The sequence below is a fragment of the Mytilus trossulus genome, chromosome 14 (assembly GCF_036588685.1).
Source record: "Mytilus trossulus isolate FHL-02 chromosome 14, PNRI_Mtr1.1.1.hap1, whole genome shotgun sequence".
NCBI classification, from domain to species: Eukaryota; Metazoa; Mollusca; class Bivalvia; order Mytilida; family Mytilidae; genus Mytilus; species Mytilus trossulus.
The window spans coordinates 55,831,253-55,903,341 of record NC_086386.1 but is presented as its reverse complement, the minus strand read 5'-3'; the positions used below and the strand labels follow the sequence as shown (position 1 = coordinate 55,903,341).

At 33.5% G+C, this 72,089-nt stretch overlaps 3 protein-coding genes across 3 annotated transcripts in view; 1 reads left to right on the top strand and 2 right to left on the bottom strand.

Annotated features, from left to right (window-relative positions):
- The window catches only part of LOC134695939 (cubilin-like), a 16,063-nt gene extending 8,704 nt beyond the window's left edge, over positions 1-7,359 (bottom strand). The window contains exons 1-7 of the mRNA XM_063557431.1: positions 7,253-7,359; positions 4,757-4,912; positions 3,651-3,759; positions 2,904-3,040; positions 1,701-1,856; positions 810-951; positions 342-445 (exon numbers count right to left, since the gene is read on the bottom strand). Of these exons, the coding sequence (XP_063413501.1) occupies positions 342-445; positions 810-951; positions 1,701-1,856; positions 2,904-3,040; positions 3,651-3,759; positions 4,757-4,912; positions 7,253-7,310 (862 nt within the window). The 5' untranslated portion in view covers positions 7,311-7,359. The remainder of the gene's footprint in view (positions 1-341; positions 446-809; positions 952-1,700; positions 1,857-2,903; positions 3,041-3,650; positions 3,760-4,756; positions 4,913-7,252) is intronic.
- An 8,765-nt stretch (positions 7,360-16,124) lies between these two features.
- LOC134697899 (cubilin-like) lies at positions 16,125-57,120 on the bottom strand. The gene is made up of 15 exons (XM_063560185.1): positions 57,004-57,120; positions 55,356-55,464; positions 39,588-39,684; positions 35,208-35,320; positions 34,401-34,553; positions 33,713-33,824; positions 32,571-32,698; positions 31,417-31,572; positions 28,839-28,980; positions 28,048-28,148; positions 25,916-26,077; positions 24,552-24,654; positions 22,522-22,646; positions 20,518-20,673; positions 16,125-17,499 (listed from the first exon to the last, which is right to left on the bottom strand). The coding sequence occupies exons 2-15, from the start codon at positions 55,426-55,428 to the stop codon at positions 16,952-16,954; spliced, it is 2,169 nt and encodes a 722-aa protein (XP_063416255.1). The 5' UTR covers positions 55,429-55,464; positions 57,004-57,120; the 3' UTR covers positions 16,125-16,951.
- Positions 57,121-59,192: 2,072 nt separating this feature from the next.
- LOC134696963 (uncharacterized) lies at positions 59,193-71,546 on the top strand. Its single transcript, XM_063558931.1, has 9 exons — positions 59,193-59,326; positions 62,172-62,358; positions 63,208-63,311; positions 64,609-64,746; positions 65,729-65,905; positions 66,475-66,587; positions 67,674-67,791; positions 68,347-68,607; positions 70,935-71,546. The coding sequence occupies exons 1-9, from the start codon at positions 59,266-59,268 to the stop codon at positions 71,216-71,218; spliced, it is 1,443 nt and encodes a 480-aa protein (XP_063415001.1). The 5' UTR covers positions 59,193-59,265; the 3' UTR covers positions 71,219-71,546.
- The last annotated feature ends 543 nt before the right edge of the window (positions 71,547-72,089 follow it).

Sequence of the window (72,089 nt, the reverse complement as noted above, 5' to 3'; positions counted from 1 at the left end):
TCATAACATTTCGCATGTAATATCAGCCCTCGGTAAATATCAGCACTCGAGCCATGCTTGGTTGTAACGTTTGTAATATTTCGTCTTCAGATATATCTACCTCTACCACGCTTTCCTTAAAGCTTGTGGGTTCCCCTGTACGACTTGCCGTGTAATGCTGTAACTTTTTTTCTTAGTGTATACCCTATCAATCTCTACTTTCTCTTTTTTGAACTCTTCATCAAATGGGGATACGTTTGTATTTCCCACGGATTTTGTTTTAATATTTGCTCAGGGCATTTAATGCACCTGATATATTTGTTAATGTTAGGTAAACTAAAAAGAAAATACATCCTTCTTACCATCATATATTGTTAATGTATCTGTACCATCAGTGTTTATCTGGTATGGAAATATCTGTACTCCTTCTAATGGAGCAGTGATAATCCACCAACATTCAAGATTACTGAAAAACAAAAGTATCTCTCAAACTTTTATATGTTTACTAAAACATTTTGTTGAAATTGGGCTTTTTAATTAGTTTTCAATAACTAAAGGTAATCTTTGTTCGGTTCTTTAATTTTTTTGTCATACTTTTCAATTGATTTGTGCTTAGTTCCTACCTTTTTGAATGATTTTAAGTTTGTTCTGTCACGGTTAAAACTTGAGAGCTGAAAAACTAGTTTAATGCCTCTACATTATTTATATACATGCACCAAATCAGGAGACTTTTTTTTTATTTTATTCTTATATATATGCATTCTTAATGATCTAGACTAAGTCCTTAATTTTACACTTGTAGTCCTTTATTCTCGTTTGTGTAAACCTACTTTGCGTACTGGCCTGGATAACCTGGGGAAGTGACATACTGTATTGTAACATTGTCAGCTGTGAGACGGGTTGGATTTGTCTCGGAACCACACGAACTAGACGAGCCGACCAATGTGGGTATAGCACTACTGGTAATTGCACCTAAAACAGAGAAATATCATTGGATATTAAAAAAAATAAGTGGGTAACTTTTAAATTACGTCAATAGTTTAACATTATGTAAAATCAGTGGGGAAGTCAATCTGTTATTAAAATAAGCAAGTGAATGTGTCATAAAATCAGTACGAAAGTCAGTATGGTAAAAAAAATAGCTGGTAATGTAATGCTTTGTTTAACAGCGACATTGGCCTTCAGATATACTTTGATAATTAACAGGCTTTGAATATAATATATGTTTTCTCGTTGATTTCCTTTTCAAATCATGATCTTTACAGTCTCAACAATTTAGGCAATTGAATCATTAACTTCAAACTCACATTAATGCAGAATTCAAAAGTGCATAATATAAAATTAAAGAGCTTCAAATAATTACATATTTATAGGAAATATTGTCTGAATGCCAGAAAAAGAAAATATTTCAAAACAAGAATGCGTCGCCAGTACAAGGATGCCCGCTCCGCATTATCATTTTCTATCTTCAGTGGATTGTGGAAATAAGGTACAATTTCTTATTTGGCATTAGAATTAGAAAAATCATATCACAAACAACATATGATACGTACTAAGTTTCAATCAAGTTATTTAGACTCCAACTTCATCAAAAACTACCTCGGCCAAAAAATTTAACCTGACGCCGGACAGACGAACAAACATTCGGACGAACGAACAGACGAACGGATGAACAGACCAGAAAACATAATGCCAATAAATTGGGCATTAAAAAGGCTTACTTGTTCCAAGGTATTTCAGTGTCAATATGAATCCTCTGTCAATACTGTTGATAATTGGAGCCTTAAATTTTACTTTGTTTGTAAGTGCACCAGATGCATAAACAGAAACAAGAGAATCCGGTAAAAATCCACATAGTTGGTAAGTTATTGTCGATCCTGAAAAAAAAAGATCACGTGATTTAATTGGATATTCTAAAAAATATTGTTTCAACCCTGCATGCTAACATTGCCCATGTGAAATTTTAAAATTGTTTGTATATACATTGAACGACAAATATATGTGACGTATAACATTTTCTGACGTTAGACACGGGAATCAATGAATGTGTTTGTAGATAAAGGTTTTTGTGTTCTGTTAAATTGTTCTTTTTAAACTTGTTACACGACGATGACTGCTGTATCCATATTTTGACTGTTTTATTTATTATGTCTGTTTAGTTCACGCATCATTGTAAATATAACGGAATTCGATGAGACTGTCATCAAAGTGAGAGGTTTAGCGCTTTAAACCCAGGTTTTATTCACCATTTTCTACATTTGAAAATGCCTGTACCAAGTCAGGAATATGACAGTTCTTGTCCATTCGTTTTATGATGTGTTTTATCATTAGATGTTGCCATGTGATTATGGAATTTCCGATTAGATTTCCCTCTGATTTCAGTATTTTTGTGATTTAACCTTTTATAGACATGACCATAATACTTTAGCTTACGAAAATTAGGATTCTCGACAATTTAATCCAGTAAGCTGGTCGCCGCAATGGCGGCCATTTTATATAATGAAAATATTATCATTCGCGAAGATAGTAAACATGATTATAGATACTTATGAATAATGGTTGCTTTAATGCTTTATCATTAATCTTACAAGGTTCAGTGTACCACCAATTATTGTTAAATTGACAATAAAAATATACGACTTGATTTAAAAACTCGACTGCTTGATTGCTTGATATATTTTTGGCGCTGAAAACTAAAGACGTCGTTCATGTACCCGAAGAGAACCACTGACGTTCGGCAGAAAAATAGGCAATTATAGTCTACACAGAATTAAAGGAATGCTTCACGACCTGTGCTCGACCTTACAACAAAGGTGTTTCTAAGCTATTGAATCTGTAGCTGGATTACTTAATCCTTTTGGCCTCCGTGTATAGTTAAAAGTGAGTAAAATCCAAAAGAAATACTACTCTTTATACGTTCATACCTTCCCATACTGATAAACCGTATTCGTTTGTCTGATCGCAAGAATAAGTTGAGAAATCATCAAAGTCTGCATATACAATATTTATCGAGAAATGGGCATTTGTATTTGAGCTTATTGTCCATTCGCAGGTTGTGTAACTAAAAAGATAAAAACAATCACTGTACATTGTATTCGAATATTATTTTCATAAACACAAAACTTGACTTTTTTATACAAATAATGCAAATCCTATTTTTCATTATTGCGAAATATAAATACTTTCCTGTATCCTTAAACTTAGTTAAAATGTTACATCTGAACTTGTTTAAATGTAACTGAAGGAGGAACCATCATGAAGCAATGGCTTCCGTCTATTTTCTCAAATAAAAAAAAGTATGTAGTATACTGATATTTCAATTTAAAAATCAGAGCATTATCATACGTATGACCAGTTAAACAGTGTAAACTTGACTTTGAACATCAAATTTTTTATATTATATTTCAATGCATACTGATAATGTATTTTTGAAAATCTGGTTCAGTTTCAGGAATTCAAAATGGCGGCTTCCTCTCACAAGATGGATACGGAACTAATGAGCAGCTTTAAAAAGAAGACTTACATATAATTTCCAATACAACATGTACGACTTTGCTTTGGAATAATAGATTGAAAGCCACTCCCTCCATACAGAATTAAAAAAAAAATTAAAAAAAAAAACACTAATAAAACATTCTGGCCCCGAAATTAAAGGAAAACAAACAACTTACAACGAAGTGGTGATTGGCTGATTGAAGGTATTCAAAGCATATTGTTTTTCAATATTTGATGTTTCATCTAGCGTTATGGTGTCACCGCAGTTTGGTTTTATAATGCTGTCTGAAAAAAGAAGATTACATATATACTTTCTTAGTGAGCGCTGCACAATTTGAATTTGACGTCATCACAACATGGACCAATAGAATTAGGAACAGTTTTGCTAGAAATGTAAACAATTTTTAAATTGGCTGTTTGTTCGGCTGAATTTGATTTAATTGTATTATAGTTTTTAAAATTGAGAATAGAATATGCAATTTGGCAAAGAGACAACAACCCGACCATAGAGCAGACAACAGCCAAAGGCCACCAATGGGTCTTCAATGCAGCGAGAAACTCCAGTAGCCGGAGACGTACTTCTGTTGTCCCCTAAATAAATATGTATACTAGTTCAGTGTTTAGGTTCAGTGTAATGGACGTATTTTTTTTTAACAAGAACGTATTTTTTCTTAATTTTTTTTATATCATACCACCCCATTTTTCTCTATAATTCTTTATTTACCCCTCTTTTTTTGTTTTGTTTTTGTCACGCTTGCTGTAGAATCGGTCGCCTAGTTTGCTTTTTTCTGATATACCCCTTTTTAAACCTCAGACAAGTTATCAAGATGAAAAAGAACTTCAAATCAAGCAAATTGAAAATCAATTAAAATCAAGTGTGACACGATATTTATCCACTGGAGACAGTTGAATATTTAAAATAAAGTGGATAAATATCGTATCACATGAGATTTGGTGGTGGCATTTGTTTCTCTAATGATTTTCAAACAATACGCAGGCTAGCTCATTCTTTCTTTTGAAATGATCTGCCAAAAAAGTGTTCTTTCTGTGTGACGTCATCATGCATGGTTTCTGCTTTTGTTTATGCCGTCACATATATGAAATTAGAAGAATGCAAGAAAATTCGACGTCATTATAATCGGAGTTTAACCAATGAAGAAATGATATCAAACGAACTTTTTTTTTATTAACTTTTGTTATACAATTGGTGCAAAAAGGCATTAATTGACGAAAAATTAGAGAAACATATATGTACGGAAAACTTAACAACACTTTTTCTTACTTGATATAGCGATGTACTGTATCTTAAATCCTGACCACATAATTGAAGAGTCGGACGTAAACCTCAAAAACAGGTATCGTCCACTCGATATGTAAAATCTATCATCGTAACTTCCGGTATCTATGTCAGTACCCATATTTGACGACGCACTCTCTCCTGAAATATATTCGAAAATGAGACTCAGTACTTCATCAAACGAATCGTCGGCAAATAAAGGGCATGGAACATATAATGATAATAAATAGACATACGTTAAACAACAATAGTGATATTGCTATTGACAATATGGATTTCACAAGACATCAGCTGTCAAATTCATGTTCACCGATTTGACTCAAATTCTTATATTCGGCTTATAGTATACTTAAACGTATATCTGAATAAAAAAAGTCTTAAAAAAAACACTTAACGATGCATATACTCGAAATAATATGTAAGCATTTCGTGTGTATTTCAGTCTAGGCGACTTCTGATTAACCGTGACCGTATTGTGTTTATATAACCCGTTGTTAACATAATCATAGATATAAAAAGATAGCGAACTCGTGTAAGTGGATTTTTCTAGGTGTTTTTGATTTTACATTACAGGTTTAAACAATGTGTTAATAATCGTTTTTCCCCGTATAAAGATATATTTTAATTTGTAGATCTAATTACTCAAGGAATTGGTTTACCCTTGTTTCACTTTCAATGTTGACATTCTGTTCCTTTTACTAGCTGAACATGTCTACTTCATGCGTAACTCATCTCTAGTTTAGAAGTTCAATTAAAGTTCACATTACGGTTTTTATTATGTAGAACTATTCACTTGTAAAGAAGTCAAATTAAGCTAGAAAACTAAACATGTTACACTTGTATATAAAGGAGTAGGTCCGGTAAGGGCGGAGTTTGGCCTCAAATTTAAGGTTCATCTTACAAAAGAATTTGGACACTTTTTAAATACTTTAGTGTCTATTTCAATAAGTTGAATTAGTTTATGTGAAAGATTTTAACTGATTTGGTCATTAAAAACACTCCGATTCAATCTTAAATATGGAAAATCTATCATATATATGCAAAAAAAGTTACTTTTCAGATGGTTTTTGTCAAAAATGAAAGTGGCCGCATCCGTGTTCATCCTCAATCTTTATATAATTATGATATGTATTATCATCAAATACAGCTTACATTTCAATATTATGAATGAAAACAAATGCGGCCACTTTCATTTGAGACGGAAACCGTCTAAAATTTAACTAAAATTCTAAAATTGTGAAGATATCAGTAATTTCGCATGACTTAATGATGCTAGTACCCGATATATGTGTATTGTATTGTAAAAAACAGCCCATATTTATGTAGCAGAAGCATTCTTCTTTACAATAAATAGCTAAAAGGTTACATTTTCAGGATTTTGTAAAACTGTTATATTTTGAGGCTAAGAAGGGGTCTTGCTGAACCTACTCCTTTGTCGGCCATTATGTAAAATCATAAAAATTCTCGTATCGTGCTCACCGTAAACGCCTTTACAACCCTATAAAATTACTAAAAGAAGCATTTAAGGTGGTATAGGAGTCTAAAATAAAAATGATAGAATTTGGTCTTACTTTGCCAAAATGTAGTATCTATTGATACATGTTAAAAAATATTATAAAAATGATAGGTCACCGTGCATTTTTTCAAGCTACGGGTCGTGACAAAATGACACATTTTGTATGGATTATACAGGAAAAAACACCATTTTGTGAATAGAAACTAAACGAAATGATAAAATTGTAAAATAAATTAGGAAAATATAGCTTTCAAACAATGCTTTGATAATATCAAAAGAAAAGATAGGGTTACCGTGCGTTTTTCCGGCTAAAATACAAAGTAGGAAAATTCCATGAACAATCCAACAGAAAATGCACTGTTTTAGAGTTACCTCCCCTTTAAATGACAATTTCAAAATATTTAAAAACAACCAAAAATAATCTACACTTGTACATATATTTATATTTATAAGTTATATTCTTATAAATTGGATCTTTTAAATGTAAAAACACATGAAATATTTGCATTTTTGCATCAAATTTTGCTAATTTGATAGAAAATATGGACCTTAGATTCTCTGTTTTTTACAATCCAAGATGGCGAAAGACACCCATACCACCTTAATACTTATAGTTACACTTGTTTTGCTAGGATTATGAAAAGAGGATTTAAATCAAGATTTTATTTTATTTACATGACTGTTTTTGTGCACATTATTGTGAAAGCTCGAGTCATCTTGAATGTTACATTTCATTTTGAAAAAAAAGTTAATTTCATAATGTCGCAAGATTGCTCTTAGCCAATCAAAATAACGTATTATATTGAAACATACATGTTATATAACTATGTAGACATATAATTCCGTGTTGAAGACCGTATTTGCACCTATACAATGTAATGGTTTCCTTTTAACAAATTGTGACTTGTATAGAGGGTTGTCTCATTGGTACTAGTACCACATCTCCTTATATCTATATAACTTACCATCATAAACTGTCAATTTATCGTAGTTTGTTTCTAAATTGAAGGCGAGATAAGTCATTGCAACTTTGTCCGCTGCTGATCCCGAATCGATCTTCCATTCACACTTGAGAGAACTGAAATATAAACATTTGAAGTGGTATGAAAACTGTAATAAACTGTAATTTTTAATAAGAAAAGTACTTTCAAAAGTGGGTACACGTAATTCAAAAGCGGAAATTAACACCATTAGGTAAAGAAAGACAGACATAAGGACTGAGGCTCTTGTCTTTGATTTTTTGTGTGTCAGATATTCGGGAATCTCTGGTTTTATGTTAGAAGTGCCATTACTTTTTCCCCTCCAAGCCCTGCTTTCTTTTAATGATTTCATTACATTTTGTACATACAATTGAGAATGGAAATGGGGAATGTGTGAAAGAGACAACAACCCGACCATAGAGCAGACAACAGCAGAAGGTCCCCAACAGATCTTCATTGCAGCGAGAAATTCCCGCACCCGGAGGCGTCCTTCGGTTGGCCCCTAAACAAATGTATATACTAGTTCAGTGATAATCCAGAAACATCAGTTGCGAAATCAGAAGGAGACCGTGGACATGGATAGGACATACATTAAGACGTGAAAGAGACAACAACAGCTATGTAGCTCTACAATGGGCACCTGAAGGGAAAAGAATTAGAGGAAGGCCAAAAACTACATGGAGAAGAACAACAGAGAAAGAAATCTTATTGTATATTTCTTCATATCTTTTTGAAAGTAATAAGCGCCAATTTTTAAATGAATGAAAAATCAAGAGAGAATCTTTTTCCACAAAATAGGTTATAACATCTAGCAAAAAACAAAACAAAAAAAGGACAAGGAAAGGGGCCTAAATTTGTGTATATAATATCGTTATTAATTTCTTATGAAAAGCTTTTTGAATTTGAAACAGAGTAGCGACTATACTTATTGGCAAACAAAAACAAAGATTTGTGCAGATTAGGGTAAACATAAAAGCATGTTTAAGCAGGGATCAATAATATTTGGCGAACATGTATATGTTGTTGTCTCTTTGACACATTCCCCTTTCCATTCTCAATTTTATATAATATTGTGGTACTGTACGTGTAATACAGTTCAGGTCGCAGTAATTCCCTATTTAATCAACCAATATTTATTTTAAAAAGGGGAGGGGGTTATGTGTAGCATAGTTAGTATTTGGCAAGCTTATATGTAAGTACTTACTTTGCATAATTTGATGGATAACCGTCAGTAGTGACGGTCTTATAACTGTAAGTATCTGCCGTAAGAGTCGATACTAAACCTGCACAATCTCCTGAAACTGCAAAAAAATAAATTCATATCATTTATTTAATAATTTTAAACTTCAATGACCATATCAAAAGTCAAATAGTAAAGTCAAGATTACAAAGAGACATTTCGACAGCTTTTTCGGAAGCCATCGATGAATTTTTCCTAAAGCTTATCAAATATATTTTTCACAAACCTTTCACAGATTTCAATTTATTATTTATTTAAAATGTATTTACATTCAATTTTTTTTTTACATTTATAATTTCAGTAAACTTATTTTATACATTTCAATCAATATTTTCCAACAATTTTGGTCAATTAAAACACATAAAAATTACCGTGTATGAAGCAGGTACCAAAAAGCACAATTATTATCTCAAGAAGACATTTCTTGCAGTTAGTTAATTCCATGAGAGTTCAATCTTGGGGTAAGACTGTTCAACACTAAAGACTGAAAGAAAAAAATATATTGAAATATGTAAAAAAAAAATACGTGTGGAATACTTGTTAACGTTATTTGAGAAAGGAAAACATTCAACTGTAATGTGTGAATTGGGAATTTAAAAACAAATCTTTATGGACCCATAGGACGGGGTTGCAATAAAAATCTACACTTTGATTCAGATCTACAAGTCGATTAAAACGATACTAAAATAACTTGATTGTATCTGAAATAAGTGGCGAAAGAATAGCGCATGAATTGTTTCGGGACTTGTATTTAAGGGAGTGTTCTTGATACATGTTTATGAGAGATATTTAATGCATATAAAAAGAACTCATCATCGATACAAGAATTGGACCTTTGTACGTCTAACGCGCGTTTCGTCTGCAAAATATTCATTAAAAAGTTAAATACGTCAAATAAAGTTTACTGAGAGCATGGTGGAACCAACATTCCTTTAAAGATGAGGAAATAAATCGCGTATATAAATACAATTGAATGTACATTAAAGACTAATGCAGGTGCTGAACGCAATGATCAAACTTTCAATGATGCAGTATATGCAAACTGTATTAGGGACAACATCAAAAGTTCAATGTAGGATAAAAAAAACTTAAGGCGTATTTGTTAGTGCAAAACCAGTTTTAGTTTGTTAAACTTTCCATTTGTTAATGAGAACCAGTTTGAAACTAGTTTCGAACCTAAACTGGTTTGCCGTTTGTTATTCTCAAACCCAAACTGGTTCCAGAAACTATTCAAACCATGTCCAAGGGTGGTTTGTGGTTTCGAATTAGGGTTTACAATGGCGGCAATGTTGATACAGTGTAGTGGTCGCGAAAATTTTATGCAGATTCTATGGTCAAATTGATCTTTTTAGTGGATTTTCAATACTAATGTACTAGTATCACCTTTTTGTGTTTGGTGTTTTTTAACTTCACATATTTTTATATAGATAATTAATGTTAATTCTGAACACTATATGCATTTGTTTTGTCATTTATTTGTTTCTGTTATTGCTATTTTTCTCAGTCTGGCAGTTACTTTCTTGTAAAAATTGACAATTAAAAAAGTTTTAAATTGATAATTTTTATTTGTTGTAAATTGGAAAATAATGAGATGGCGATTAATGTTTATGAGATAATAATCAGATAAATAAGTGTAAGCATTACTAGAATTCATAACTGAAAAAAAATTGAAATAGCCTTGGCCCCATGAGAACAAAAGCTTATGAAATTGTTAGAATTGTTAAAATTTGTGATTAAGTCGTCATTTCTAACTCAGTGATTTTTGGTATATATGTTGTTGCATTAAGATTAGCACAACTCATTGTGAAATAAAAAAAGAATTGGCTCCATTCTCGAATTGGTATGAACACTGAAACATTTGACAGGTACCATGTTGAAGCTTTAAATTGTGATTAGCTATGGTGAACCACCTTTGATAATTCATTGATATTGGTATACAGTGTGCAAATCTCTTTTTAGCAGAGATTGTTATAATTTGACTGGGTGTGTCTGTCAGTATTTTACCAATAATTATTAAAAGATTTTTTATTTTTATGTCTAAATTCTAAGCAAAAATACACCGTTCTCTCTGCAGTGTCAAGGATTATTTAACACAACTTTAAATTGATGTTAATTTTTAACGCCCAGTGACAAATATTTCATGCATGTTCAGGAAAACACGAGATTAAAAGTCTGGTATATAATGTAAGAATCAAGAGATGTGATATTATTGCTAATGATGCAACTAACCAAATATGAAGTGGATGTTAGCAATTATAGGCAACCTTAAGGCCTTCAACAATGACGAAATCAGTCAGATACTGTAAAGTCGTCTATAAAAGGCCAATAAAAGGAAACATTCAAATGAAAAAACTAACGGCCTAACTATACAAAACAAAACAATTTACAAAATATCAAATATGAGTTGAGACATAACCAACGACAACCACTAAACAGGTTCATAAAGGATATGGCAGGGGTTGATTTTATAACGAAGATGTGGTATGATTGCCAATGAGACAAATCTTTAAAGAGACCAAATGACACATCATAGGTCATCATATAGCCCTCAACAATAAGCAAAGCTCATACCACATAGTCGGCTATAAAAAAATCAGAAATCACAAATGTAAAACCATTCAAAGGAGAAAACTATAAGCCTAATTAATGTACAAAATAAAGCGAACGAACACAGTAACAAACGACAACCACTGACTTACAGGTTCCTGACTTTGGACAGGCACATACATACAGAATGTGGCGGGTTTAAACATGTACAAAGCACCCAAACCCCCCTAAAGCTGAAACAGTAGTGTGGCAGTACAAAAAGAAAAGAAACCGGCCAACTAACATTAAGACAATACTCAAAGCATACAACTAAATGTATTTGCAATTATTAGAAGTTTGTTCAAAGCTAGCTGCAAGTGGTACTGCAATAAATATTGTTCCCCCAGACTGAAGCGTCTGCTGTACGTTGTATCCTTACATATACATTCATATACAATAAACGACTTTGAAAAGTCGTAGTGCAAAGGTTTTGACCATCAAATTTTTGTATAAGAAATAATAGTTAGGACTAAAAGATTGTCTTTAGGACCATCAGAGAAAAATGATTTTGAGAACTTTCTGATATCTCTGCTTTATAAAAAAAATTCATTTCGGTTGACTTGAAATGGAAAAACGAAGATGACCTCAGTTTTTGATCAGCCATTTTCACAGGCACTATGTTTCATGTCATAGAACATAACAAAATTGTTATTTTATTGATCTTGTCAGGGGCGTAGCTAGAAAGAAACGACGTGGAAGCAACTACCGCCGAGCGGAGCGAGGCGAAAAATTTTTGAGACCCTATTATCGTGGCAGAACTTTTTTTTCGGTTTTGGGGTCATAGGACGGTTAAAAGAGGCGCTATATGTAAATTAAAATTCATGAATGAAAGACTATCAATTAAATAAATCTTCTGAATAGAGTTATGCATAAACAACACACATTTGTGATACAGAATCTACTCAAAACTGTCCAATATCTGCTCTACGGGTCTGGGCAGAAACAAACTTCTCTATTACTTTGTCAATGTTCACACTGAAGTCCCGATGAATATGCAGTATTTCTATGTAACTGTCGTTGTTCATTGTTGATCGTACATTTGTTGTCAATTGCATACGTAGTACCGTGGTTGATAGATCTCCATCATGACATGGTAGCACTCGCAAGATGTTATAAACCAGCGTACGTGCATGTTCGGCATCGAGCGACCTCCCAATCGAATTCGCCAAAATTAAATGCCAAGTCAATTTCATATGTCTCAGACAAATTTCTGATAATACTTGGCGCGACTCCACTCTCCAGTTCCCTTATCATATGGTCTATGAACGCAAAAAAAATAATGAGACTTTCCAATACTACATTGACGTAGTTGCAGGGTAATTGGCTCCGGTAGTCAGTGGACCACATCGCATCGGCGTATGTTTAACGATATCGAAGGGATCTGATAATTCTAATGCCGATTGGTACATCTCATTACAAACTGATGAACTGTACACTGTAAAATGTGCCTTAAAACTACATGTTTAGACTGAGTATTACAATTCAAATCTTGTAAACGATACAAGTTACTTCCGATTTTGTCATAACCTCCAAAATAAAAATTATTTTGAAACGTTATTTAATGTTGTCATCGATAAAAAGAGTGACAACATAGTTGTTTCCTTTAACATTCAATTTATAAATTTTTATTTTGCCATTTCTTTCTTACTTGCCAAATCCATGTGCACGCAATTGTGTGTTAGCGTATAGGGAGCTACGATCTTTTTCTGCATGACTCGAAAGCTTGTTACTATGTTGTCAAATTAATATCCGGGATAGATGGAAAGACTCCAACAGTCTCCGAAATTTAAACAAATATCATAATCATAATAGTCTTAGTTTATACATACATCACGCTGTCCGATTCCGATTAACCAAATCATCTCTCTCTCTTCTGTTTTTTTTTTTTTTTTTTTTTTGTGAAAACGACGTGGATGCACGTGCTGTCGTGCCTCCGGGTAGCTACGCCCCTGCTTGTGTAGAGTATCTTCAGATGAGGTCCAAATTTTTTTTTTTATTCTTTACCAAAAGACATTCCAGAGATGTACTGAAGAGACGAACCGTGATGCCTAAGTAGTTTTGACATCATGTTTTTTAGATAAACTTTATATTTGTTGAAAAATATCTCAACCAAAACCAATCAAAACCAGTTTTAAACCAAAACCTAAAACTAAAACCAGTTTTTCTGTAACAAATTCGCCTTAAATTCACATAGTTTTTTTCACTTACCCCCCCCCTCTCATAACTTAATTTGGGAAAAAATGATTTACCTTAGTATATGGATATATGTAAAATCGATTTTAAATTAACAAAACTTGCAGCAATGTTAACCCCCACCCCAAACTATTTGATTTAAGTTTTTTTGTATCCTACTTCGATCTTTTGCTGTCGTCCCTTAAGTGTTTGATATTTTAATAAATATTTGAAACGAACTGTACTCGGACCACCTGACTTGTCCTAATGAATTTCCGATCTGCTAGCCATGTATGAATTATAGCTTTTGTGTAATTGAAAACAATTGTACCTAGTATTGTTCCCCTTTAGACTTATAATAAATCTTTGAATTTAACACATACGTTTCCTTTGAAGGACTTTCATTGAACATTGTAACGGTTTACACAAACTAAACATGTACTTGTGATACTGGTTACTGGACAATATGCCTCAGTCAACTTTTTTTTCTTATTAGAAACTCACACATGCAGAAGAATTGATACATGTACATCACGTATACAAACACACATTACTTACCAAATTATATTAAGTGTATTTACATTGTCGTTCCATTTAAATTACTAATACACAAACTATAGCGCACATTTTTCGAAATCATTGCATTGTTTTAAGAACTATAAAGCATTGTTTACATCGCCACCATAGCTATCAACGGTTATTTTATGGATCAATGGGTCACCTATTACAATTAGCAAAACAGGTAAAAATAGAGATCAATAAGCGATTATGGAATTGTTGATTGTAAATGGATTCCATGTTTAAAGAGACAAGAGATTTCATTTGTATGGCTATCGAGAATAATTAAATAAATTTTAAATAATTTTTTTGTTTTATTAAATTCTTTCTCATACATGTATGTTCAAGTGACATGTCAAAGTGGGGTCGACGGTTACATTAAGTTGTTTTTAAAATTAACCTCCTACCTGATTGTGTTATAATTAATTAACCCTACTCGTCGTGGATCATACAGCAATTGATATTCGTTATTTTTTTCTAATCTAGATAGAAGTTGTCGTTTAATCTTTTTGCCTTACTGCATATATTTTGAAAGAAACTAAATTGCTGTGCATTGATATTTATCATGCATTTTTTTTTAATCTCGTATCTCACAATTCTTTTTAAAATGTTATTATTATTCATAAATCACATTATACATGCAATAATTTTATTGTTATGCGTTTACTTTTCTACATTGGCTAGAGGTATAGGGTGAGGGTTGGGATCTCATAAACATGTTTAACCCCGCCGCATTTTTGCGCTTGTCCAAGATCAGGAGCCTCTGGCCTTTGTTAGTCTTGTATTATTTTTAATTTTAGTTTCTTGTGTATAATTCGGAGTTTAATATGACGTCCGATCCATTATCACTGTACTAGTATACATATTTTTTAAGGGGCCAGCTGAAGGACGCCTACGGGTACGGGAGTTTCTCGCTGAATTGAAGACCCCGGGGCGTTGGTGGCCTTCGGCTGTTGTCTGCTCTATGGTCGGGTTGTTGTCGCTTTGACACATTACCCATTTCCTTTTTTTAATGTTAAGTATTATGTTGTAATATTGATGGTGAGAAGTAATTAAACTATTTGTAATGTATTGCATTGTAACATGTTTGATCATATTTAACTTATAAGAAGAATAAGAAGAATAAGAATAAGAAGAAGAAGAAGAAGAAGAAGAAGAAGAAGAAGAAGAAGAAGAAGAAGAAGAAGAAGAAGAAGAAGAAGAAGAAGAAGAAGAAGAAGAAGAAGAAGAAGAAGAAGAAGAAGAAGAAGAAGAAGAAGAAGAAGAAGAAGAAGAAGAAGAAGAAGAAGAAGAAGAAGAAGAAGAAGAAGAAGAAGAAGAAGAAGAAGAAGAAGAAGAAGAAGAAGAAGCTAATTAAGCAAAACGACGTCATCACTGTATATTTAACCAAACGACATAACTGACTTAGTATGCCTTTCGGAAGAACCGCGCTTTTGTATTGTTAGCAACTGGTGCAACATAAATAATTCACACAGCAATAATATAAAAATATAGCAGGAATTTCCCTATTAGTCTATTGCCAGCAAACATTCTACATTTCATAATTTTCGCACGACACTATTTGGTCTAGAGTAACTTGCCTTTTGTCGCAATGTACCTGACGTTTACGTGCATAATTTCCCTCATATATATGTTAGTCAACTTCAAATCGTTATACTGACCACTATACTTCTTTTAGTTTTTTTTCAGACTCGTACTGAACATGCATGAGCAGCAATACCCGGTGTACGGAAATTTGCTGTTCAGTGTGCACCAAGGCTCCGTGTAGTAGACCGTACCTTACCCTATAATGGTTTACTTTTATAAATTGTAACTTGGATGGATAATTAGCTCATTGACACTAATGGACGAAGAAAGGTGAAGCTTCTATTGTAAAATGAGGGAATATTGGATAGGGATTACATGTATCAATTCAAAAATGTCAATTTTATGATAAAACAAGAATGTGTCAATAATACACGGATACCCCATCCGTACTATCATTTTCTATGTTCAATAGATCGTGAAAATGGGGGGAAATCACTAACTTGACATTAGAATTAGAAAGATCACATCATAGTGAACATGTATACTAAGTTTCAAGTTGATTGGAACTTCAATTTTTGCCATATTTATTTTGTAAGAATATTTGAATATTTTTTGTTTTTTTTTATTAAAAAAATACAAATTGAAGTAACATTACAATCATCAATATCACAACGCTATATCTACAATACAAATAAAAATATCACAATAAATAAATGTGTTAAATTCTGATTAAGTGATGAACTTGATTTTCATACCTACTCATTCATGTTCACATGTACAATTGTGACACCATTTGATATTATAACCACAATTAACAGATGAAAATCTCTCGACGACGTCTCGGATGATTTACTTTAACTTATGGCACACTAAATCCTTTAACTTATGGCAACTCAGATACATTGCACATTCATTTTTGGAAAAATTAACACAAAACATCTACCTTAATTTAGTGGATTGAAATAGTCCGGCGGTAGCATGTCTCATGTTCGAGTAAACCTGATCTCTGATGCACGTTAACCATGTCATCAAATCTGTCTACTATCATGAATATTATGCCATACATTTTGAATTAATTAATTATAGTTATTTTTCTACAAAAAATGTTCTAGATCAATAGATATAATTATTTCTTCATGGATTGAAATATATTTATTCCGATGATACAAAAAAAGGTACCAATACAACATTATTTTATTTTGTATATGCTTTGAAAAATCCAAAGTTGAACGACACCTTGGTTCACACAGTACGATATAGCTCATATATAGCTCGATATCAAAATTTCAGAGAATTGTTATCTATAAGTCTCTTGGAAAATCGCTGAAAACTACACTGCAACATTAAGGGAATGACGAACGGAATTATTTAAGACCTGAAGATACGACCAACGCAATAACGAAACAAGCATAATAAACTTTTTCCTTTAAAGCATAGGTACCGTTTAACTTTTCTTTTAAATTTCGTATGCTATATTTTAAAGCTTTTATAAATGGTATATTGCATCATTAAGGTCTTTTTAACAGAAGTAGAACAGACCGTCGTTAGACCTAAGAATGCACAGCGCTAACATATCATCTGTATCTTAATCCGATAATTGATTAATATTTATCGGTATAAGTAAAAGGGGAGGGCACATTATTAGGATCAATTGCAGGTTGATAAGGGGGTCGATTGTACATTTCATTCTGATTTTGGTTAAATGTTTGATCAGTGTGTATTGGGGGATATGCTGGGTCCCCACCTTGTTGAACGACCCCATAATAATTTGGAGGGGGATAGGATTGTTGTAATTGAGGCTGTAAGACAGATTGGTTTATAACAACATTTAAAGAGATATTTAAATTGATTGTTTCTTTTTGTTGGTTTCTCTTCTGTTGTCGCTTCTGGGTGTCAATTTCATAGGCGGGTCTAGTTTTTGGCGGACGTTTCGTTATGACAACGTGGTTTGGTATTGTTTTCCGTACAGGTGGTTGTTGGAAGCTAGTAGCTTGTGCAGGAATCATCGACGATTTAGCTTTTTTAGTACGACTTTGTTTTTTACAACAATAACAAATGAAAAAGATAAATGCAAAAATTCCGAATACAACACCAATAACAATTCTCCATGAATCGTTACTATCGGCTGTACTCGCATCCGCCGGACCATCTGAAAGAAACCAAATATTTGATCAGTTATCACTTAATATTTTTAATTTTTTGTGAATCAATTACAAACGCTATGTCAAAAACGCTGCTAAACGTATTAAAAGCGACTATTTAACTTTATAATTTCCCTGAAATATATATTGATATGAAAGAAATGAATATAAAAAAAAAGATGTGGTATGATAGCCAATGAGACAACTATCCACAAATGACCAAAATGACACAAACATTAACAACTTTAGGTCACCGTACGGCCTTCAACAATGAGCAAATCCCACACCGCATAATCAGATTATTAAGAAAACAACATAAATAAAAATCTAAGTAACAAATTCTTGTTAATGTTTACATTTACAGTGACGGTACCAATTTTACTGCTTTTGAAGCGCATTTCGACAAAATAATATATCAAACTGACATCAAAGTCAACAAATGAACTATGAATCAGAGTCTTGTTGAGCGTAGAAAATCAAACGTTTTGATATTATAGAATACTGCAAATTATTAACTTTGTGGTAGAAAATTGTGGAGAAGATCTTTAAAATATTCAGAATGCACATTGGATTTACACGGCTGTATGAATACCCCCATATCATACATGTGTCATTTTAATTCTGAAGACTATTTGTCATGCATAAAGAATGGTACTAACAATTTTAGAAAAATATTAAATCAGTTGTTTATAAGTATTTAGTCTAATTTATAGAACGATATGTCATCCTAGTTCAGGTGTTCTGAAATCGTCATTTACACCTATTTTGATATATGTATGCGTATAATTGTGTATTTAACAGGATTGTATATGTACTTTTGGTTTAACAAAAACAAACTTATGATTGTAGGTATCCCCATGGGCACTAATTGTGCCCCTTTAATAGCAGACTTGTTTTTGTACTGTTACGAATCACAGTTTATGACTAAACTCAGTAAAGACCCGTCGAAATTGCATTTAATTGATAAATTCAACAACACTTACCGTTATCTTGATGATATTTATTCGTTAAATAATCAAGAAATTTCTCAATATACTGCTGAAATTTACCTCAAGGAACTTACTTTAAATAAATCAAATGTATTCGGTAATAACTGTCCTTTTCTGGATTTAGATATTTCGGTTTTATACGGGAAACTACACACTAAAATTTACGACATAAGAGACGATTTTTCGTTCCCTATTGTTAATTTTCCATTTTTAGATGGTGATATTCCTTTGGCACCATCTCACGGTGTTTATATTTCACAACTTGTTCGCTATGCCCGTGTCTGTTGTGACGTTTTTGATTTTAACGAACGCAACCTATGTATTACTGGTAAATTATTAAACCAGGAATATCGTTACCATTAATTACTTAAAACCTTTACTAATTTTTTTTTTACGGAAATGTTGTTAACCGTGTCCAGAAATTTAGAAATGATCCATGTAAACTTGTTGCTCCTTTAAATAAACTTATTCTTAAAGATTACCTATTCAACACTGTGATAAGATCATTGAATATTGTTTTTATTGGTATAAATATTGACTTTGTTATAAGTAGATTAAAAGCTAACTAAATATTACTAGTATGTTATATACATATACATTTTCATGGATCTAGAATCTGTCGACACCTGTAACTTGGCATTGCACAAGGTCGTGCTTTTCTGTGGCTGTTATGACGTCTTTACACTAAATCCATTGTATGTTGGATATGTACGGATTGATTGCTTAGTCTTAGAGGCATGATTTTTTTATTAGTTGTTAATGGCTTTGAACTAGCTGTCAGATAACTGCGAGTACTCTCAGATCTGTTCATTGTGTCTTTTTGTGTCGGGATGTATAAGTACCCGGCAACGTCCACTTTCATTTTTTGTCAATCTGATGAGATAAGCATATTTCAACTGATTTTTAAGTTCGTTCTTATGTTGTACTGTTATACCACTGTCCCAGGTTAGGGGAGAGTTGGGATCCCGCTAACATGTTTAACCCCGCCAATTTATTTATGTATGTGCCTGTCCCAAGTCAGGAGCCTGTAATTCAGTGGTTGTCGTTTGTCTATGTGTTACATATTTGTTTTTCGTTAATTTTTTTACATAAATAAGGCCGTTAGTTTTCTCGCTTGAATTGTTTTCTATGTCTTATCGGGGCCTTTTATAGCTGACTATATGCGGTATGGGCTTTGCTCGTTGTTGAAGGCCGTACAGTGACCTATAATTGTTAATGTTTGTGTCATTTTGGTCTTTTGTGGATAGTTGTCTCATTGGCAATCATACCACATCTTCTTTTTATATTATGAGCAAGGCTTATCTTACCAATGTTGTAATTTTAATCAAAATAGAACATATGAAGCCCAAAAAAGTCAATTTGACAACTATCACTGTATCACCTTCTGCATGACTCTTAGGTGGAGCTATACTTTAATCCTTGAATATATTTTACATTGACAATAATATCGATTTTGTCATCAGCAAATATAAACATATTTTTTTCAAACAGAATGTATAAAAACACACCCTCGTTCATTTTTATTCATAGAGGGGTTACCTTCAACTCCTCACTATCCTGCTGCCTGTCGGTACATTTATTTTTGCCATTGCACAAGTCATGTCTGTTTTGACTGGGCATGACGTTAAAATACAAAATCCCTGGGATGCATTTTACTTGATGCATGATTTTTTATTATAAATTGTTTTTGGAATTTAATTAGGTGTCAGTAACAGATTGGGTTTCCCCGTTAAAATGGTTTTACACTAGCCATTTTTTACGCTCTTTATGGTTAGCTATTCCGTTTGAGCCAATGTTCAGTGTTGGAGACCGTACTTTGACTTATTAAGGTTTACTTTTATAGATTGAAACTTGGATGGAGAGTTGTCTCATTGGCACTCATACCATATGTTCTTTGTGTTTTAGTTTATAATTTTTAGCCGCGAAACACACATTTTGATGTTTACCCCATGTCGCCCTGTCAAACTCATTTATTTTGATTATACATTTTCCCGTATTTCGTATTTTCACCTTCCTATTCTAAATATATGTTATTACCTGATGTAGAATATTCTAACTCCCATCCTTCGTAATTTATAGTACTGTCTGTACGGAAATGAATTAATACATATCTCCCTTGTGTACTGCTGAAGGTAATGTCTGTCTGTATTCCACAAAGAAACTGTATTCTATTATTATCATCCACACATGCACCTAGGTAAAAATAAACAGGTAAATCAGTAGAATGAATAAAGTGAAAACATATAATTACATTACATGTATATTTCATTATAATACGTTATTATAATTGGCTAACTGGAATCTTGAGTCATTCTTAAATCAACCTTCATTTCAAAATGAATTGCAACATTCATACTGACATGAGCTTTTACAAAAAAGTGCAACGGTAAATAAAAGAAAAACTGTTTAAAGAAAGCGTGTTTTCATGATTCTAGCAAAACAAAATGTAAATAAAAGTATTGAATGTTTTTTTTTAAGTAATTGTTTAGGGCTTCATACAAAAAGTACTTTGGTCAACGCCTTTACGGCCCAATAAATTAACAAACAAAGAAGCACTCAGTTCATTAATAGTGTGAAGATTCAAACAAATCAAAAAAAATTTTGCTTGCAATATTTTCAATTTTTTTTTAGACGATTCTTTTATGGAACTCCCATTACGATTGTTATATTTGCCAAGTAAGTTTTCTCAACAACAAATATTTTCAATTTCGTGTTCTGATACTTTAAATGTTAGTGTAAGGCATTGTCGATTATTGCTACCGTTTGAGATCTGACAGCGATAAGACACGAAAAGTGAAAAATCGGATTACTATCCTCAATTATCTGGAATGTCCTATCACGCAGTTCGTAACAGATTTCTGCGGGTCAGGAATGGTTCTGGTAGTCCGGCGAAGTACCCTGACAGCTAGGTGCGTCCCGGGGAAAATCCTGTCATGGTCTATCGCATTGCAAACGGCTTTGTCTGGTCTCAGTCGTATTGTATTCTGTAATTGTCGGGACTCTTGACGTTGGTATCATTCATGAATTTCGTATTAATAACGAGACTGTGCCGGAACGGTTTTGACAAAACAGCAATGACAATTTTCTGGAAATAATTCCCGTTCCATAGGACACCGTTCAGAACACACAGAACATTTTTAGGATTTTGATCCGATACAACAGAATTTTTCACGACATAGTCACGATTGTGATCCGACTAGACAAATTCGGCTGAGTTACCCCGAATGTTACGGGACGCACCTAACTTTCGGATTGCTTTGCCAAACTATTCGGACCCTTCCCGACCTGTAGAAATCTGTTTCGAACTTAACAACTGCGTTCAGACAATGATATGACATCCCAGTTGAGTTGAGCATCGTAATCTGACTCTTTCACTTTTCATGTCGTATCCCTGTCTGATCTCAAACGAAAGCAATGTGTGAACCCCGCATTACAAATTTTGATTAAAGTTTGATTTACATTCACGATTCACATGATCTTGATCAGACTTTTGTCAAATTTTAATCGAAAATGGTCCTGTCAAGGACGTCAGTACAAATCGTAAATGTGTGACCCAAGCTTGATGTAAATATACTTAATAATTTTCTCAAAACTATTTATCAAATTCCTTCATTATACTATTTACAAAAAAAAAAATGAGGCACATAGGTAATACAACAATAACTTAGAATTAAGTATGATATGACAAATAAAACTGAGAATATAAATGGAAACGGGAAATATAAAAAAGAGACTACAATCCGGTAAAAGAGCAGAAAACAGCCCAAGGCTACAAATGGGTCTTCAACACTGCGAGAAAATCCAACATCCTATAGCAGGCTCCAGCTTAACAAATTGTGTACTCCTTCAGATAAAATGGACGTCAAACTAAACGTCGAAACATACAGATTAATCAAACTAAAAACAAACAAACATACATACACAGAAAACAAAAGCCTGCTAACATGTTTCAATCATGATTGAAGTGTTTAACGACCTTGACTGGCTTAACAGTGATATCACGGTCGGCCCATCAGTTGGTTTAAATCATTGAATGCCTACCTGCATATACTTTAACATAATCGTATGCGCAAGTAACAGCTGATTCTAAGCGAAATGAAGTAAACTTGATGTAAATTGTAGTTGATGATGGTCCTGTATCAATCAGCCAATATGATTCCAAATCACTGAAAATATACAAATAAATGATGACTTTGAATTGTTTTGTTCAATTTACTAGTTAAAGAAATGGAAATATTCCTGATCCTGATTATTCTGAAATATAGTATGATGATGATTATATACGTCTGATTACCGAAGAAACCATTCATATCAATATTTGCTTCACAAAATATTGTTGCAAACTCAGATCCAGATCTGCCCAACGAACTAACCCAATGACATTATTCGATTAAATTTAAGTACTCGTTTGACTCCAGTATTATTTAGCACTCTCTGTTTTATCCCAAACGGAAAACAAAAAAAGTTATTATAATATATTCTCTACATATCATTTTTAATGTTCACAGCTGGTTCTGTTGATAATTTTGAAATTTTCTATTGTTACATATATGATGCCTTCTGCATATTTCTTAAAGATCCACAAGTTGTACTAAGTTGTATGTCAGCAAGGTGCATACATATTTTTTTTTTTACTTGTGACCATCTTTCGATCGCGGTCTTTCCTTGAATGTTTACGTGTTTCTTATCAATCTTGATTGTATGAGCATAATATTTCAAACACGAAACACTGAAAACGTGATTAATTATAGTAAACTACTGGAAACAGTAGTTTTCATACATCTCGACTGTCAGTTATGACTTTAGATATCTATCAATAGATTTAAACCAACCATTGCTACATAATTAAAAAAGAAAACATTTTCCTGACTAAGTACAGGCATTGTCTTATGTATAATATGATTGATTAAAAGTGATTTTATAGCCAGCTAACCTCTTACTTGTATGGCAGTCGCATACAATTTAATTATATTGACACCGATTTGTGAACAAAATCAAACATTCATTGTAGGTAAAAAATAAAAAAAAAAATATGGGTGCATCAGTCAAAATTATGTTATAATCTTAATAACTATAAATAAAACAGATATGATAATAGCAAACAAAAAAGGCAATAAAAAATGAGAAGCAAGAATATACACAAATTTATCATAGCACACAGACACAACTACGAGATATAAGTAACAAGCCACGTCAAATGAATATTACCAAAATTAAACTAAACAGTAAAAGTCATAATTCACAAAGACACATAAAAGCGAACTATAATATGTTATAAAGATGGTAATTAAACAACGGCATTACCTAGAATCTACACTTCAAGACCTCCTGTTATTATTTGTGAAGTTGATACGAAATATTTATCTACATGTATCTTGTCAGTAATATGACAGTTGTTTTCCATTCATTAAAAGTTTTGAGCTTTTCATTTTGCCATTTTATTAACGCCTTTCCGTTTCTAGTTTCGTTTGGAGTTTTTTTTTATCATTTTACTTTTTCCAATGCTCTAGTCTCTTTAATTCACGAGGACGATATTTATTATGGTTTGAAACAAATCCTAAAGTATACTAAGAAAAACTTCAAAAATACGGGATATAGGTTTGTGGTTTGGGTATCTGTTTAAATATAAGTTTTTAAGTATATATTTAGAGAGAGGAGTTATGCCTCGTTTGTTACAAATAGGTTTAAAAAGATAGCCAGGAATAGTCTGTTTGCCTATTCCCGTCATTGACTCTATTATAGAAGTTCCCATTTTCAGTTGTCTCCCTTGGATTGAAAATATTACTCTATTGATAACGGTGACCTAGCGAAAAAAGACCAAATTTATTTGTGTGTAATGTGTGTAAACTTTGAGTCCTTTAAACCTTTTACTAGTTATTACATTTATTTTTTATTTAGAAATCAGTTTTCACTAAGAATTTGTAAAAACGGCGATATATATTACTTTTAACTTATCATGCTTTGCGATTGACAATAATTATTGACAAAATGACGTAATTTTGATTTTAAAAAGTGTGTAATAACAGAATCAAATCGGTAATTGGCAAAGAAACTATGAAGATATAACTTACTCCCTATAATCAATGGATCCATATCCTGCATGCGACTGTAAAGCCTTTTCTGTAGAGGTAGCATTCAAAAGTACAAATCCACTAGGTGCACAACTTGGAATAACTGATATATAATCATATATATTATAAAATTACGTGTATATTTCATAATGATATATTATTTTGATTGGCAATCTGGCGTTCATCAGAAATTAACCTTTAACTTAAAATTAAATGCTCCTTTATTTACATTCATAAGAGTGCAAATGGTTGACTGCAGTACATTTTGTATGAAGCACTTCATTCTTAAAATGTCCGAATGGTCAACGATTTCACGATCCTATCAAATTACTAATGTAAGCGTTCAATACTTATAATTGCATTTGTTTGCTAGAATCATGAAAATACGATGTAATATTTATTATGACAGGAGCTTTCATAATTAACTGCAATAAAGAAACAAATCGCAGAGATCGTGTTTTCATTTCCCAGGCAAACAGTGTGCAGTAGGTGAATGTTTCTTTGAGTTACGGAAAAGTGTTGTAAGCGCGTTTTTTACCACGCGCACATATTTTTCGAATCAAGCGCTCTTGCGCTTCCTACAAAATGTACTGCGGTCAAATCTTTTGAAAACTTCTGATAAAGTTTACAAGGAAGAAGCATTCAACTCTTAAATCAAAATGAATATGAAAGATTTTGGTTACAGATCAATGGGACAACACTAAAAACTTTACATCATGACAAACACACATTTTTGAAAGGACATAAAAGTTCTGAATAAGCAACGAAAACCCACAAACATATGGGTGATCTCAGGTGGTCCGGAAGGATCAACTAGCGTGTTCCTTTTTCTAATGAATGCAAACTGAATGGATGTCCATGTATCGTCAAAAGTCTCTCTGTGGTGAGCTGACCAAATTACGCCACGAATGCCCACACTTCTGTAATTTAATCTTTCTGTGTATTTAATCTTTCTGTGTACTTAGTATTTAATCTTTCTGTGTATTTAATCGTTTCGTTTAGTCACAGTTTTGTCTGTTTATCTTTCACCAATACCTGGAAATTCATCGGCAATAAACTTGTTTTTGTCCGAAATTAGTGATCATTGATTAATTGATTGATCGATTTAAGTTAAATTCATAAAAAAGAGTTAACTGAGCGTACGGATTTCAAAACTCCAAACAACAAAATCATCCCTTGATATCAAACATTTTGGTCAACGCTTTCATTACAAACATAATAAAATACAAGCATAAGCCATTTTTTTTTAATACAACAAATCATTGGTCGTTCTTCATCTTGTGCATTCGTTCTCGACAATTTTAACATATTGTTTCAGATACGAAATTACAAATATTATTCAAGCCTTAGTACATTAGTCTCACCTGGTGAGATTTCGATACAGCCAATAGAAAAGCCAGTGTCTGTTGTTGATCCGTCAGTTCTGAAATTGATTGTAACGCTACTTCCTGTTGACAGATAAGTTGACAAATGCGAACTGTATGTTCCATAAAAGTACGCAAGAGAAACGTAGCTTGAGGTTGGTCCTGATAAATTGAAAAAAGAAAGATTTATAGTAATAGATTAACTGATTTTTTTTAGCTAGAATGAGAGCTAAAATGCAAAAAAATAAATGAATCAAAAAATCAAAAAATCACGCTAATTATCTAATGTTTGATATATAAGCGGATTACAAAAACTCATTAAATAAGCTTATTGATGTCATAAAAATAATTGAGGGGAAATATGTTCTATTACATGTGTATTATGACTTTCCAATAATTTTAAGACAATTTTCACATCGAGGATTAGTGGCAGAATCGAGAATCTAGGAGTCATGGAAATTGCCAAAAAATAAAGAAAACAGTAAAGAATGTTGTTAAATTCAGGCGGCATTTGTTAACCAATGTTTAAATCTTGTTATTTCATTTTAAAAAGACTACTTGAAAAAATTATAAAAAGAAATATCCCTTTGCCTCATTTGACATGGACATACCTCCTTAAGGATGTTCTCTACTTTGTTTCAAAATAACAAGCTTTTTAAACGACTGTTATAATTTGAAAGTTTATAAATAAAGGAACTTAAAAAGCAGAAAAAAATAAGGGTCTATGTGCTTGGTTTCGTTATATTAGCCTTCGAAAAATTGCAGGGAGCTGATTCTCTCTAGATTTTGTTATATATAACGGGTGCCGCATGTGGAGCAGGATCTCCTACCCTTCCAAAGCACTTGAGATCACCCCTAGTTTTTGGTGGGGTTCGTGTTGTTTATTCTTTAGTTTTTTTATGCTGTGTCATGTGTACTATTGTTTGTCTGTTTGTCTTTTTTCATTTTTAGCCATGGCGATGTCAGTTTGTTTTAGATTTATGAGTTTGACTGTCCCTTTGGTATCTTTCGTCCCTCTTTTTTAATACTGGCACCTTTTTCTTTAAAATAAACTACCAGGACACACCCGTGAATTCGCGGGCATTTAGTACGTGGTATGTTAACTGTTGTAGGATGAATTTTCGTAAAATATTTTATGGTTGGCTTATTTCAAGAAAGGTATCAAAGTTCTTCGTTTGCAGATGCCGTGTTGACAGGACAACTTTGTGTTAGTCCCCCCCCCTTTTTTTTTACAAAGTCCGTTATTGTTTGTTTTCTGTTTTCTTTATACTATGAACAAAAATATATTAAAAATAAAGTGTATTTGATATTTACTATCAATTTCTAGTCAACTATTCAAAGCAGTCACTGAAATGGTATATATAGAGACTCTTTATATTATATATATCAGCGACCAAGTCAGCGAACGCCGTGGATAGTTAACTTGGAACTGATAGTAAATAGCAACATATTTTATTAGTTGTATATGTATAATGATAATTTAAAAAAAAAATAGTTATTGTCCTGTCCCTAGTACTTTTGAAAATTATGTGCAATTTTAAAACAGTACTAAACGGAAGTCTTGTTTAGGACTTAAAAGTCCGTCCAATGACGGAAACAATATCCGGAAACAATATCCGTTTCGTTTTTCTTAAAAATAACCAAAACTTAATAATTAAAGAATTAAATTATAAGAACTTATGTTTGACCACATTAATCTCTTAAAGAAGCACATAAAGGTAAATGTTTATTACAAATGTGAATTGAAAAATGAAAATAGCTTGTACGCGAATTTTCGTAAAACAAGAGAAACTGCGAGCTACTACTCATTGATGATACCCCCGCAGCAAGTTGATAACAGTGTAAAAATATGCAAGTGTTCAGTAAACAGGAAGTTGTCAAGTGATGAATCTGAAAATGCATCACACGGTATAGCAGACTTATATAAACCTTGAAAGCAAATTTCAGAAATCCTTGTAGATAAATGTGATGAAATATATTCATGGGACGAACGGACTGACGGAGTGACGGACAGACAGAGGTAAAACAGTATACCCCCTTTTTCAAAGCGGGGGTATAACAAGGGGATATAAAGATCACTGTGGGATCAAAAAGGTATCGTATGCCCTTAATTTGACCTTTGAGATTCTTACCATCATATATTGTCAAACTATCTGATGCCTCGATGAAAATATGGTATGGACGTATTCGGATTCCAGTAGAAGATGTTAGAATCCACCAACAATCAAGATTGCTGAAAATAGGTATCAAATATTTACAGTTATTTATAATTTTATCTAATATTAAGGTACCAAACATCGTGACTAAAACTAATTTGGCTCGTTGAATTTTCATCGAATTTTGAGAAAATATTTATTTTGATCCCTTTTGACAAAAATACAAAATTTTTAAAACTTGAACCACACACTTCATCGGAAAAAAAAATCATTGGATAGTACGAGAAAAAAACAACATTGTAATGATAATTATCTTTAAGAGGGTGTCCATGTAAAAACCAGGCAGTGGATGGGACATGACAAATTTTGTTTTTAAAAAATGTTCATCTATTTCATATCACAAATTCATTCTCTCTCAAAGTTTAATTTTGTTTTTTTATTAACTGCAACAAATAAAGACAGAACAAATTCACAGAAAACACTGAACATCCTTTGGAAAGGGGAGATAACTCTTCATTTTGTACCAAATTTTGTTGCATTGTTAGTGAACTTTAAAATCATTTTCTGAGCCATCCACTGATGATTCAAAAATATCTTTGACATATATATCCTTTGTATGATATAAACATTGCTTTGGAACCAAACATTCAGTGGGAAAAAAATATGTTGCGCCACCCATATCATAGGATTTGCCTGATATTTACTTGGACAGCCTCTTAATTCATAACAACCAAGCTAACCCTCTTTAAAACGTCGCTAATACCTACTTTGAGTATTGGCCTGGATAACCTGGTGAAACGACAAACTGTTCTGTTACATTATCAACTGTAAGGCGTGTCGGGTTAGTCCGTGAACCACAAACACTAGACAAGCTAGCCACTGTAGGAATAGCGCTACTCGGGACCGCAGCTGTATGTCGAAAAAAAAGTAGTCGTACATAAGAAATTATGAACAAGCAAAGGTTACAAATGCCTCAGGCAAAGTGGAACTTAAATAAATTCTGCAACATAATCTTAGACCGTGTATGATCATGTAGCGTTTTTTACATAGTTTTAAAGTAACTGTACACTTAGTGCTCTCAAATACTTAGGATTCAGCTTTTCTGTAAATGTAAATATAACAGTTCTTGTCCATTCGTTTTTGATACGTTTTGTTATTTGATTTTGCCATGTGATTATGGACCTTCCGAATTGATTTTTCTCAAAGTTTAGTATTTTTGTGATTTTACTTTTCTCCAATAGCAATTTGCAAACACAATATGTGTAAAAGTAAATATAAAAAGTGCTTCCAAAAACAAAATATGTCATTATGAGTTTATTTACAACAACTGGATCGATGCCACAGCTGGTGGAGTTTTCATACCCCTAGGGTATCACCAGTCCTGCAGTCAGCACTTCTATATTAACAGGAATTATCATTGATATGGTTATGATTTTAAATCACTGTTTACAAAACTTTGCTAAGGCTGTTCTACCTCAGAAATTGATTACCGTAGCTGTATTTGGTAAAACGTATAGGAATTTTGAATTCTCAATGCGCTCAAAAGTTTTCATTTGACTTTTATAAAACTTTTTTTGATTAGAGCGTCAATGAAGACTCTTTTGTAGACAAAAACGCGCGTCTGGCCCAAGTACAAAATTTAAATCATGGATGGTATCTATGATGAGTTTATTTACTAGCACTGTGTTGATATCCCGGCTTGTAGACTGTTAATTCACAACAGTATCATCAGTACTTCGACTTTTCAAAATATTTATCATTGATGAATTAATTCAATATAAAAACAAAGGAAAACGAAAATAGATGCCTCCTTTTTACACTTATATCTCGCAATGAATTAGACATTAGCGGTCATCGCAGTACTAGAATCTAAGAAAAACGAGACGAATTTAATTTTGATAATTCACCCATCTTAGTAGCAATATAGTAATTTCCCTGTAAATGGTATATACACTTCCGAATTCATTCTGTATTCAAGAGCGCTTGCAGTGGCTACTCAGACTTTGTAAAATGTCGCCAGTTTATGGGTAGAAAGTTGATAAACAAGTGGTATGTCAAAGTCAAAAGATTATCAAATTCACAAATAATACACGATTGTCCTGAAGAACAGATTTTATGTACTGGGTTTGTTTATCATCTTCATAACATGTTGTAGTATTAATTTATTTGTCCCTGTCTATAATGATTTTTATTGTTTAGTCAATTTTAGTAATATCCTATTAATGTGACGTGGCTCGATACTTAATATACAGCCCGTCATTGTGGTAGTGTCCTATGATATCCATTTGTTTTGTGCGTTTTAGCTTCTAATTTTGTCGTATGCTTACGAACTTTTCTTTGAGAATTTTCCTCGAAGTTCTGAGTTCGGCATTTTTGTTATTGTACTGTTTTTGGTGACATTACATTAATTTTATGGTCTTTTAAAGTATATAGCTTCTATCGTCCTGATGGTTTGGTATATTATTTCAAATACTTAGGTTCTAAAATATCTGTACAATAAATACACAAAAGAGTTTCGGAAAGAGCTTTATTATTTTTTTACCAGGAAATGTTAGAAAACACTGCTCATAGACTGTTTGCACCAGGTGTTGAACCAGCCAGTTAGACAATTCGTCGGTTCATATGTTTTATTCTAAAATTCTGCGTTCATAAATGATAAGATATAAAAGGAAACTACTGTGGTGAAAAATTGGGATATTATTGTACATGTTGAAGGTTCCTTTTTATCATTAAGCTCCTATCGTTTCCACGTTTTGAAGCGTACATGAGTGTTAAATATTTACGTATGATTGTTCCTAAAAAATCAAGAAAAGGTCATTGAATGCATATAATTTTTAGTCTTTAGTTTTCATAAACGAAAAGAGTAATGATTTCAACATTATGAAATCTGATTGTAGGTGACTAGACGCTACATTTTTATCATATAAAATCTAATTATAAAATACGTATCTTCACGGCTTGAAAATAGATTTATAACTAATAAAAAAAACCAGGTTTAACCCATATGTATGAAAAGTTGTTGAAGGTTAGAAACAGTGTTTTAATAACATGAGCAGCACGACTAGTGACACATGGGGAGCAGGATCTGCTTGCCCTTTCGGAGCACATGCGATCACACCAAGTTTTTGGTGGGGTCAGTGTTGCTTAGTCTTTATTTTTTCTATGTTGTGTAATGTGTACTTTTACATGTCTGTTTGTCTTTATCTGTTTTAGCCATGGCGTTGTCAGTTTATTTTCGATCAATGAGTTTGAATGTCCTTCTGATATATTTTGCTCCTCTTTTTGAATATATAATATTATATATGAAAGGTTAATATAAACATCATCAATGTAATAATAGCCTACTTGTTCCAATATATTTTAAGGTGATTATGAATCCTCTGTCAACACCGTTGATAGTTGGGGTCCTGAATTTCACTTTATTTGTATGTCCGCCAGATACGTACATGGAAACAAGAGAATCTGGTAAAAGGTCACAAAGCTGGTATGTTATTACTGAATCTGAAAAAAAACCACAGATATTCTATAAAAAAATGATTTCAAATTAAAAATATTGAAATGCTAGTTTTGGTGTCCTTTAAATGCTAGTTACCTGGATGTCGTTTCTTTTTTTTCCGTTTCAAAATATTTTATATTATACTTTATTGCTAATTTTATATATGTATAACCATTATTAGTATATAATAATTTGGTCAATACTTATCAGTTAAGTTATTTCTGAAATATATAAATTTTTAAATTATAGCATATTCATTTAACACATAAATCAAAAATAAGATGATCCGTATTTAATAAAAAAAAAATCACATGAATCTTACTTACAATATTCATTTTGTGTTTACCAAGAAGTTGATAGCTATAAAGATGAACAAAATTACCTCACTGATAGTTATCTTTTTTGCATTTTCTTCTGTTAACAAAATCTATTAACACAATTTTAAGAGGTCCAGTAATAACAAAGACCATTTTTATAGAGTATTTTTCACTCTAAACAGTTATATAGTCCTTAATTAAATTGTGTATCACTTATCAGTTCTATCAAGCGTGTACTAGAGAGGTGCACGTTACCAAAAGAATTTTCAAAGTCATGAATCATAAACGAACTGACAATGCCATGACTGAAGAAAGCCTAGTAGAATGATCGTCCACAAACAGTATCGAATAAGTGATGTGAACATGAAAACGACACTAGATAAAAAGTAAAATCACAAACAATACTACCGAGGAAAATTCAAAACGGAAAGTCCCTACTATTCAAATGGCAAAATCAAAGCCCAAACACATCAAATGAATAGACAACAAATGTCATATTCCTATCTTGGTACAGTAATTTTTTTATGTGTGTAAAAGTTGGTGGATCGAACCTGATTTTATAGCTAGCTAAACCTCTCACTTGTATGACAGTCACATCAAATTCTATTTTTTGACAACGATGCGTCTGAAGCTTAAGGCATAATATCAATAGTAGAAAAAGAAAATGTTAATGCTTATTATCATACCTTCCCATACTGATAAGCCGTACTCCGTTGTCTGGTCACAAGTGTAGGTTGAGAAATCGTCAAAGTCTGTATATACAATATTTATCGAGAATTGGGCATTTGCTGCCGAATTAATTGTCCATTCACAACTAAGAAAATAAAACATAATTATATTGGATTACTAGTATAACTTGTTTCATAAAAACTGTTGATTTGTTTAATTAACGCGCATAATACATTATTCTGTTATGCAAAAAACAGTTGTTTTGATGGTACATGTATTGTGTTTTTGTGTGCAGTCTCACTACATCTCCTTGTATATATTGAAATTTATTTACAGTGAGTGTTCTTTTTATACACAATCATTCTAACCTTTTATTCGCTAAAATCATTTGATTCTGTCATACGTTTTCAATTTATATTCAAGTCCCTATACCGTATGAAAATAACATATGTCATCTGAAAACAGTCATTTTATAAATGTATTAGCTCCGCCCACTTTAATGTACAACCTTAATGTCGATATTCGTGTACTTCTGCGCATGGCTTTGTTTACAAACTAGAAACATTTGATTAATTTGATCGTTTTGACATGATACATATATTATATATATTTTGTTCATAAGGGTAATTGATACAAACATATTACAGCAAATCATCATATTATAATATACATGGTTAATGATTGTGGAAATTTGCTGAATATTTAACGAGATATCTACGTCAAAAGCAACATCTTCAGAAAATTTCCCCTATTTGACGTACATAATTCATTTAACGTGGACTGTTACTGCTTTCGTCTCACTAAACAGTTTCTGCTGAAATTTTGTGCCTCAAGGATTACAAGTTGCAGATTCAAAATGTTAATATTATTCAGTAAATATCGTGTTGAAATGAATTAAGATTGGTTTATCCGAAGGAGAAATTTTACCTTATCCCACATAGAGACGTTGAAGAGACATGTATTGTCAACCACAAAAAAAAAACCAACGAAAAACAAGCATAATTAAAAAAATAAAGTCAAAGCAAATGAGTTTCTTATTAATTTTTAAAAAATCAAACACAAAAAAAGTAAAAGAACGGAAATTTCCTTATCAAATGGTAAAATCAACAGCGTAAATGTTAACACACCAAACGAACAAACAAACAAAGTAAACACTAACAACAAACTTGTGATTGGCGAACTGAAGGTATGTAAAGCATATTGGTGTTCGATGTCTACAGAAGATTCGTCCAAAGTTATGCTATCAGCGCAGTTAGGCTTTATGATGCTGCCTGAAAAAGTAAAATATCATACAAATAAAGGAGGGTGTGGTTGGTGTTTACGGAACAGAAAATAATGGGCAAATAAAATCCCAACATAGAATAACAAGGTGCTGAAAAAGAGAGAACAACTGCAAACGATCAAGAATTATGAAAACATATACTGGTTTCAAAAAAGGACAGTGTCCAGTATACAGTTTGCAAGTTATTACAGAATAGCTATCATTTTAAAGATAAAGAATAAAAAGAGAAAAATTTAGAGACTACAGAAATGAAGATCCCTTAACTAGACCCTTACGCAGTGAGCAATGAATAAACTACTAGTATATATCGTCATTAAAACATGGATCATAAATCAAGACTGAAATTGAAAATCCAACTTGATCGTTGGAATGAATAAAATCGTTTAATTGGCTGTCTGTTCGATTAAATTGAATTTAATTCGATTATAATCTCATCTTTTTGTTTAACAATAATATAGCTGACAAAGAATAGAAGTTCGAATCAAGCGAAAGTGGCATACCAATATGAAATAATTTCAAATATTCTAAAAAAAAAATCGAAAAGAAATTAACACACGTTTCTTACCTTTAATGGTGATATACTGTATTTTAAAGCCTGACCACGTGACAGAGAAGTCAGTCGTAAACCTCAAAAATAGGTATTGTCCAGTCGATATGTAAAATCTATCATCAAGACTTCCTGTATATGTAGACCCCAAACTTGACGACGCACTATCACCTAAAATGTACATACTTAAACCAATAATCGGCCCATAAAGCCTATAGTACATGCATATACAATGATTACAAGTAAACTTCACGCAAGCAAGCTTTTTTGAAATAAACTATTTTATGTCTTTTTTTTTTAAATATATGAGAACATGTTTTTATAGCAGATTTTGCTAACTTGTCGTTGTTGTTCGAAGGCTGGACATGCCATCAGAAAATGAATTTCATCTTCAATTGAATTTAAAGAATTAAATATAATTCTTAAAAAAAAAATGAGTATAACTTTGAGGAATATGTTATATGTATAATCATGTTTTTTTCATATCGCACCCTACTAATGGAAATACAGTTCATTGCAAACTGCTTCCTACATTATATAAAAGGTCATGAAAAGTCTATTCAAAAATTTTATATGTACTTCATTGCGTAGAGCCTTATATTTAGAATGTCACAAAGTTAATACACAATTCTTTTATGGTAGACATATATGTAACTGAAAGTATTTCAATTTTGTGAAATGATAGTTGTCATTCATGTAAAAGCTCCGTGTTGAAGGCCGTATCTTGACCTATAATCACTTTCTGAATTATAAAGTGTTACTTGGATGGAGAGTTTGCACTCCTATATCTCTTAAATCAGATGAACATATAGACATACAACATACCATCATACACTCTCAATTTATCAAAGGATGTTTCTAAATTAAAGGCGAGGAAACTTATTGCAACTTTGTCCCCTGGTAATCCCGAGTCAATCTTCCATTCACATGTGAGAGAGCTGAAATAAGAAGATTTGCAATGGTATAAAAAACTGAAATTTAAAACAAATATCTTTTAATACGACCTCCTTATTAAGTTATTACAAAATAAGCTTGACACATGCGCACAAATTTGAATATATTTTCGTTATTTTCTTAGCATTGGTATTAGCAGCTTACGCAAACTTTTATTATATATTGATGACCAAACAACATATACTTATTCTGCTTTTCGGTTTTAAATTCAAGGGGATGGAGATGTAACGTGTAATGCGGGGTTCGCACATTGTCGATTATTGCTCGCGTTTGAGATCAGACCGCGATACGACACGAAAAGAGAAAAAGTCGGATTACTATCCTCAATTATCTAAATGTCCTATCATTGTCTGAACGCAGTCGTTTAATAAGTTCGTAATAGATTCCTACGGGTTGGGAAGGGTCTGAATAGTTCGGCAAAGTACCCGGACAGTTAGCTATATACATTGTAGGTGCGTCCCGTAATACAGGCTTCACATATTGCCGATTATTGATCCCGTTTGAGATCAGACAGCGATAAGACACGAAAGGTAAAAAAAGTCGGATTACTACATTGTATCCTCAATTATCTGGAATGTCCTGTCATTGTCTGAACGCAGTCGTTTAAGTTCTTAACTGATTCCTACGGGTCGGGAATGGTCCGGATAGTTCGGCGAAGCACCTCGACAGTTAGGTGCGTACCGTAACATTCGGGGAAACTCAGCCGATTTTGTCTAATCGGATTACAACCGTGACTATGTCGTGACAGATTCTGCTGTATCGGAACAAAATCCTAACAATATTCTGTATATTCTGGACGGTGTCCTGTGGAACGGGAATACTCTGGACAAATTTGTCATTGATGTGATTCTGCCCATTGAGTCCAGATTGCATTCAGATCTTGTCGATTGCGAACCGTGTTTTGCCGAAACCGTTCCGGCACAGTCCCGACAATTACAGAATGATATGCGACTGTGACCAGACAAAGCCGTTTGAAATGCAATAGAGCGGACCGTTATAGGATTGCTTTCCGAGAGTACATGATCATCTCAAATATGCAGACAGTTTTAAAACGGATAACTTCCGTCAGCGTCGGTTCACTGTCTGATCTCTGTCGGATTACATTCGGGACGCAGTCGTGACAGACTCGGTCGAATTTTACCATACGAAAGATAAAAATCAGATTGAGAACGGGATTATCGGGACAAATTCGCTTGTAAACGGTTGAATATCGACGCTTCCTGATTATTATCTGATTGTTGTCGTGATTAAACATTTCTATTTACAAATCTTAATTAAAGTTTGAATTTCCATCCACGATTCACAGGATCTTGATCAGACTTTTGACAAATTATAATCGGGAATGGTGCTGTCAAAGACGGCAGTAAAAATCTTAAATGTGTGACCCCAGTTTAACATTCGGGGAAACTCAGCCGATTCCGTCTAGTCGGATTACTATCATGCCTATGTCGTGACAGATTCTGCTGTATCGGATCAAAATCCTAACAATGTTCTGTGTATTCTGGACGGTGTCCTGTGGAACGAGAATGATCTGGAGTAATGTTTCATTGCCGTTTTTCTGCCGATTGAGTCCAGATTGCATCCAGATCTTGTCGATTGCGAACCGTTTTTGCTGAAATCGTTCAGGAACAGTCCCGATATCAATACGAAATTCGTCAATGATATCTACGTCAAGGTCACGACAATAAAAGAATACAATACGACTGAGACCAAACAAAGCTGTTTGCAATTGCGATATTGCGGACCGTGATAGGATAACGTCCCGACAGTACCTGATCATCCCGAGTTTGCCGACAGTTTTCGAACAGATAACTTACGCCAGCCGTCGGTTGACTGTCTGGTCAATGTCTGATTTCTGTTGGATTACATTCGGTAGAATCGGGACGCAGTCGTGACAGACTCGGTCGAATTTTTCCAGGCGAAATATACAAATTGTATTAAGCTGGGGTCACACATTCACGTTTTTATTTACCGTCCTTGACAGGACCATTTCAGATTAAAATGTATTAAAAGTCTGATCAAGATCCTGTGAATCGTGGATGGAAATTCTAACTTAAATTAAAATTTGTGAAAAAAATTATTTGATCACGACAACAATCAGATAGTGTTCAGGAAGCGTCGATATTCAACCGTTTCTAAGCGAATTAGTCCCGATAATCCCGTTCTAAATACGCTTCTAATCCGATCTGTATTTTTCGCCAGGTAAAATTCGACCGAGTCTGTCACGACTGCGTCCCGACTTTACCGAATGTTATGCGAAAGATATCAGACAGTGGCCAGACAGTGAACCGACGCTGACGGAAGTTATCCGTTCGAAAACTGTTGGCATATTCGGGATGATCAGGTACTGTCGGAACGTAATCTCCATTTAATTTCCATCCACGATTCACAGGATCTTTATCAGACTTTTGACAAAATTTAATCGGGAATGATCCTGTCAAGGACGGCAGTAAAAATCGTGAATGAGTGATCCCAGCTTACATAACAATGCGTTTACATCTTAAACGTCAGTTCCAGTAATTATTTGGATCCAAGGTATCCATAAACAATACGGCAATACTAAAAACTCTAACTGTATCTATGTAATGCTAAATGAACTAAAATATGCACACGGGCTCTTTGCCGGTATAAAGTAACAACAGACAAATATATTATACAATTATAATACAATCTAACAGCCTGTCCTGTAGATAGGACGATCTGTCACTTCAAGTCAGTATGGCTGGTACAGCTTGTCCTCCGAGTAGGACATTCTGTCACTACCAGTCAGTACGTACTGGTACAGCCTGTCCTCGGAGTGGGACATTCTGTCACTACCAGACAGTACGTACTGGTACAGCCTGTCCTCCGAGTAGGACATTCTGTCACTACCAGACAGTACGTACTGGTACAGCCTGTCCTCGGAGTGGGACATTCTGTCACTACCAGACAGTACGTACTGGTACAGCCTGTCCTCCGAGTGGGACATTCTGTCACTACCAGACAGTACGTACTGGTACAGCCTGTCCTCCGAGTGGGACATTCTGTCACTACCAGACAGTACGTACTGGTACAGCTTGTCCTCCGAGTGGGACATTCTGTCACTACCAGACAGTACTTACTTGTACAGCCTGTCCTCCGAACAGGACAGTCTGCTCTGTCAACTTCCTATGTAAGACCAGTACCAAGTACAAGTTGTTCCTAGTACAAGTTTTCCCCGACAGTATCACTTACAGCTATGTGACGTGCCTACCCTTGTACATTGGTCTTCTAAATAAGAATATCGACATAACCCGAATTGTATTCCTCACCCACTTATATACTCCAGAGCGAATACACTATTTACTGGATGTGGGTGTTCTCTGAATTTTTCCGATACCAAACACAAGAATCCCTCTAAAACACCCCCATTTGACCCAACCACTGACTTTCCCGCAAAACGTCTTAATCTGTGTAACTCTTTCTCAAGCATAAACATAAACCATGCATTGATACATGTACACTTAAGATTCTACTTAATTGTAACCCTAACGACAAATAAACATTACAAAATCGAGAACAGCAAAACATTAATTGTTAAGGTATTAAAACAGCTTCGACCAATATAAATACTGTATAAAGTAAAACACAAAAATACTGAACTCCGAGGCCGTGGAACACACCCTCTGGTTGCGGGATTTTTTCGATGTGTTGAGACCCTTGGTGATCTTTAGCTATGTTAAGACAATTGGTGGTCTTTTGTTGTGTTTGCTCTTTGATCAGTTTGTTGTCTCTTGGATACATTCCTCGTTTCCATTCCCAATCATATTTGCAATTTGCGATGACCTTTGACATTTTGCGAAAATTACCCTCTTCTTGCACTGATAATTTGCATAGCTTGCATTTTCACCAAAAATGTTGACAGAAAATAAGGTCAATATAATACAATTCTCTAGAAATATTAGTTCTAACTCTGACATAGAATTTTTTAGTGATTCAACTTTCCTCACTTGTAGAATATATTTTGTAATTAAGGTATGTTTATACATGTATGTTGTGGGTACTCGTGAATTGATTGAAACCTAAAACTGCGGTAACTTGCTAAGATTCACAGAATGACTGTAATATTTCAATGAAGAAATAACATCCATCATGTGCACACTAAATAAACAATCTATAATGTTTAATTCGTATTTCCATTGTTTTTTTCCAAGCTGATAGACGAAAAACCAAACTTTAAGCCAATCTGGAGACATGTAACATCCAGTTAAAAATTTTAATGGTACCACTTACTTTGCATAAGGTGATGGATACCCGTCAGTAGTGACGGTCTTATAACTGTAAAAATCCGCTATAAGAGTGGATACAAGACCTGCACAATCTCCACAAACTACAAAAGTTGAAATTCATATCATTTGTAAACTTCAATGACCATGATTATAAAAATCAAAATTTAAAAACATAGAGACATAATAAAAAAAAAAATAAAAAAAAAAAACTGTCTGGGTTGTCGTTTGTTGATGTGTTATAACATATTTGTTTTTCATTCATTTGTTGTATATTAAAAAAATGAACGAACAACAATTATGTAATACATAAACAATAGACAACCACTGAATACAGGTCAGTGGTTGAAAAAGTTGAAAAAGATTAAAAATTAGCACTTCGGAAGCTGTCAAAAGATTGCAAGACCCCTTAACATAAAAGTGTCCATATTTTCAATTAGAGTCGATGAAGTTTTCTATAATTTTGATATAATTTGTCCCAAAAGTAGTACAACACACCGTAAAAAATTATTGAGAAAGCGCAGGTTGGAATTTTTTGATTTGCACTGCGAAATAATTATGGTCTCGGACCAATTAATGCAATTTTTCGATTGATTTCACGTTGCAATGAGCAAATAGATGTGATTACGAGAACTGGAGCCGGAGTTCTTGTTTATCCGAATTGAGAGCATGAGTTTATGTTAATAGGGCGCATGCCCTGCAATCGATATACTTCTTTGGAGGTATGTTGTTGGAGTCTGGGAGTGCTTTTTTTATTATTATTTTCATCGCAATTTTATCAGCCTTTATTTCAATTAACGGATTATGCTCAAAATGGCCCTTTATCCCTTCCCACTCACCCTTGCCTTATAACAAGCAAATTAAACGTAAAAATTGTTTGAAATACTGGTTTCCCTTATACATGTAAGCAGTCAATCACAGGTATTTACAAGAATGACAATTACATTGAGGTTGTTAAAGTATTCAATTGAAGATGTTCAAGGCTAGTTGATATCTAGCCCACAAGAACGATAACTGTATGTAGTGGAATGAAGTCTATCCTCAACAAATCAAGGTAAATATATTATTTTGTTTGGTGAAAACCTTTGATTTTGGAGAATTGCTTGTAGATTACGTACAATAAATAATATGTATCTGTTTAAAGGCTGAAAAACAACATCGTTCATTAGTAATTCTAAAATAGACCAAATTATAGATGAATGTGTTCAAGAAGGGATAAATAAAAACATGTTCTTTGATTAATTTGCATTACTCGTCAGTGCAAATTGGAATCACACTTTTTCTAACGGTAGAATAATCAAATTGGGCAATAATGTACCTCTCGGGTTAGATAACACAATACTGAAAATGTGGGTGGCTCGTCTGGTTGGCAACTGGAGTGAATTAAGGAGTAAAAATAAAAACTGAAGGAATCGCATGAATTTGAAAATTTCAAACAATATTTTTCCAGTCTAGCTGATCTATCATAATAAATACTAGAACACACCCGCGAAATCGCGGGCATATACAGCTTGTGAACTGTTGTAGGATGATTTTTTTGTAAAAGGTATTATGTATTGAGAATAAAATAAAAGGTATCTCCCTTTTTCCAAAGTCCGATATTTGTTTCCTTTCTGTTAAATTCAATTATATTCGTGTTTCTGGCCTACGACCACAATTATTCTTATCCTTTGCTACAATGCTTCTTTTGGTAAAAGTCAAATGAAATTAAAAATTTGCACCGTTAAATGTAACTGCTTATATATTGATCATTATTAGTCTAAAAAATATGCTTCTATGACAACCCATCAGTGCTTGAGAGCCTTATTAACATGCCAATGGTAGGATTTGATTCAGTAAATGACTAATACCGACTAAGGCTAATTTGAGGGGTTGTCGATCGGAGGGGTCCTGATCCCGAAATCGATCCCGGGTTGAAACCATGAAATCCCGAGATGCAGAATTTAAAGAAATCCCGAAATCGAAAATCCCCAAATCCCGAGCTTAAAAACACCCGATCTTGACGCCGCGAAAAAGGTACTGCCTCCCTCTAATCTCTAACTTACTTTCATTTTTGCCAATTCACTATTTACCCTTTTTAACAATAAATTATATATAGAAATTCCCTGACAGAATACAAAGAGTCTCTATATATTAAAGTAGACGCGAAAAATATTTGTCATCTCTAAAGGATATAATAGTTGTAATTTTTGCTATCTAAACACCATGATATGGAGAACGCTCTACGATTGGTTGTACTTGTGGCACATGTTTTACTTATTTTAATATAAATGCAACTGGTATGACCCCTTGAATAGTAAACATTTAAAAAAAAATAGTAGACAGAATACCGAGATTCCCTATATATTAAAGAAGTATAATCGTAGTTTACATGTAGATAAACGCGAACAATAATTGTCCTCTCTAAGGAGGTATAATAGTTATGGTTCTTGCGATCTAAACACCATTATATGGAGAACGCTCTGATTGGCTTATCTATTTTTCTTATTTGTGCATGTTTCAAACGCAGGTGGCAGTTAGGTCCGCTGCTGTATGCCCTGAGGTAATCGGTGCCCTGAGGTAATCGTGGTAATGCGTCATTGATTAAATACGCACGAAAATATAGTTCTTATTTAGATAGATCTTAATACCAAATTTTAATGTGACCATATACCAAAGATGTCAACAAACTTCCCAAATGATTTAAGTATTTGTATTCCCCGATCATTCATTTCGTATGTACGTGTAGGGTAGGGATGGCTGTTAAAATTATAAACTTTTTTTTTAAGAAAAGTTCAATTAATGATCTGAAGTATTTATTCATGACAGGGTTACCTGAGGTAACCCCAATTATAACAACAAATACCTGCATTAAACTCAAGTCAACTGAGGTAACTTTATATATACATCACATAAACAATACAAATCTATAAAGTTCTGCATTCTAAATTAAGAAATTGTGTAATTAAAATATAAATGTATACACTAGCAAAGTATGTACTAAAAATTCTTTCTTTTTAACCTGCAGTAACCCAAACAAAAACAGCAAATACAACCTACTTAACTCAAGTTAATTCAGATCACCTTTACATATACATCACATAAACAATATAATGTCAATGAATTTCTACATAACAAAAGAAGAAAGTGGTGTATTACAGCATTACTGCATATACTAGCAAAGTATCTACTAAGTATTTTGTTATGACAGGGTTACCTCAGGTAACCCAAAAAATAGCAACAAGTATTATCCATTGATATCAAGTTAACTAAAGTCTCTTTTCCGATATATCACATAAAAAATACACATCTATGAGGCCTACTTGTAAAATAAAGAAATTGTTTGTTTACAACATAAATGTTTTCACTAGCAAACCATCTAATAAGCATTCTCTATAACATGGGTACCTGAGGTAACCCCAGACATAATTACAAATATAACCCACATAACTGAAGTTAACTGAGGTCACCTTTACATGTGCATCACATAAACAATACAATTTTCATGAAGTCCTACATTTAAGATAAAGAAGTTTGTTTATTACCATTAATGTAAACACTAGCAAAGTGTCTACGAAGGATTCATTCATTACAGGGTTACCTCAGGTAACCATAACAATAATAACAAAGATAACCCATCTAACTCAAGTTAACTGAGGTCACCTTTATATATATGCATCAAATAAACAATACAACTTTCATGAAGTCCTATATTTGAAATAAAGAAGTTTGTTTATTACAATTAATGTAAACAATAGCAAATTATCTACAAAGAATTCATTCATTACAGGGTGACCTCAGGTAACCATAACAATAACAACAAATACAACCCATATAACTCAAGTTAACTCAGGTATCACCTTTAAATATATATGCATCACATAAACAATACAAATCTATGAAGTCCTACATTTTTAAATTAAGAAATTGTGTAGTTAGAATATAAAAGTATACACTTACAAAGTATATACTAAGAATTCTTTCATAGCAGGGTTACCTGAGGTAACCATAACAATAACAACAAAGATAACCCATCTAACTTAAGTTAACTGAGGTCACCTTTAAATATATATGCATCACATAAACCATACAAATCTATGAAGTCCTACATTTCAAACTAAAAAAATGTGGAATTACAATACAAATGTATACACTAGCAAAGTATCTACTAAGAATTCTTTCATAGCAGGGTTACCTGAGGTAACCAATACAATATCCACAAATACAACCTATTTAACTCAAGTAAAATCATATCACCTTTGCATATACATCACATAAACAATATAACTTTAATGAATTCCTACATTTAAAATGAAGAAGTTGGTTTATTACACCATAAATGGATATACTAGCAAAGTATCTACTAAATATTCTGTCATGACAGGGTTACCTCAGGTGACCCATGAAATAGCAACAAGTATTTTCCATCCATATCAAGTTAACTTAAGTCGCCTTTCAGATATATCACATAAACAATACACATCTATGAAGTCCTACATTTAAGATAAAGAAATTGTCTGATTACAACATGTTTACACTAGCAAACTATCTAAAAGCATTCTTCATAACATGGGTACCTGAGGTAACCCCAGATATAATTACAAATATAAGCCACTTAACTGAAGTTAACTGAGGTCACCTTTATATGGGCATCACATAAACAATACAACTTTCATGAAGTCCTACATTTGAAATAAAGAAGTATGTTTATTACAATTAATGTAAACAATAGCAAAGTATCTACGAAGAATTCATTCATTACAGGTTACCATAGGTTACCCAATAATAACAACAAATACAACCCATTTAACTCAAGTTAACTCAGGTATCACCTCTAAATATATATGCATCACATAAACAATAGAAATCTATAAAGTCCTACATTTTTAAATTAAGAAATTGTGTAATTAAAAAATAAACGTATACACTTACAAAGTATATACTAAGAATTCTTTCATAGCATTGTTACCTGAGGTAACCAATACAATAACAACAAATAAAACTTATTTAACTCAAGTTAATTCAGATCACCTTTACATATACATTACATAAACATTATTACTTCAATGAATTTCTACATTAAAAACGAAGAAGTTGGTTTATTACACCATACATGCATATACTAGCAAAGTATCTTCTAAGTATACTGTCATGACAGGGTTACCTCAGGTAACCCATAAAATAGCAACAAGTATTATCCATTCATATCAAGTTAACTTTAGTCGCCTTTCCGGTATATCACATAAGCAATACACATATATGAAGTCCTACATTTAAAACAAAGAAATATAAATGTTTACAATTGCAAACTTTCTAAAAAGCATTCTTCATGTCATGGGTACCTGAGGTAATCAAGACATACTTACAAATATAACCCACTTAACTGAAGTTAACTGAGTTCATCTTTACATGTACATCACATAAGCAATACAACTTTCATAAAGTCCTACATTTGAAATAAAGAAGTTTGTTTATTACAATTAATGTAAACACTAGCAAAGTATCTACGAAGAATTCATTCATTACAGGGTTACATGAGAGACAGGGTTACCTCAGGTAACCTAATAATAACAACAAATACAACCCTTTTGTGACTCAAGTTTACTCAGGTAACATATATGTATACATCGCGTAAACAATAAATATCTATGAAGTCCTACATTTTAAAATAAGAAATTGTGTAATTACAACATCAATGCATAAACCAGTAAAGTATCTACGAAGTATTCTTTCATAACAGGGCTACCTCAGGTAACCCCAAAAATAACAGTAAATATAATCAATTCAAATAAAGTTTTTCCTAAATATCATATTAACAATACACATCTATGAAGTTCAAATTTATAAAAAAGTAAATCGTTTATTACAACTTAAATGTATATTCTTGAAAACTATCTACAAAGTATTCTAACATGACAGGATAACCCCGGGTAACCATAACAATAACATCAAATAAAAAATACAAATCTATGAAGTCCTACATTTTTAAATTAAGAAATTGTGTGATTCAAATACAAATGTTTACACTAGCATAGTATCTTCTTATATTTTTTCATAACAGGGTTACCTGAGGTAACCGAAGCAATAACAGCAATTACAACCAATTTAACTCAAGTTAATTCAGATCATCTTTACATTTACATCGAATAATCAATATAACTTCAATGAATTCCTACATTGAAAATGAAGAAGTTGGTTTATTACACTATAAATACATATACTAACGAAGTATCTACTAAGTATTCTGTCATGACAGGGTTACCTCAGGTAACCCATAAAATAGCTACAAGTATAATCCATTCAAATCGAGTTAAGACAGATCGCATTTTCTAAATATCGCGTAAGCAATTTACATCAGTGAAGTCCTACATGTAAAATAAAGAAATTGTGTGATTACAACATAAATGTTTACACTAGCAAACTATCTAATAAGCATTCTTTCATAACAGGGGTACCTTAGGTAACCCCAAATATAATTGCAAATATAACCCACTTAACTGAAGTTATTTAAGATCACCTTTACATATATATCCCATAAACAATATAACTTCAATGAAGTCCTACATTCAAAATGAATAAGTTGGTTTATTACAATTAATGTAAAGACTAGCAAAGTATCTACGAAGTATTCATTCATGACAGGGTTACCTCAGGTAACCCCAATTATAACACCAAATACAACCCATTTAACTCAAGCGAACTCATGTAAAATTTACATATAATCGCATAAACAATACAAATCTATGAAGCCCTACATTTTAAATTAAGAAATTGTGTAATTACAGCATAAATGCATATACCAGCAAAGTATCTACGAAGTATTCTTTCATAACAGGATTACCTCAGGTAACCCAAAAAATAACAACAAATATAATAGATTCAAATCAAATTAACATAAGGTTGCAGTCTTGTTATTGACTGCTCCATAGGCTTACATGCAAAACAGCTGATCTTAGAAAAAAAATTCATGTTCATATCATGTATGTACCAAATTGAAAAAGGGGGTCTTGCCTCGAAGAATAAAATGTTACGCAATCGTGAAGTCAACTCATTTTTTTTTCTTTTTGTTTGCTATTTTTACTAGACATCACCACTTCAAGTAAACATGATATCCTTCCACTTTCCTGGAATGATATCCCAAAAAGATTTTTTTTAAAGTCTATATTTATGTTTCCATTCACAATAAACCTATAAACAAACAGAAAAAAAATGAGTTCAGAAACAAATTCAGTCTACTAAATTATCTGTAAATCTCATTCTTGTCTATCTTTATGAATAACCTGACCAAGCACAGTTGTACAGTGGTTCACTGAGGTAACCTGACCATGCACAATTGTACAGTGGTTCCCTGAGGTAACCTGACAATGCACATTAGTACAATGATTCCCTGAGGAAACCTACTATGCACAGTAGTACAATGGTTCCTGAAGTAATCTGACCAGGCACAGTAGTGCAATTGTTCCCTGAGGTAACCTGACCATGCACAGAAGTACAATGATTCCCTAAAGTAATCTGACCATGTACAGTAGTACAATGTTCCCTGGGGAAACCTGACCATGCACAGTAGAACAATGGTTCCATGAGGTAACATTACAATGCACAGTATAACAATGGTTCCCTGAGGTAACCTGGCCATGCACAGTAGTACAGTGGTTCCCTGAGGTAACATGACCATGTACAGTAGTGCAATGGTTCCCTAAGGAAACCTGACAATGCACAGTAGTACAATATGGTTCCCTGAGGTAACCTGACCATGCACAGTAGTACAATATGGTTCCCTGAGGTAACCTGACCATGCACAGTAGTACCATGGTTCCCTGACATAAACTTACCATGCACAGTAGTACAATGGTTCCCTGAGGTAACCTGGCAATGCACAGAAGTACAATGGTTCCCTGCAGTAACCTGACCATGTACAGTAGTACAATGATTCCCTTGGGAAACCTGACAATGCACAGTAGTACAATGGTCACCTGAAATAACATGACAATGCACAGTAGTACAATGGTTCCCTGAGGTAACCTGACCATGTACAGTAGAACTGTGGTTCCCTGAGGTAACATAACCATGTACAGTAGTACAATGGTTCCCTGAGGAAACCTGATAATGCACAGAAGCACAATGGTTCCCTTAGGTAACCTGACAATGCACAGAAGCACAATGGTTCCCTCAGTAACCTGACCATGCACAGTAGTACAATGGTTCCCTGAGATAAACTGACCATGCACAGTAGTACAATGGTTCCCTGAGGTAACATGACCATGTTCAATGGTTCCTTGAAGTAATCTGATAATGCACAGTAGTGCAATGGTTCTCTGAAGTAACTTGACCATGCACGGTAGTGCAATGATTTCCTAATTACTTACCATGCACAGTAGTACAATTGTTCCCTGAAGTAACCTGACCATGCAGAGTAGTACAATGATTCCCTGAGTTACCTACCATGCACAGTAATACAATGGTTCCCTGAAGAAACCTAGCCATGCACAGTAGTGCAATGGTTCCCTGAGGTAACCTGACCATGCACAGTAGTACAATGATTCCTTGAGGTAAACTCACAATACACAACAGTACAATGATTCCCTGAGGTACCATGACCATGCACAGTAGAACAACGTTTCCCTGAGGAGACTTTAACATGCACAATAGTAAAATGGTTCCCTGCACAGCAGAACAATGGTTCCCTGAGGTTACCTGACAATGCCCAGTTGTATAGTGGTTAACTGGTGTAACCTACCATGCACAGTAGTACAATGGTTCACTTAAGTAACCTGACCATACACAGTACAATGGTTCCCTGCAGATTAGTATAATGGTTCCCTGGGGTTACTTGACCATCCCCAGTTGTACAGTGGTTCCCTGAGGTAACCTGACCATGTACAGTAGTACAATGGTTCCCTGGGGTAACATGACCATGTACAGTAGTACAATGGTTCCCTGAGGAAACCTGGTAATGCACAGAAGCACAATGGTTCCCTGAGGTAACCTGACCATGCACAGAAGCACAATGGTTCCCTCGGTAACCTGACCATGCACAGAAGTACAATGGTTCTCTGAGATAAACTGACCATGTACAGTAGTTCAATGGTTCCCTGAAGTAATCTGATAATGCACAGTAGTGCAATGGTTCTCTGAAGTAACCTGACCAAGCACGGTAGTGCAATGATTCCCTAATGACTTACCATGCACAGTAGTACAATTGTTCCCTGAAGTAACCTGACCATGCAGAGTAGTACAATGATTCCCTGAGTTACCTACCATGCACAGTAGTACAATGGTTCCTTGAGGTTACATGACAATGCACAGTAGAACAAAAGTTCCCTGAGGAAACCTGACAATGCAGAGAAGTACAATGATTCCCTGAGGTACCTTACCATGCACAGTAGTAGAATGGTTCCCTGAGGTAACCTGACCATGCACAGTAGTAGAGTGGTTCCCTGAGGAGACATGACAATGCACAGAAGTACAATGGTTCCATGAGGTTACATGACAATGCACAGTAGAACAATGGTTTCCTGAGGAAACCTGACAATGCAGAGTAGTACAATGATTCCCTGAGGTACCTTACCATGCACAGTAGTAGAATGGTTCCCTGAGGTAACCTGACCATGCACAGTAGTAGAGTGGTTCCCTGAGGAGACATGGCAATGCACAGAAGTACAATGGCTCCCTGAGGTAACCTGGCAATGCACAGTAGTACAATGCTTTCCTGAGGTTACCTGACCATGCATATTTATACAGTGGTTCCCTGAGTAACATAACAATGCAAATTATTTCAATGGTTTCCTGAGGTAACTTAAACATATACAGTAGTACAATTGTTCCCTGAGGTAACCTGGCTATGCACAGTAGTATAATTGTTCCCTGAGGTAACCTGTTTATGCACAGTAGTACAATGGTTCCCTGAGGTAAACGCACAATACACAACAGTACAATGGTTCCCTGAGGTACCATGACCATGTACAGTAGAACAATGATTCCCTAAGGTAACATAGCCATACACAGAAGTACAATGGTTCCCTGAGGTAACCTGAACATGCACAGTAGTACAATGGTTCCCGGAGGTAACCTGGTCATGCACAGTTGTACAGTGGTTCCCTGAGTAACCTGACCAGCCACAGTAGTACAATGGTTTCCTGAGGTAACCTGACCATGCACAGTAGTACAATGATTCCCTGAAGTAACTTACCATGCACAGTAGTACAATGGTTCCCTGAGGTAACCTGATCATGCACAGAAGTACAATGGTTCCCTGAGGTAACCTGACCATGCACAGTAGTACAATGGTACCCTGAAGTAACCTGACCATATCAATAGTACAATGGTTCCCTGGGGAAACCTGACACTGCACAGTAGTACAATGGTTCCCTGAGGTAACCTGACCATACACAGTAGTACAGTGGTTCCCTGAGGTAAATATAACCTGACCATGCACAGTAGTGCAATGGTTCCTTCGGTAACATGACCATGCACAGTAGAACAATGGATCCCTGAGGTAACCAGACCATGCACAGTAGAACAATGGTTCCTCGAAGTAACCCGATCATGCACAGTAGTACCATGGTTCCCTGAGGTAACCTTACCATGCACAGTAGTACAGTGGTTCCCTGAGGTAACCTGGTCATGTTTAGTAGTTTACATATGACCTGAGGTAACCTGGTCATGTACAGTAATTTACAAATGACCCGAGGTAACCTGGTCATGTACAGTAATTTACAGATGACCTGAGGTAACCTGGTCATGTACAGTAATTTACAGATGACCTGAGGTAGCATGTCCGTGAAAAAAAAAGAACATCGATGTAATCTGGACTGACTAAGCTGGCGAAGGGAGTTATGAACATTCAATTGTGGTAACCTGAGGTTTGTAGAAAATTAGCGTTTTGCAAAGTTTATCTGTGGTAACATGGAGCTGTTACAATGACCATGAAGTTGTGACCTTAGGTAAACTCACCATATTCTAACATACAGAGGTATTCTGAGGTTACATATGTATATACAGTAGTCAAAAAATGACATTAGTTAACATGTGCTTTTGGCCATGTATAGAAATGCAGAAGTGCCCTGAGGAAAACTTAAAAAATAGTGTTTTGTAGAGTTTATACAAAGTGTGGTAATACGAGTATGTGCAGTAATACAGAGTAACCTCACCATGTACAGCAATACAGAGGAAATATAAGGTAACCTCACAATGTTCAATCATACAGAGGTGACCTGAGGTAACCTCACCATGTGAGCAATCATAGATATGATCTGAGATACAGGAAATACACAGTAATTTAGAGATGACCTAAGGTTATCTGACCATGTACAAAAGTTAACTGGAGATGTGAGGTTTTTCCTTGAAAATATCCAACATCTCTCAAATAAGATTGATTAAGACAATCAACATTTTAAAAAGCAGTTATATACTATATGATGTAATGTCAAATGAAAAAAAATATATTACTGTTCGTACTGCAATGTTTCTCTTTTTTGATACTGGTGAATAAAATCCGTACAGTGTGTACTGGCTGGTCATCATCGCGTATGATACGATTTTGATACTCATACACAGCAAATGAATATTATGCATGAATATAGATAAGATCAGCACGTGCAGCCATAGACTGAGAGTTGTATATTTGTAGTGTAAATATATAGATGCCGATTATAGAATACAAAATTAGATCAGAATCATAGTTATTAAAATTGAGAAAGGAAATGGTGAATATGTCAAAGCGTCAACCACCCGACCATATAGCAGACAACAGCCGATGGCAACCAATGGGTCTCCAATGTAGCGAGAATTCCCGCAGCTGTAGGTGTCCTTCAGTTGGCCCCTAAAAATTTGCATAATAGTTCAGTGATAATGGACGTCATACTAAACTCCGAATTATACACAAGAAACTAAAATTTAAAATCATACAAGCCTAACAAAGGCCAGAGGCTCCTGACTTGTGACATGCGTAAAATTGCGGCGGGGTTAAACATGTTTATGAGATCTCAACCCTCACCCTATACATCTAGCCAGTGTTGAAAAGTAAAAGCATAACAATACGCACATTATAATTCAGTTCAAGAGAAGTCCGAGTCCGATGTCAAAAGATGTAACAAAAGAAAATAAATAAAATGACAATAGTACATAAAGAACAAAAGACTACTAGCAGTTAACTTCTATGCCAGCTCCAGACCTCAATTAAACTGATTGAAAGATTTTGTGTTTATCATATGAATATCAGGTACAATTCCTCCCGTTAGGGGTTTAGTATCATACTATCATAAAATATATGAGAAGAACATAAACCGTGTCATGCCAACAACTGTTTTTTAGAAAAAGATGTGTTTAGTTCCGATTCAAAGACTCTATCAGTGAATCAATATTAAAGCCAAAATATGCAATCTTTAATGACCTGACAACAGTATCGTAACTATATCCCTTTTTAATAAGTCTATTTAAAGGTTTTGTTAGTTTCTGAGGAGAATACTGACATTTTTGTTCTTTGTATAGAATATTTCCATGAAAAATTGGATGTGAAATACCTGAACGTATAAGATGTCTGCATGTTGAGTTATATTTACGAACTTTTTCCTTGTACCGATGATAAAATTTAGTAAATGTTTTGACCAGTTTGTGATATCGAAAACCCTGGTGTAATAATTTTTTAGTAATACATAAATTTCTCTCGCTAAAATCTAATACGTTGTTACATACACGAGAGAATCGTACAAGTTGAGATATATAAACACCATAAGATGATGACAAGGGAACGTCACCATCTACAAATGGATAATTAACAATAGGAAATGAAAAAAATATCTCTCTTATCAACAATTTTTGTATTAATCTTCCCGTTTATGATATAGATATCAAGATCGAGGAAAGGGCAGTGGTCATTGTTATCATTAGCTTTAATTAAAGTAAGTTCTACAGGATAAATTTCTTTAGACTAAGTATACATACGGAAGTCGTTATTATTGAGAGCCAATATATCATCCAAATATCTAAAAGTATTGTTAAATTTTTGTATCAAATATTGTTTTGATGGGTCTTTGCTAATTTAAGTCATAAATTGTAACTCGTAACAATGCAAAAACAGGTCCGCAATAATTGGTTCACAGTTAGTTCCCATTGGAATTCCAATAGCTTGACGATATACGGAATCTCTAAAGTTGTTATCAAATAAAAATTCAAGCGCATAAATAGTATCAAAGCATGTCCAATTGACATAGTTCTTTTGTTTATTGCTACTAAAAAATGATCGCAAAGAGTTTGAACATATGTACTCGCATTCCGACTTTTTAAATGCCCAGTTAAGTAGGGATGTGATTTTTTTTTTAAGAAGAATATGAGGCAAAGTGGTATATAAGGTAGAAAAATCAAAACTTTGAACAGATTTGAAATCACCAATATATGCATGCAATACATCAAGTACTTCCAACGAGTTTTCCACACTCCAAAAGTAATTAATTCCACTATTTTCAAAGGCCTTGTTTGAACAATTTATTATCAGGTTTTTTATTGTACCAAGTTTACTAGTAAGTAAAACAGACAATTTAGTAGTTGAACAATGGACAGTGGCGGGTCCAGGGGTGTTCTGGGTATAGGCACCCTTTTTTTGGAGATCAATGCATTTGAATGGAAACATATAGTTGGAACCCCCTCCTTGTGTCCTGGATTAGGAACCCCCCTTTTTGCAGTCGGACAAGATGGGCTGATTTTCAATAACCTATCTATTAAATGTTATCATTTTCTACTTATGTTACTTTAAAAGAAGTAACCAAAATCAATATATGCGTAATCTGTCCATATGTTAGTGTCATATATTATTAACTATTGTAAAGCCAATCGAGTAAAATACGGATCTATAAATGTATGCTTTGCTTAAATGATAAAGATTTATGATTATTTATACTTTGATATAATTGATGGAATACTTTTCACATATCGATTGTTTGTACAACTTTTATGAGAAAAAAAAACGTATGTGCCTGCCCCAAGTTAGGAGCCTGTAATTCAGTGGTTGTCGTTTGTTTACTAGTATGTGCTTCATATTTGTTTTTGTTCATTTGTTTTATATAATTAAGGCCGTTAGTTTTCTCGTTTGAATTGGATTTCATTGTTATTTATGAACCTTTTATAGATGACAATGCGATATGGAATTTGCTCATTGTTGAAGGCCGTACGGTGACCTACAGTTGTTAATTTCTGTGTCCTTTTGTGGACAGTTGTCTCATTGGGATTTATATCACAGCTTCTTTTTTATATGTATTATTATTGAACGCATACATATCGTTATCTAGGTTCTTCTATTTTAATTGTATATATATATAGTTGTATATATATATATATATATATATGCGAAAGCAAATTTACAGATCTAACATTGTTGGGTTGATGTTTAGACGAGTTGTATATATATATATATATATCTACTACACCTTTCGAATAAACAAAGAATGGTACACAAAGAAGCTTTAAATAAAATACATTTCAAACAAATTTTGCTTTAGTGTTAATGCTAATCTTACAGTGCAAGATGCATGCAGTACACTTAAATTCAAATAATGCCGTGACAGTTTATAGCGATATTTTTTGTAACAGCTCAGTGGCGGGTCCAGGGGTGTTCTGGGGATAGGAATCCTTTTTTTTGGAGATCAATGCATTTGAATGGGAACATATAGTTGGAACCCCCTCCTTGTGTCCTGGATTAGGGACTCCCCCTTTTAAACAAAAATTGAACGGATCCGCCACTGCCCCTCATGCAGTCGAACAATATGGACTGATTTTAATAACCTATCTATTAAATGTTAACATTTTCTACTTATGTTACTTTAAAAGAAGTAACCAAAATCAATATATGCGTAATCTGTCCATATGTAAGTGTCATATATTACCAAACACAATGATAGTCAAAGTTTCAACAGGACATTCACGAAACTTTGGCAGCAATCATTTCATTTTCAGAGGGGGGGGGGGGGGGGGGGGGGGTTATGGTTTTTTTTAAAGTTTGTTTCTAATTGTTCTGCCACTATATGTAATAAAAAAAAATATTGTCTTTCGCCGAAGGAAAAAAATACATAGCCCCCCCCCCCCCCCGAAAATCAAATGTCTGCTGCCTTGGGCATGTGTGGATAACTTTTATTCTTTAATAGTTTATTGTATATATACATTTATTTACATAAATCTCTATGAAACCAGTTTTTGACAACTATTATTATAAAAGTTTAAATCGCCATTCAAAAAGTGTTTTATTTTTAATTATTTTAAGTCATTTACGTTTCACTAAATAAATATCTGTTCACGTTGCAATGATCACAAATAAACCAATTATTTGGATTTTTTTCGTGAATTATTTGTCGTAACTTATTGTAAAAAATTGTATGTGTTCCTGTTTTCTCCTATTTTTCGCACATATACTGTCAGTCGAAATAGAAAGTACAATGATGTATTTTTAGTTTATTCTATTTTTAGATCATGTTATTACTACGCATATGGGCACTATTGCCACGATTACCTGAGGGCACCGATTACCTCAGGGCATATAGCAGCGGACCTAACTGCCATCTGCGTTTCAAACAGGAAGTCTTATCTATGACTAAAAGTCAGTCTGATGACGGAATCATTTCCGGACTCTTTTTTTGTCATTTTTCTCCCAAAATAACTCAATCTGAATAATCATAAGAATGGATGACAAATGCGACTATGCATGTTACCTATAGGACACAGAGGCATGATGATTGATTTATTGTGGAAGGAAGAGAATTAAGCGACACCCAAAATGAGGTCTTCTCGTTTAATAGTATAGATACATTACCATGTATGAAGCAGGTACTCAAAAGCACAATTGATATTTCAAGAAAGCGATGTTTTCGGTTAGTAACTTCCATAAGTCTAGGATATCTATGTAACTATCGGTACCTAGACTGAAAAGAGAAAAGTGAAATGATAAATAAACAAGACTGTGTCCATAGTACTGTACATGAGGGTACATGGATGTCCCACTCGCACTATCATTTTCTAGTTTCAGTGGATCGTGAAATTGCCAGGGTTAAAACTTTTAATTTGGTATTAAAATTGCGATATTCCATATCATTAGGAACATGTTTACTAAGTTTCAAGTTGATTGTACTTAAACTTCATAAAAAGCTACATTGACAGAAAAAATTAATCGGAAGCGACACAAACAGACGAACGGGTGGACGAACGAACGGACGCACAGGTCGAAAAACATAATACCCATAACTGGGGCATTTAAAAAAAAGTAAATAGGAACGTAGAACGTGGAAAAAATTGTCAACTTAATTGGCGACACGAAAGTGAAGCGAAAGATGTGCTTTTTCTACATGCCTTTTGAGCCTCTTTGTTCCATATTTGTTTGTTTTTATTGTGATTAAGATTAAATACAATTTTGACTGCTGTACCCATATTTTGACATTTTTATCTATTATTTATGTGACGCCACTTTGTCATATTTTAAAAGCATTGTATTTCTAAGCATGCCGTTTTATGGAGCATGATGGTCATTCCATAACTACATTTTAAACAGTCGATACAATTGTTTGACCTGTATTCTTTTCCCTAAATTCATGCACCCGTGCATTTGTACAATCTGTTCTTTTAAAAGGGACAGAGCATGTATGTATGTATGTACTGGTAAATGCCTCCGATATCCGAAGAACCCCTCGAAAGCTGCGAGGGTACAGTGGCATCCATGTACACTCCCTATCGGGATTAATGGAGATGTGTCACTAACGTGTTGTCTTTAACTGGTCTTGTATCACTAGACACCGAATGTTCTTGTGCAAATATTACTTGACGGTAGTCGACGCTCACTGTATACAAGTGTACAAATAATATTAACTTAACAACCAGGGTAAGGACAACTACCCATGGGCTACACTCATTTAGATATGCAGGAGTCAAACTCTGGAACGAACTGCCAAATAAGATGCGGGACGAAACGCCATTGGGTCAGTTTAAAGTTTGGCTGGTAATTGGGAGGGCAGGTCGTGTCAGTGTTCCTCCTGCAGATCTCAATGAGCGGTTCTGAAGATCATTTTTTTTTTATTTATCTTGTATACTCTGGCTTTTAATTATTAGGCATAATTTTATATTTGTGTTCTTAATGCTTGAATTGCTTTAAGTGCATTATAATAGCTATTGCATGCATGTTAGTTTATCTCCATTTTATGTTTGCTTATATGCTTTAATTGTGTATTAATTGCTGTGCTTGATAACATTATTTATTTTGCATGATGTGCTATATGTTTTATGTATCGTGCTTGTCCTATATGTATGTCGAATAAAAGCTCGACAAAGCTTATGTTGTATTGTTATAAGTATAACCGACTTTAAATAAATCTTTTTTGCTTTATTTATGCTTTATACAATGCACACACATACATGTACACAGCAGTATTTATTAAAGAAAATAATATATAAAGTAAAAACAGCCTACTCACTGTATCAGTGTTTGTGAATTCGAATTGTTAGGTCCATTTAAAATGAAACTCATTTATTGCGAAATCATTGCAATGTTTTTTTTAAATATGGAATTCAATGTTTGCATCGCTACGGTATCTTTTTACAATAAACAGGTCATCTGTGAAGCAATTAACAATTAAGGTAAAAAATAGATCAATAATAGTATAAACGTCTATAGAATCCGATATTTAAAGTTACACACGATTCTCTTTGTTAAGATATTTAATTATAAATAGTATTCACAAATACAATTGCATTTAAAATAGACAAAATGACGTAAGGATGTGTATTACGTATTTTAAGAGTGTATAAAGCGTTTTTTAATGACAATATGACATATTATAAGTAATTTACCCAACTACTCCAACTTTTGGCATTTTAAAATGAATTTGACGGAATCGTAACTAAATGATTAAAATTAATTTTGAAAACTCGAAAATGGAAAAATCCGGAAGCCTGTTATTATTAGTGCCACAGAGAAAGAAATGTCGTACATTTGGCATACCAGCAAAAAAGATCACCCTCGGCTATCGCTAGGTGTCGAATGACACAGCCTTTAGTTTTTTTATGTTTTGATTTATACGCTAGCTCTGTTTGTGGTCTTTTGGGCGTTTTTCGCAGAACAATGCATATATGCATATCGTAATAACTGCCACTTATAATGACGACATCCTACAAATGTACATCTTTCAAATTTTCACTTTTGAAAGCGTGATTTCAATACATGAAAGTCACATAGAGGGAAATATTTCAACCATAGGTCGCAATCAAATAGCAATTGTTGTCAAACATAAAGGAATGAGAAGTAAGAGAACTAGTTAAAAGAACTGCAAAATAAGTTGAAGAAAACATATCAGAAGTAAGAAAGAAAAGATATTTGACGTCTTATTTTGTATAAATTAATGTTGCTATCTAATTCAGGGTGAAACATTTATTATTCAGAGGACGCTTTTTGCTGATGTTTAGAACAGACGTGATAATTTTTTTTTACAATTTAATTTTTGATTATCGGTAAGGCGTCTTCTGATTGGCTGACGTTATTTTTTTTTATCAGCCCATAGACCTAATCTAGTCATGTGACCATGTTAAATTGAATTTAGAATTAAATCATAAAAAATAACTGTAATATTGTTGCTGTCTATTCGAAATAGCATAAACAATGTGGTGCACACGTAAAAATAACCCACTACGCGGGTTATTCAGTGTGCACCACATTTTTTTTATGTTATTTCTTCATAGACAGAAAAATATTACAGTCATTTTTTAAACTGTAAAAGTTAAAACCAAAAACATATTGAACTCCGGGGAAAATTCATAACAAAAAATTCCATTAGCAAATTAGCAAATGACAAAATCAAAAGACCAAACATCAAACGAATGGATAACAACTGTCATATTCCTGACTTTGTATAGGCATTTTCGTGTGCAGAAAATGGTGGATTGAACCGGTTTTATAGCTAGCTAAACCTCTCACTTGTATGGCAGTTGCATCAAATTCCATTAAATTCACAAGGATACATGAACAAAACAAACAGAATTAAGAGAAAACATGCCAAACATAGTCAACATTGTTTTATAATCTTAATCACTATAAAAACATAATATTTATTAATTTTTCATATTGATTCTCCGTGGAAAGCAAACATGCACGTACAATGTAGATGAATTTAGAATATCCTTCTTCAGCACTTTCGTGAAATATTAATGTTATGTGGATGTTTTGTCGGACTGAACGAGCGAAAAATGCTGTATGGGTACCAGAAATTTGTTTCTTATTCTAGAAACAATTCAGTCTGACTTTCAGTATAAAATTTGAAAAAATGAAAACAATTACGTCGTTATAAACTTCCATTTTTTGTCAATTACATTAGCTGATACATTTCCCCTCTATTTTCTTTTTTAATAAGCACAAATCCTGCGACTCACCGTTACAGTTCGTCAGTAAAAAAAATTAAATTTTCTAGGTTTATTAAAATGATAGACCTTTATTTTTTCATCAAACAAAAACAACGTGAAAATTGAACGCGCTGTATTAAATTTTAAGCCTCATTACATTATAGGCTTCATAATAAAAGTATTAAAATATTTGATCGGTGAACTTTAAGGCGATTTTAATATGACCTTAAATTCAAAATAGACTAAAGCTTATTAAATGCAGGAATGCCTATAGAACATGGTTATTGTAGGGACAAAATGTGCTACTTTTATTATTTGGATATGTATGAATATGCGATGCTGCGATGAAGATCAACCAGTATTGGATAATAATATTGAAATTAATTTTGATTGATATTGGTAGAGGTAAGTTTAAAGAAAAGAAAAGGCTGTTCATTACTCACATTAACGGCTAAAACTTTCTCTTGTATGACGACATTTATTTAAGAATTGAATATTTCGTTTTTCAAATTCATTGGGGATGTAAAAGCGTTGACCGAAGTGTTTACAGAATTAGTGGAATGGTTCATTTGTCAAAGTACTGACACGACTGGCAAAAACATTGTTCAATATTTCAAGAACTATAACTCCTGAACGTTGAATGTGACAATCGTCAATATTGAACGTGTCCTTCATTTTGTCATCAGTAAAAAACAACATATAAATTTCTGAAAAGCTTTGTTTGAATGGTTCATAAGTGCACAGACGCTGTTTGGCAGCCGTCCGTCCTGATGCCCGCCCCTCTCACATCAGTAAATCAATAACCGATTTGTCCTTCGGAAATCAGCTTAAAAAATGATCTAAACTAAAATGAAAGAAATTCGTCCTTAGTGATAAAAGCCTTGTTTTTCCATCATGTCCAAACATTCGATCTTGCAGTTCAATACAAAATTAGTTTACTAAAAATGTAAAAAAACGTTTAGACGTGACATTCTTTCTCCTTTTTTTGCAATTGGCGCACGGCTTAGTATGTTCATCAAAGCCCCGGTCACAACAGATCGTACGATTTTTGGTCGTGGAAGATATATAAAGTAAATTCGTAACAATGTCGTTAAAAATGTCAAAAAGATATTTCGAGTGGTTACATCAGCTACGATACATGTATGTTCACGATAGTACCACGATGGGCACGAGACAGAAACAAAAAATATAATGTACTTTCGTAGGTTTGCCGCGAGTCGGTTATGCAGCAGTCGTGCAACAGTCGTACGACAATCGTGAGATGTTTAGGGCTATTTTTCGTGTTTTTATGTCATGGGATGCGCGTTTTACTGTCGTTCCACTGTCGTAGGACTGTTGTAAGCACAACAGTAGAGGGTCACTCGCGCATTTGGATCCGAACTATTATAAAGAAGGCCCGATTTATGGCGTTCCATTTGCCATTTGCTTCCAATATTGTTGACCAGTTTTTGTCTTGATTTGCATGAACTTTTACTCGACATTCTCCAAAAGTATGACTTGTGTCTTAATTTTCCTTGACAAATTCTCATTTATATCAAATTTGTATGAAATTTACTCGACATATTCTTGACATTCTGAATATGGTCTTAAAATTTCTTGACAAATCCTTGACATTTAAATACTGTCTTGAAATTTCTCGACATATTCTCGACATTCTTTTTTTCTCTCAGTATGGCTTGACATATTCTAAACATTTTGAATAGTGTCTTAAATTTATTTGTTGTTTTAAGTTACACTACTTACAAAAAATATAAAAGTTAGGCATGTAAAATAATTGAAATTTTTTTTACAAATGCAAATATGGCAATGAAATCTAATGTATAAAATAATTTAAATGTGAGTGTGTGGATATAAAACAATTTAAATGTGGGTTTTTAAAAAAAAATCAAATTTTGATTCCTAAATCTTATTAATTAAATGATTAAAACCAATCAAACTGTATACATATTTCATTCTACACTCATAATATTCAATAATTATAATAATTGTACAAAAATGTAGTTTATATAAATGGCAAATTGTGATGATATACAAATTAAAGCATTCATTTAACAGAAGATTAATTTGTGTAATGTCATCTGTTGGAATATATATTAAGTATTACACATGGACAGTATGTTCCCATAAAAGTAAGGTATTCCACACCCAAAATACACTCAACTGTCAAACAGAAATTACTAATTTACCTGTAAGCAGCCATACAACTTATCAGTTGACCATTCCAAAGATTAAAAGAAAATTATTATCTACTCTAGGAATAATATAAAAAAAATGTATTCATAGTAGGTCCCATCAATGATTTCTATAGAAATCAAATTTGCTTTTTATTTTCTATAGAAATCATTGGTCTTATGAAATGGATCTCAAACAGACATGCACAATATATTTTTTTCTTTTCGCGAAGGAGTTATCACAAATTTTTTTGGGGTAAAAAGTTATAAAATTCAACACTCAAATTTGAATAAAAATTATTTTTAGGTTGATCTAAAAAATGAATAAGGTTTTTGAATCAAGATGAGAACAAATTATTTGACCTACACGAAAGTCCCCCCCTCCCCCTCTTTTTTAGCCACTAAAACCCAAAAGATGAATTGTAGGGTCCAAAAGAGATGTAATTATCCTGTACATGATTATTGTTATTCTTGTGCTGCGTGTAATAAAAATGAACCTCACGTCATAGAAATTCACGTAAAATATGGCTGTGTTTGACTTTTTTCGGAATTTGAATAAGTAAAGTCAATTTCAGTGCATTCAAACCATAGGAGCATAATTATTCTGAATCAGATACTTCCTGTTAATAGTTCATCTCGTGTCGGAAGATAATTCCATTTTTTTTCAAAATTATAAATCTCTTTTATAGAGTTTAATTACTGGTAATCCTCTCAAGAGATAATTCAATATCATATTTCAAATATATATAGTTTCTTTTGATTATATAATGAGGTAAAACTTTACGCAAATGTTTGAAATTGTTGTATTCACGGATCACGTTTTTAATATATCACTGTCTAGTCTAAAGATGTTAAATGTCTGACTCGATCGTGAAATCAATTTTAGTAAGAATATCACACTAAGTGTTAAATTTTACAATTATAACGATATCAAATATCAAGAGTACATTCTTAATATGATAGCTTTGGATAACATTATATACGACATATCAATGGTAAACTATTATCAAATGTTACATACGATATTTTATAGAAATAGTAAACATCAAATCGCAATAGCTAATTTTTGATATTTTCAGACATTTTCTGCTGTACATTTCCTGTAACGTGGGACGGAACTTGGTATGATAGTACGGAAGGCACACTTACGGTATCCAAGGCAACATTGCAGGTGACTTCCGGTTGGGTTGTTACACTTGGCGCATCCTCAGTCACAACTTGGACATGCGTAGCTGAAGATACTTCTAATAATTACTTTGTGTTCCGGTATGAAGACTGTTTTACCATCTTTATTCAGAATTTCAATCTATATTAACACTTCTGATTTCAATTGGCTAGTAGAACCTAACGTATTCTGGGTAATATTTTCTAAAATGGCCTGTTTTAATCACTTTTATTGAAACTGTGGCATTTTTACTTTTGACAACTTAAAAACTACTTTATTATTTTTATTTCTTAAAAACTCTATCTGTCTGTAAAATATGTGTGTTATTTTGTCTGTATAAATGGGCATACACTGGTGTTCAGTAGGTGTCGTCTGTTAATGTGGTTCATACATGTTTCTCGTTTTTTATACAGATTAAACCGTTGGTTCTCCCGTTTGAATTGTTTTTTCACTAGTAATTGTTCGGGCCCTTTATACATGTACAAAGATTGTAGCTTGCTGCTCGGTGTGAGAAATGCTCAGTGTTGAGGACCGTTCTTTGACTAATAATGGTGTACTTTTATAAATTGTGACTATGATGGCGAGTTGTCTCATTGGAACTTATACCACCTCTTCTTATATCTGTTGAACGTTTTCCAATCCGAAGCAAGCTCTGAAACTGAATGAACTACGGCGAAGATGCTCATCCTGCTTTTTTACTAAAGCATATCCTTGCTTTATTCAAATGTCATCCTTTACAATCAAATGATAGCTCCCCTAAAGTCGAGTACATTGATATTTATTCACAATTGCAAGGGTCTGAACTCCTGTAAAAATGTTGATCAGTGCTATTTATTTGACCTTTTCAGCGACAGATACATTGATCCTAGCGTTGATTTAAATTCAATTACAAATAAAAATGTTTTTATGTATTTAAAAAAAAATGCTTTGACATTTTTTTTCCATTTTAGTGGAGATTCGTCTTTGAACTTTTTTTCGTCCAACATTATACCGTATTTGTGTATTCACTGGACAAATGTGACGGATAATTCGTTCTACTACTACATTTTAGCAGGTAATAACAAAATATATTATAGTGCAATCTTTCGACGGTAGAGACATATACAATGTACTCTAAAACCATACTAATTCAGTATGTAAAACTTATCTTACCTTCTAATAATTTCTAGGAATATGATTGGTTAAATTGAACCGCGTAGATACCGTGTATATTTCATATTAGATGAGTAGGCGGACCTTTCAATACACGGTACCTTTAAGAAAACGGCAACACGGTGTTTTGGAAAATTCGTAAAGGCTTCAATAGACGAATAAATAGATGATCAACGATCATTGAAATACATTCAAGAACCTTTTAAAGTTAAGTAACATGTTGATTTTGTTGGCATTTGTTTTGTACAGTTAAATTCTCTGAACTAACGTCAAGTATACTAAAAACAGTTCTGAAGAAGCTTTTAAGTTACATTGTATAAAGAATGAAATTGAGGATGGAAATGGGGAATGTTTTAAAGAGACAACACGACCATAGAAAAAACAACAGCAGAAAGTAACCAACAGGTCTTCAATGTAGCGAGAAATACCCGCACAATATAGATACCTGTATGTGTACATGTACTATTGGCTTGTAACCTCTCTCACTTGTATTGTGCATATTGTAAATATTTATTGTTTGTATTTGTTATCTCTGTACAAATGTAATGCATTGGCTTCATGAAAATGAAAAATAAATTATTCAAGTGGTTGATGGCTTATATCAAATTGACCTGTATGCTAGTATATGTTTATTACAATTTTGTTCTGTTATTATACCACTATTGTCAAGCTGTATATTATGTATATCTGCCTTTTATAACAGTGTAAACTGTCAGAGTGTACAATAAAATCTTGAAATCTTGAGTAAAAAAATTCGCCACCCCGTGTGCTAGTGAGCTAAAACAAATTCCAATATGAAATGTATTGATTCCATATATATCGTGTTAGGTCACTAGCACATTATGTAACTAATAATATGCCATTTTTGAAAAACCTTGAAGGCCTTACGGTGACCTGTTATTTTTAATTTATGTGTCATTGGTCTCTTGTAGAGATTTGTCTCATTGGCAATCATACCACATCTTCTTTTCTATATTCGATTACGTAACCGACTTGTTACATATCTTGTCAGTAATATTGATTTTTACTTTTGAGTAAAAAACACTTATCAATATTTAATTATACAAATCAACATTTTGATTTCTCGTTAAAAATAAATTCAAGATTAAACAAAGTATTTATTTTCCATCATATTTCATTTATTTCATGTCTTTTTTTTTTTGTATTGTTTGTTTGCATCAAATTATTTTCATATACAGATTATCAGTCAAATGGTGTGAATGAGCGCGCTTACCTTGAAACATTCAGTTCAGCAATTACATCTTGGTCGGCCTCAACGTACTGTTCGCCTTCAAGTCCACCAGGAGACGAGGAATTCCATATGGCTGTCAGACAAGGTTTAAAATCAACTTACTTATAAAACATTCGTACTTTATTGGTCATTCTTGCGAGAATTAACGAATAGTTAATAACGACTGACCTATAGAAATAAAATGTAATGTAGCTCTGCATAGATTCAAACTCATATAAAAAAAACACGATTAAAAGACAAAAAACAACAGTATACACAACAGAACAAGGACAAATAAAAACTTAGCAACACGGCCAATATCACACTCTTGGGTAATCTCCGTTGCTCCAGAAGGGTTAGTTGATCCTGTCCGTAAGTCACAACCGACGTGCTACTCCTAAGATTTATACAAATTGATAAAGCGTCGCACAAAAGTCTGGTGCAATCGTTTCTTATTAAGGCCTTACACGTCATCAAATTGATAAACTATCGGTCATGTAAATTGTCATATCTTGAATCTCATTCGAGGATGAAAGTTTTGACACATTTTTCAATAAAGGATACACAAGGCTATTGCCAATATAAACAACATAGACATCGAAAATTTAAAAAGCAGAAGGAACTACGCGTAAAACCTAATGAAGAACTACACGTACCCCAACACTTGAAAACAAAACAAGGGTGATCTTACGGGCTCCGGAAGGATAAGCAGATCCTGTTTGACATGTGACACTCATTGTGTTGATCATGAAATTACAAACCTGTTGAAAAATCTAGCTCGATATGGCACATCCAAGAAAAAAGGGCGGGATCGTGGTTACGACAATTGGAACAGATTTTTCGTCATCTGTTAAACCAACTTACCATAACATTCAAATTTTTGTTTAAAGGTTGTTTAATTTCGTCTTTGAATGGCCGTATCAGTATCAATGCTATTTCGTTGAATTTAGCACCATCATTGATATAAAAGAAGTATTTGTTCTAGTATTTATTTTTGGACTTCTTCCTGTCTCGATTTAAATTGAGTTTTATCAATTTTATAATTGGACAAAAAATATTCATAATCTGACTTATCATTCTTCTTACAGGGTATGCATCTTCAGTTTATATAGATTTCCCTCCTATATTACAAGGGACACACACATATACGTACACACATGTAGGATCTGTGTTTTGTAGTGCTGCCTCAGATGTAGATATTTGTGCTGATGCAACTACAGCAAAATTTAATTACACACTATGCAGCACAGTTCAGCTGTTTTCAAGTAAGTATTAGGATCTTCCAAGGGGAGAAATAATGTGGTAAAAATTACCAAGTGAGAGGTCTAGCTAGCTGTAAAGCCAGGTTTATTTCACCATTTTCAAAAAAGGCCTGTATTATGTCAGTAATATGACAGTTGTTGTCCATGCGTTTGATTCTTCTGCTTGTGCCTTTGATTTTGCTATTTGATTAGGAACTTTTGATTTAAATTTCAGCTCAGTATTTTTGTGATTTTTCTTTTTATTGGATTTTCTACCCATCGATATCGTATATTATCAGTCACGAGCCTTAATTTGAACTTTTTTGGCGAGAGAGCGATTCACAGATTGTCTAATATATTAATACAAAATCATCGAGGATAAATAGATTAATTGAACTTTACTAAACATCACAGTGTGGGTGCACACGTAACATTAAAAAAAACCAATTCGTACCAATATTTAAAATCTAAACCCTCTAAATTTAAATGTTTAGTTCAGTCCCGAACATTGTTTAATCGAACAAGAAAACATGTTATAGGAATTTAAATTCAAGTAAACATTGACATGCGTTGTACTTTTATCATTTTGCAAGGTGAAGGAGTGTTGGGTTGTGTCGCCTCTATACCCAGTGGAAGTACATCGTATATAAGTGTATACAATCCAGGAACAGTAGACAACGTTAACTATTTTCGATTTTCATGTTTGGTTAGTAATTTTAAAACACATTTTAGTTACTAACTGCAGTTACAAACACCGAATTTCAGGATCAGAGTTTCTGGAACCAAAGAAATCATCAAAAATGTCTTCTGAGTATGAAACTAGGAGAATAACATTATATTTATTTGTTTTGTAAATTCATATTTTACATAATATTGTTTTCTAAAAATAGTTTATAGTTATACAGGTAGCAGGCTTATAACTTAATACGTCAGACGCGAGTTTCATCTACATAAGACTCACCAGTGACGCTCAGATCAAAATAGTTATAAAGCCAAACATGTACAAAGTTGGTGAGCATTGAGGACCCAAAATCCCCCCCCCCCCCCCCCCAAAAAAAAATGGAAAGTGTTTTTCGAGCAAAACTTGTAACGAATTAGATAATAAAAATAAAAATAATTCTAATATGACGCCCTTATTGCGCTTTGTTAACAAAGACGTGTTCTAATGAACACAAAAAAAAATACGTTTCACACATGCGCACGGACTTACTGTTTATTTTAACATTGTTTCCATCGTTATCCTTTTAAATATTTACATTTAAGCAGCTATCATAAACTTTTATTATATATTTTTTATCAAACAACATATATTTGTATTTGACGCTCAGTGTAAAATATCGACAAATATAATGCCTACCCATGTTAAAATGAGCATAGAGCATGACACGAAGGAATTATATACGCACAATTGGTGCTCCCAATTGCATATTACGTTACTAATCTCATTGTTAAAGGAGGCACGAATGCTTATTATTGCTTACATCCACTTCAGGGTGTTTTTTTTTCTTTTTTATAAAACTCGAGAACGGTAAAATTGCCGCCACCTTAATTGGATCTTGTGATTGTAATTAGCAATGTGTATAATTTTCATAGCATATTGTTGAATCAAACTATAGATAGGGAACGGAAACAAATTGGATGCAAGCATGGACGGACGAACGATGGTAACACCTGCTGCTCAATCCTTTGACGACGGGGGCATACTAACAGAAGTAACAGACATCCTTAATAAATAATGATTAATTTAAATAATGATAAATTTAAATAATTAAAAGGGTTTGATATTTTGAAGGCAGTGACTTATTCTGGAACTACTGTACTCAGCAGTGTTAGTGCTGGAAGCTGCGAACAATCACAGTCACCAGCGGTTGCAACATCCACTGGTGGCGTACTATCGCTATCGACGATAGGTGAGATTACATATAAGTAAACTTGAAAAAAATGAGATTCTCAATTGACTGAGATTCTGAATTAAGTGCTTCTTTTTAGGTTTCTTTTATTTTTAGACAATTTTTACTACTCTTGATATTTCGGCCCTGAATTCTCTATTTTTTCATTTTGTTTCTTTACTGTTTTGATGCTCATTTTCGTTTTTGTGTTTACTGTTCATAAACCTACATTAGAATGTAAAAATGTTATACAATTGTTTCCGAACACACGAAGAATAGTACAGATTATGACGAATGAAACAACACTAACACAAACCAAATCTGACCAAAACAAAAACCACCCAATCAAAATAGCGAATAAAAGTAAATGAAAAGGAATCGAACTTATTAAGTCCAACTCAGATGCAGTCAATATGCATTCGAGGGGTCAGAACTTGTAGCTGTGATACGAGATAGAATTGTATGTGCGTCTTTACCATATTCTTTATTAATAAAACATTTTTGTAACACAACATGTATTTCCAATGAAAAACCATGATAATAATTTTTTTTTGAATTTTTTATTTATTATTGAAGTCAATTGTACATCAGACACATCTACTACAAGTAGTGCTTCGACCGAAAATGAGATAACAACAGGAAGTGGTGTTACAACAGAAAGTAGCGTTACAACAGGAAGTAGTGTTACAACAGAAAATAGTGTTACAACAGGAAGGGGTGTTACAACAGAAAGTAGCGTCACAACAGGAAGTGGTATTACAACAGAAAACAGTGGTACAACTGATAGTAGTTTTACAACAGAAAACAGTATATTGATCAGCAGTAACAATAGTTATTGTGAGTGGATGTAGATATAGGAAGATGTGGTGTGAGTGCCAATGAGACAACTCTCCATCCAAATAACAATTAAAAAAAAGTAAACCATTATAGGTTAAAGTACGGCCTTCAACACGGAGCCTTGGCTCACACCTGTTATGAACTATTGAATGGTTCTAACCAGAATGTGTGAGGGTATCTTAGAAAAAAATGTTGATTAAGGTTATAGCAAATATTTTTGTACGTTCAAATATCTAAGGGTAAATGTTTAGAAAAATTAGCTAGTATGCATATTTGTATGTGGTAAGTTATTATCATTGCAATAATCATAGATACCATGATTGAATTTTTATATTTCCGTCAGACGCATGTTTTGTCTACAAAAGACTCATCGTGAAGCTCGAATAAAAATGTCAAAAATTTTACAAATATGAAGAGCATTGACGACCACAGAAATTATCAGTAAAGGTGCAAGACTTTGATAAATAATGATTATAGTCGCCGTCACGTAAAATTGGCACCATGATTTTTGTCAAAATTTTCTTAAATATCGATCGCGTTTACTCGAGATCATGTTTTTCAATTAGCGGAATAAAAATCCAATCCAAATACATACTACTGTTCTACCTTTTATTGTGTTTGCACTGTATAATCCTGACCTTCACAAAATCCAGGATTCTTTTGTATGGTGGAATCCGACATTGTTATTACCGGAAGTGTTGCCGTGGAGTCCACGTGCTCTCAATGTTCTTGTGTCTCTCGGAGCTGTGCGTCATCTTTATGTAAAAAGCGCGGGAAATCGTATCATCAATAACAATGATATTACCGGAGAGTAACGAATGTTATGTAGTAAGGGATCCTCATAGAAACCAAGATGGCGGTTTTACAATGAAAACAATCTTGAAAAATGTGAAGGTCAGGATTATACAGTGCAAACACAATAAAAGGTAGGACCGTAGTATATATTTGGAATGGATTTTTATTCCACTAATTGAAAAACATGATCTCGAGTAATCGCGATCGATATTTAAGAAAATTTTGACAAAAATAATGGTGCCAATTTTACGTGACGGCGACTATAGACAGTTTTTAAAGACGGCTGCAGTGCAGGCGATTTGGTGTCACGATATCACAGTAGCATGGGTTCGAATCCCGGCGAGGGAAGAACCAAAAATTTGCGAAAGCAAATTTACAGATCTAACATTGTTGGGTTGATGTTTAGACGAGTTGTATATACATTATGTACACAGCCATGTATCACCATCATTGATGGCGATCCGATGGATACATCTGTTGTAGGGTTGTCACTGACTCAGACGTACTTATGAACATAATTATTTTCTGTGACAGTATCTTACATTAATTTGTAGGATCCTTTACTATAGATAATTTAGCTGATCTGTAACAATAACATATTCATGCCTTATATATCATGTACTGTAGTACGCCGCTAGATTAAAACTGACGTGGAAAGGTAACACATGCCCACCAAAAGCTCTTTTTTTGAGAGCCCAGGTGGTCGTGCGGTCTAGCGGGACGGCTGCAGTGCAGGCGATTTGGTGTCACGATATCACAGTAGCATGGGTTCGAATCCCGGCGAGGGAAGAACCAAAAATTTGCGAAAGCAAATTTACAGATCTAACATTGTTGGGTTGATGTTTAGACGAGTTGTATATATATATATATATCTTCAAACAATTGTTTCAACGGGTGATTCATTAAATAAAGATGTTGTAAGATATTCAAGGAGACAACCACACAAATAGAATCGACTTGACAAATGCATGGACGCGAGCAGCAACAGATCGCCATACAGTCTTCCACAATGAGCAAAACACATACCGCATATTAAGCCGTAAAGGGTTTAGCATAAATAAACGGTTCAAATTGAGGGATTTTTGTTGAAATTGAAACAAGAAAAATTTATCACTGAACTAGTTTTAATAAAAGAAGTATCAATGTAGCAAACTATAATTTTGAAACAACGATAAAAGGACTGTTTTATTATTTTCATTAAAGAAAATAATGGTTAAATCAAAATGGGAAGGACAAGAGTGTCACTGGAATTTGATGAAAATCATAAAATTGACTATATGTGTAAAATAACTACAAAATGTTCTAGTTGGCAAGAATGTGAATCAAGACGTGTGTATTTTATTTCTGTTTTGATACATGATGAAATGAAGTTCATTTATCGGTTGTTACATGTAAAGATAACGTGTTCTAGTATTTGACGAAAATAACAAAGTGTTTTGATATTTGTTTGATGATCTTAAACCGTTAGAACAAAGTCAACATCCTCACATGTAAACTGATTGTATACAAAACTTTATAATATATCTTTGCAGCCGCGAATGAAACATCTTTATACCAAAACTGGTTTTGTTCAACATTGGAGATGCAGAAGTGTTATGGAATTTTAACAGCTGTATGTGTAGCTGGAACATTCATATTTTTCACTGTGTTGCTCATATTTTGTGTATATAAACCCAAAAACAAGAAAAATGTGCAGAAGATTGATAAACTTCCTACGCAATTAACTTTACAAGATATGACTGAACCAACGTCACTTCCTGTTTCTCCACGCATGTGTTTCTTATTACCAAAATCTGAGTTTTCAAATGCACGATAAACAACATAAGTAATTGAAAATTTATTTCATATTTTAGTATCCTAAATACTCTTTACTTGATCATGTAACTAAAATTAAGCTAAACATCAAACAATTGATGTGATCCAAACCACAGAAGGGAGAACACAAAGAAGAAGAAGACATATAAAAAAGAAGATGTGGTATGATTGCCAATGAGACAACTATCCACAAAAGACCAAAATGACGCAAACATAAACAATTATAGGTCACCGTACATACGGCCTTCAACAATTAGCAAAGCCCATACCGCATATAGTCAGCTATAAAAGGCCCCGATAAGACAATGTAAAACAATTCAAGCGAGAAAACTAACGGCTTTATTTATGTAAAAAAATGAACGAAAAACAAATTTGTAACACATAAACAAACGACAACCACTGAATTACAGGCTCCTGACTTGGGCCAGGCACATACATAAATAAAGTGGCGGGGTTTAACAGGTTGTTTGTATCGTTAAAAAAGAGGGTCGAAAGATACAGAAAGACAGTCAAACTCATAAATAGAAAATAGATTGACAACGCCTGGCTGAAAATGAAAGAGGACATACAGACAAACAATAGAACACATGACACAACATAGAAAACAAAAGAATAAGCAACACGAACCCCACAAAAAACTAGGGGTGATCTCAGATGCTCCGGAAGGGTAAGCATATGTGGCACCCTGTTAACCTGAATATAGAAAAAGCCACATGATGTGACAATGGTTTTTTTAATATACAAAATTAAATGAAGATAGTGATATAACTTTTGAAATTTGATGAATTGACTAACAGCATACGCAGAACACAAAAAACACAAAATGACATGAAATGACACACACAGATATGATTCAGCAACCCGATAACAAA

What these genes read in the sequence shown, in the direction of transcription:
- LOC134697899 (XM_063560185.1), bottom strand. Translation starts at nt 55,428, where the DNA reads ATGGAAGTTACTAACCGAAAACATCGCTTTCTTGAAATATCAATTGTG. An exon ending in TAGTTTGACAATATATGATG is followed by an intron (nt 26,078 to 28,047) that starts GTAAGAATCTCA and finishes TCAATTTATCAG; the next exon opens with GACCAACCTCAAGCTACGTT. An exon ending in GTTAGAATATTCTACATCAG is followed by an intron (nt 17,500 to 20,517) that starts GTAATAACATAT and finishes GGTTTCTTTCAG; the next exon opens with ATGGTCCGGCGGATGCGAGT.
- LOC134696963 (XM_063558931.1), top strand. Translation starts at nt 59,266, where the DNA reads ATGAAGATCAACCAGTATTGGATAATAATATTGAAATTAATTTTGATT. An exon ending in CCATATGGCTGTCAGACAAG is followed by an intron (nt 64,747 to 65,728) that starts GTTTAAAATCAA and finishes TTCTTCTTACAG; the next exon opens with GGTATGCATCTTCAGTTTAT. An exon ending in ATTTTCGATTTTCATGTTTG is followed by an intron (nt 66,588 to 67,673) that starts GTTAGTAATTTT and finishes GATATTTTGAAG; the next exon opens with GCAGTGACTTATTCTGGAAC.